The sequence below is a fragment of the Balaenoptera acutorostrata genome, chromosome 17 (assembly GCF_949987535.1).
Source record: "Balaenoptera acutorostrata chromosome 17, mBalAcu1.1, whole genome shotgun sequence".
NCBI classification, from domain to species: Eukaryota; Metazoa; Chordata; class Mammalia; order Artiodactyla; family Balaenopteridae; genus Balaenoptera; species Balaenoptera acutorostrata.
Window position 1 is genome coordinate 41466352 of NC_080080.1, and position 72089 is coordinate 41538440.

At 40.7% G+C, this 72089-nt stretch overlaps 1 protein-coding gene and 1 non-coding gene across 3 annotated transcripts; one reads left to right on the plus strand and one right to left on the minus strand.

The window, feature by feature from the left end:
• Window positions 1-19893: 19893 nt before the first annotated feature.
• Window positions 19894-40579, minus strand: PLEKHF2 (pleckstrin homology and FYVE domain containing 2). Of its 2 annotated transcripts, XM_028164589.2 has the most exons (3): window positions 40304-40579; window positions 39645-39712; window positions 19894-22494 (listed from the first exon to the last, which is right to left on the minus strand). In XM_028164589.2, the coding sequence occupies exon 3, from the start codon at window positions 22478-22480 to the stop codon at window positions 21731-21733; it is 750 nt and encodes a 249-aa protein (XP_028020390.2). In that variant the 5' UTR covers window positions 22481-22494; window positions 39645-39712; window positions 40304-40579; the 3' UTR covers window positions 19894-21730. The 2 variants fall into 2 exon arrangements, with proteins under 2 accessions (XP_028020390.2, XP_057388433.1); XM_057532450.1 differs by lacking the exon at window positions 39645-39712 and having other exon boundaries at window positions 40304-40577.
• Window positions 40580-46241: 5662 nt separating this feature from the next.
• LOC114236850 (U6 spliceosomal RNA) lies at window positions 46242-46344 on the plus strand. Its single transcript, XR_003622699.1, has one exon. It is a non-coding gene; the product is annotated as a U6 spliceosomal RNA (small nuclear RNA).
• Window positions 46345-72089: the final 25745 nt, after the last annotated feature.

Below are 72089 nucleotides of genomic sequence, written 5' to 3' on the forward strand. Positions count from 1 at the left end.
TATCGCCTTTCTCCACCAAAACTGTGTCATTCTAAGGGAATCATTGCTACTTCCTCTGCTGATGCTGCCCGACTTCGTGAGTGGATTTAAGAACGTCCCCAAGAGGCCAAACGAGGAAAGGGAAGTGCCAGGGGTGCTGGCAAGTACCTGAGCGAATCCGTGGGAGCAGCCCAGGCTATGCTGTGGCCAGTAAGCCCCAAATAAGGCCGCAGCAGGGGGAGCTGTGCCCTGGCTTCACCCCCAAAGGATGATGCTTTGCTTGCTGTCCCTCCAGCTGGCTGGTGGGGGCAGGCAGCCTGAGTCGTACGGAGGGGTCTTAGCAGCCTGGGGTTGCCATGTCCTCCTCCCCGCAACACATGTGCCAGGAAATCCTCCACCTCCAACGTACAAGGATCCTGGGCCGCACGTTCTGGAATGACTCCCAAAGCCAGAGTGGGCATTTCTGCCTCAGGCTCCAGCAGATGATGGAGGACGGTGGCACCAACATGAACACACTAAGTCAGGATGAAAGAGAGGAGGCAGCTCGACAGTGACAGATCTCGTGATAATTGCAGCTCAAAGATAAAGCAAGCCTCACTGCCAAGTGTCTGCCGCTCCGGCTCCCGCTCCTGCTGTGACCGCTGTGCAAAGGGAGCTTGGCCGGAGCTCCGGAAAGAGCACGTGCCACCTCGGTTGGCAAGGCTTTGCGACTGGGTACCAGAGATGCGACTTCACCACTTGGTTTTGGCGCGAGGATCTATATCTGAAGGACTTCTATCATCCCTTTTTCTCTCCAGGCAGGGACTGAGGGGTGAGGGACCTTAGCGGGGTCACCAGGGCAGCCTGGTGCCCAGGGCAGGTCACAGCAGAAGAAGAAGCAACAGAAGTATGAACAGGGTTCAGCCCCAAATCTTTCTGGTGTTTCCCCTCCTCCTCTGAGTGCTGAGTAGGTCAATATATTTGTTCCAGCAACAAGCCTAAAATTGCATCTGGGTAAATAAAGTAGGACTAAGTTACTGCAGGAAAACAAACAAACAAAAAACATATCTCAATCTTCCCCTACAAGGCACAAGTTTAAAAAAAAATTGTTAAGAATTTTGAGACAGTGACGGCAGAGCCTTAAAGCACAGGCCCCTTCGGAGCACAGGTCCCTGTGATGGCACAGAGCACAGCCACGGAACCTGCCCTGATGTGACCTTTCCCTTCACCTTTAACTCTGCCACAAAACCAAGGAAGCCTGTAGTTAGCAATTCTGAGGAAGTGTACTAAGAGGTATGAAGTGGGCTTGAGCCGTAGGGGCTTGCTGTTATTCTTTCATGCCACAGATGTTTATTGAACAGCTACTATGTGCCAGGCACTGTTTTAGGTGATGGAGATAAAACAGTAAAAATAAACAAAAAGCCCTGACCTCAAGAAGCTGACTTCCAGCAGGAGAGACAATAAACAAAATGTGTAAACAAAATAGAGTGTTGGAGGGTAGTTAAGTGCTAAGGAAGGAAAAATAAACCAGGGAAGGGGCAGGAAGGATTGGATTGAGGGCGCCACTCTAGGTGTTAATGTTGAACATTTTACAGCCATTTACTGCAATAGTGAAGAACAGAGAAAATATCACAGGAGAAAGCTGAGAGAGCTGATGGGGACATGGCAGGTGCTGGCAGTGGGAGGGTGGAAAGCTTTTCTGAGGAGGGATGGGGTTCTGCTCATGTGGGACCCCAGTCCCCCAACCTTAGGCAGGACACCTGCACAGGGAGCTTCCTGTCTCTTCCAGCCAAGCTGGTCTAGTCTGTGCAAATGTGAAATGAGGTTCATTAAAAGAGTTTCCCTGAATGTAAGGGCTGGACAAATGATGAGTTCCCGTAACCTCAGGAAAGTTCAGTAGCCCACATTTAAACCAGGTTTTCAGTCAAAGCTTTCACATTTATGGTTAAATAAGCCAGTTGATTAGGCGCCATAACTTAAGCCAAAAGTGTTGGGGATCCCCCTCACCCACCAGCCTGTAAATCAGACGTCCAATTTGCCTAAGTGAAAGCCAGAGGGTGAAGCGTCTTCCCCCAGGGTTTTACTCTGCCAGCTGAACACAGACCAACACCAAACTTTCCAGAACACTGTACTTCCCAGTCTATCTTTTTAAACATCTCCAGAAACCATTCAGTTTACTCTCCAAGAGAATTGCTTACTAACTTCTGATCACTTTTTAAAAAGGAATTTATAACGCATTTCTTGACAACTATAGTATTCGACAATAGACATTAAGATGGAAAGGTTTAGAAAAAAATGAAGATTTTCTCTTTATCCCTTGCTTGTATGATGTTTGTCTCCCTCTTTTAGTAAATCAATAGATAAAGATTATCAGGAGGCTCTAGGGACCCTTTTCTTGAGTCATTTTCACATCCCAGGTTCAAATTCCACTTCTATTAATTTTTAAGATGTCCTCTGGTTTGGGAAGAAGTTATATCACCACTTCTGTAACTAAACCGTGGTGACCTTGCAAAGAAGAAATCAGCATCAAATATGCTAACCATTCAGACACAGGGCCACGTGTCCCCTCTTTAATTTGGACGGAGCTTAACCTGAAAGTTAACGTTTAGCCAGATCTTCCCGCTTGGTTCTCCAAGTGTGTCCCCGCGGGTTGGCAAGGGTAGTGGGACGGGGTATCCTGGCTGAGGAGACAGTAACTGGAGGCTGGGGTGCTCGCCACCCCAGCCCGGCTTCTGCTGTGCTCTCATACAGAACGAAGAGGGCTGGTGGGGACACCTGTTACCCATTCACCTCTCCCACTCGGATCTCGGTATGAATGGACTCTGGTGTTGTTATTTGTTGGCGGATTCTGTCCACGTCTCTTCAGCGTTAAACACTGGCATCTCTGAAGCTGGCTTTGTCTCCCACCCATTGTTGGGTTTGGGCATTTTGAGGCCCTTAAAGAACTTCACAAAGTAGAAGAGAAAAGAAAAGGGGCAGTCAGACAGGATACGCTGGTTGCACTATTCTTACCAGTCCATCCAATTCCAAGGAGTTCTGCATCTTGAATAGTTAATAAAAGGTTAATGTGCAGCTGGGCCCCATGGACCCGCTACCTTTCCCTTAAATGACTGATAAAGGGAGTCTTTAGGATGGCTCACAGAACCAGAAATGACCGCCTTAAGAAACAATTTATACTTACAAGTACCGTAGTTAAAAAAATAAAAGGCAAATGTGGTTTCATCGACTGTAACAAAGATACCACTTTGGAGCCAGATGTTGATGGTGAGAGAGGATGTGTATGGTGGGGAGAATGGGGCACATAGGAACTCACTGTACTTTCCCTCAGTGTTTCTGTGAACCCCCAAAATAAAGTCCATTAAAAACTAAAAAAATAAAAAGCTATGAGGAGATCTCCCTATTCAAAATAGTTTTCATAGCCCAACCTTATTCACATATACTGGGGGGATGAAACAAAGTGAAATTAAAATGAACAATAAAAATATTCTTTATCCTTAGGCAGCAGGTATTTGCATGCTATTTAAAATACAAGTATTAAATTAAGAAACTGATAATATTAGTAGTTAGTATTAATTAAACATTTGCTGTACCCTGAACTAAGCACTTTTTTGCATGAACTTAAAAACAACTCTGTCCGGAAAGTGCTATTATTATCCTTACTTCACAGAAGAGGAGACAGGCTTAAGCAGGTTAAGAAAATTGTGTCCAGTCACACAGCCAATAAATGACCAGCTAGGAAATTAGCATTAACTGAAGAGTAAAAAATAAAGGAGCAGGAAGTCACCCGATATTTTTTTGCCTAAAAAGGAACAAATTCAACACATAAAAAATTTTTAATTAAAAAAAAAACTCACCCTTACATCTAAAAGATAAACAAGCTGTAATTAACAAGTTTGGAGGAGAGAAGAGATAAGAGAGGAAAAAGAGGGACATAGAAAGTGGGTACAATTTTGGGGGTAAAGAGGAGTAAAAGAATTCTGCCTGGGGGTTAAGTTTGGAGAAAAAAAGTGAAGGGGGGAAAGGGAGAACATAAGAAAAGAGAGGAAGAACTATATTAAAGAGTGGAACAATTTAATTTATGTGACTTTCATTTTGGAATGAATTGGTTTCAACAAAATGATAGTCTACGGTGGCATCAAATGTGCAAATATACTTTTAAATTACTTAAATTCAATTGTGTGGTTAAGTAAAAAACCTTTAGTTTTTCGTCTTTGGTTAGTGTAGATGCTGCTGTGTGCCCTCCCTCCCTAGGACCTGAAGCTGCTGTACCTTATCCCTCAGGCTCGGAGCCCCGGGCCGCTTGTGTGGGAGCATCTCACTGCTCAACATCTAAAGATACGTGTTCGGGGTACACCATGGCCCCAAGTGTAAGCCAGTGGCTTCATCTGGTGCTTAAGTGAAGAAACAGCCAATGCTGGAGGAAACTCGAGCTGTGTTTGTCTTACTGAGAGTCTGTGTACCAGTCTCTTCCTAAAGGATTTTCAGAAGCCTTAACTTTGCTGGATGTTTACTTCATGTGCTAGTGTAGAAAGTAACCCCCATATACGGACAGACTTGATGGGCCACTGTCCTTCTACTCCCCACCCAACCGCATCCAAACCCTAGAACCATCCAGAACTGTGAGATGAGCCATTAAGAGAGGCCACCCCCAATATCAACAATGAGCTCTCCCTCTCTGTTCTCTTCATTAAAACATCATTTTCTTTTTTTTAATTTACCTTTTTTTTTCTTTCCTTAATTTTGTGTCATGCTTTATTTATTTATTTATTTATTTATTTATTTATTTATTTTTGGCTGTGTTGGGTCTTCGTCTCTGTGCGAGGGCTCTCTCTAGTCGCGGCGAGTGGGGGCCACTCTTCATCGCGGTGCACGGGCCACTCATTATCGCGGCCTCTCTTGTTGCGGAGCACGGGCTCCAGACGCGCAGGCTCAGTAATTGTGGCTCACGGGCCCAGCTGCTCCGCGGCATGTGGGATCTTCCCAGACCAAGGCTCGAACCCGTGTCCCCTGCATTGGCAGGCAGATTCTCAACCACTGCGCCACCAGGGAAGCCCTAAAACATCATTTTAAATGAATGACACATCTTCATTTCAGCATTTTTTTTTCCCCTACTTTATTTATTTATTTATTCATTTTTGGCTGCGTTGGGTCTTTGGTTCGTGCGAGGGCTTTCTCCAGTTGCGGCAAGCGGGGGCCACTCTTCATTGTGGTGCGGGGACCGCTCTTCATCGCGGTGCGCGGGCCTCTCACCATCGCGGCCCCTCCCGTTGCGGGGCACAGGCTCCAGACGCGCAGGCTCAGCAGCTGTGGCTCACGGGCCCAGCCGCTCCGCGGCATGTGGGATCTTCCCAGACCAGGGCTCGAACCCGTGTCCCCTGCATTAGCAGGCAGATCCTCAACCACTGCGCCACCAGGGAAGCCCCATTTCAGCATTTTTGAAATCAAAATTACACTGGTGCCTCAATCATCCCAACTAGCAAAGGGCCACCACTGGATGGCAATTGGGTTCTCCACAGGCCTCTGTCTCACTGCTCTACATGACCTCGGGCAAGTCACAAGCCTGGGGCCCAGATTCCTCAGCTGGACAGATAGAGTGAGTCAGATGACCTGAACCTCTCCAGCTACAAAATTCCATTTTCCTGCTCACCTACCGCTTCACAGCAGGTAGAAACTGGAGTTAAAAAGAATAAATCTCACATTCTGACCAACGTATAAACCCACCCAAGACTGACCAGTTCACTCTCACTCATAGGAACACACACACTTGCACACACATGTACACAGCCTCTATCCCATACACCATATGCAGGCTAAGGAAGTCATATCTCACAAAAGAGAGCAAGAAAAACACTCTCTATCACTGCATGGGACTCCCAGGGAACATCTTAGGACAAGCTGATGATAAGGAGGTCAGACAACAATCTGTCCTTTACCTAAAATATGACTAACTTCCCAATCTCTGTAGACTCTCTGTTGTTATTATTTCAAAAGAGCAAAAAGAATAAAGTAGTGATGAGTTAATGTTTAATTGTTGAGCAGTCACAAAGAAACCCAGAGGAAATTCAGGATGTTTAAACATCCAAATGGTGGACAACTCTGAGACTCACATCTAGTAATCACTGCATAATGCATCAATCTCTATAGCACTTCAGAGCCCCAAATCCTACCTTGGGTCCCTACTTAGATTTTTGTTTCAGTTGCCTTTTATTTCTCTAGTCTGTCCTTGTGTTTCTGAATTCCTTATCACCAGGTTTTTTATATATATATAAATTTATTTGTATTTATTTATTTATTTTTGGCTGCATTGGGTCTTCGTTGCTGCGCGCGGACTTTCTTTAGCTGCGGTAAGCAGGGGCTACTCCTCGTCGCGGTGAACAGGTTTCCCATTGCGGTGGCTTCTCTTGTTGTGGAGCACGGGCTCTAGGCACGCAGGCTTCAGTAGTTGTGGCTAGCGGGCTCTAGAGCGCAGGCTCAGTAGTTGTGGCGCACGGGCTTTGTTACTCCGCGGCATGTGGGATCTTCCTGGACCAGGGCCCAAACCCGTATCCCCTGCACTGGCAGGTGGATTCTTTTTTTTTTTTTTTTAATATATTTTTTTTAATTTTTATTTATTTATTTATTTATTTTTTATTTATGGCTGTGTTGGGTCTTCGTTTCTGTGCGAGGGTTTTCTCTAGTTGTGGCAAGCGGGGGCCACCCTTCATCGCGGTGCGCGGGCCTCTCACTGTCGTGGCCTCTCTTGTCGCGTAGGACAGGCTCCAGTCGCGCAGGCTCGGTAATTGTGGCTCACGGGCCCAGCCGCTCTGCGGCATGTGGGATCTTCCCAGACCAGGGCTCGAACCCGTGTCCCCTGCATTGGCAGGCAGATTCTCAACCACTGCGCCACCAGGGAAGCCCGGCAGGTGGATTCTTAACCACTGCACCACCAGGGAAGCCCATCACCAGGATTTTTAATTAAAGAAGTCCAGGCATGAATAAGTTTATTAATCAAAAATAACAATGTCTCATTTGAGGACTGTCAGGTGGTGAAGTCATGGCAACACCAATGATGTGCACATTTTGGGTGTCTAAGTGAGTTCAGGGTCTTAGATTCAATTACAAGAGATTTATCACAGTTGATCACCATTTATAAGAAGGAAGGATAACAAACAGCGACTATCTCTACTGTTCACATCAGGTCCTAAAAAAGCAAAATGTACAAAAAGAAGACCTGTTCCTTTGTGTCTGTGTTAATATGTACATGTTCCTGTTGGGGGTGGGAATCAGTGCAGCAAGAGTCAGAACCTCGATGTTCTGAAAGTCCCCTCTCTCTCCCCCTCCCCTCTCTCTCTGCCTCCCTCCCTCTGCATTCGGCCCCCTCTCCTCTCTGCTCACTGGCACCACGTACCAGATTGTGGCACAGCCCTGCTTATAAACGCTTGAGCAGGTGCTGCAAGGCCCCTCGCAGTCTGACACCACCAGATACTCCGTCACTCTTCCACAAATACTGCGTCCCAGCCCCACCCAACTACTTAATCATGGTCCCTGGTAGCATGAAACTCCCTCTTCTCTGGACCTCTGACCATGCCCTTCCCTCTGTGGGAAAGTCTTCCTTCCCCCCTCAAAGGAAGGCTGTTTTCCTCCAGAAAGACCTAAGCCCTCATGCCCCTCCCATCTACTAGGGGACTTCTGGATTCATTCTTTGGAACACTTGCAGCCAGCCAAGCACCAGGTTTTTCTTATCTTTGGCCAGTGGCCAAAATGGGAGCCCCTTGTCATCTTCTTGCTACACTCTAACCCCCAAAGAGCTCTGAGCTTCCCTGCCTTTGACCACCTCCTACTCCTGCTCCCTTCTCTCCATAACCTTTCCCTGAGCCCTCTAAAACTTCATTCCATGATAAAGTTGCTGTCACCCACAGTCATGTCACAATGGTTCTTCCCCTCCACCTCTTCGGGTTAAATGAATCCCAGCTCATCCCTGTAAGGACACCACTCCTCCCCTGTAGCCTTCCCAAGGAGATGCCATTCATCCAGACTGGACCCAAGAGGTGGGAGGAGAATGCCAATGTCAGCTCCAAACGACAATTCCCCTCCCCATTCAGGCTGATGCGAAACTAGCCCTATACTCCCCTCTGTCAATGTCAAATTCCAACCCCCAGTCATTCTTCTTCCTCATTCAAGGAGCCTTTGGCACCTTGCTCAATCTTCCTTTCCACCCCTAGTCCTACCATTATCCTGGGTAGCTTCAATATCTTAGTTCTTTGATTTCAAAAGAGCAACCACTCAATGCCACTAAAGCCACCCTTCCCTTGGCCACCCGCTAGACCTTGTCATCACCCCGAAATGCTCTACCTATGAAATCTTAAATCCTATAGCTTACTCTGATCACAAGATACCATTTTCATTCCAGTTACCATCACCACATCTGTATTTTATTTCAGCAAGACCTTCAGTATCTTGATTCCTCTTTCTCCTTCTCTATCAACCCCCTCCTGTTTCTACTTCCTTCCCTAGCAAACCCAAACTCCATGACACATCATATCTGTTACTGTCTTAGAAATATCCTCACTCTCTTATCCATAGGGTACTCTCCTCCCTTGGCTTCAGGAACACTCTATTTTCCCTCCCCTAAATCTCCTTTCCAGAATGTCTTTCACCTTTCCCTTAAGCGTCAGTGTTTTGAGTGCCTGCTGGATTCTTCCCACTCTCCCTTGATAATCTCATGTACGCTGCTTGGTATTTCTGGCAATTAATTTCTTTTTCTACCTAAGATGCCAAGTCATTTGCTTTGAAATTTCTTTTTACAAGGAGACTATACAAAATTAAATCTAATATTTAATTTTTGGAACTAGAGAATTATCTTGACACAAATATAGGTATAAAATCTAGTCCAAAGACCAAAACAAAATTTGCTCCTGATGCATATTAACAGCATTTTTACAATAAGATGTTTCCAAAATCATGACAGCCACAATATTTCAAACAGTTATTGTGTGTCAAGCACAGGTGGAAGCTTTGTGGACTCTCATTGAACCTACCCGACAATTCTGCAAGGTATTATTGTCCCCAACTCTCAAAAGAAGACTAGAGAGATTATATAACCTATGTAACCCACAAGGTCCTATAAGGCAATGGGCTGGAATGTAATCCTGGTTCTGATGGAAACTAAAGCTCATCTCCTTTCCACCCACATTGCCTCTCCAATATGGGAATTTTTGTACCCATCCAGCTCAGTGATGGGCTAATGCTGAGAGAAAATATTGGTAATTTATGACATGTAAACAATAGGCAACATTAATCAATAGCTGAAGCACCAGAGATTTTCCCCAGAATTGACTTAATAGATGACATCCCTTACAGAGATTATTCCATGCATGTGTCATACATTTTTAAATATTACATAATTCTCTTTATTGAAATGTACTATATCCTCATTTTGTCTATGAAGTTTTCTTTTAAGGAATCCTATTAAAAAGTCAGTTCTCAACTTTCTTTTTTGCCATTAAAAACGAGAGTGATACCAAGTTTTAAAGCTCCTATTTTTCAAACTCTGATCACTTCAACGTTTTGTGAAAAATGTCTAAGATCTTGAATTTTTCTTCAGCCATAGAGCCCACAATGGAACACTGACTAAAATTTTAGTTGCCCCTGGAAGAAGATGGCATTTCTCACCATACATCCCTATAATGTGCCGTATTTTTTGAAGTTACCAGTTGATCACAGTCTTGGTCTCTGCTGACCTAAATCCAGCCATAGGCTTCAATAAAGAGGGAGCTTTTGGCCTCTCATTTCACAGGAAAATACAGCAGTGAATCCTCTAAATTTAGATAAACAGATTCAAATATTTCCCCAAGAAAAGTTACTAGAAAGGCTTTTCCTCCTGAGAGACAGTGGAAGTCCATTGGAAGTCTGCCTGAAGCTTAGTATTTATTCTTAGACTGGTCTGAGAAAGGATTTGAGTAACCTAAATAAGAGATTAGGAAAGAGGTGTTGATAAGTAGAAGAAACATTCTTCACCTTTGCTACAGCAGATTCTATTTCCGAAGCTCACTTGCAAAAGGAAAAACCTATGGAACCTTCTTTTGCAGAAATGTGAAAATCAGGAAAAGGCCCTTGCTCAGCCAAGGCGGAGCACAGACTGTGAAGTGGCACAGACGCCTTTCCAAGGGCAGTACCACGTGTGCTTGTCCTTCTGGCACTGGGAACACAAGCCGGGCCAGCCACCTCTGCTGTCATGCCCACAGAGCCAGCCTGTTGGGCAGGAAGAGCCTGGTGTTCCCTGGCACACTCAGGAGACATTTACCTTTCTCCTAAGAGAGGATGGTCCAGTGGACACTGGATGAATTAAATGGTCAACAGGCAGCAGTGCTTCTTAAGCTTCCAACACTTGCTTAAAGAAAACGATGTCTGTGTGCAGCCTCAGGAGACATTTACTTTCTCTTTAGAGGGGATGCTCCAGGGGAGACTTGTATCACATTGAATTCAACAAGCAATTATTGTGCGCTTACTGTATATCAGGCATGGTGTGAGACACTGGGGACAAAAGGATGAACAAGGTGCCCTCCTGCCCCGAACGGTCCCCAAACAAGCCCAAGAAACAGGCACAAATAAAGCAACTCTAAGACAACAGGAGCAGAATAGACTAGCGGATGAATACAGTTCTGATGGGAGGTGTGGAGAAGGCGAAGGGTGAAGAGGACAGTGCTGGGAGAGTGTATCAGAAGTGGTCACACTTGAGCTGGGTTTCCTCCAAACTTCCAGCACCAGGAAGCAAATCCCAATCTTTCCTTCCAAAGCTCACTGTTCTAAGAACCGGCAAAGGCTTGGAAAGAGCTACATTCTTTAAATACATAACGTCCTAATTAGTGGCTATCCTCCAAAGCCAAACAAAGCAGCCGGAGAGCAGACTTCAAAGCCACTCATTTGATGACAGACTAGGACACAGAATGGCTTGAAATGAGAATAAGCCCTGACTGAGCTACATTTTGCTAGCATTCCAATTATCACCGCTGCTGGCATGCCTAATTTATTCACTCAAAAGAGCCTCTTTCTCTTCGTCATCCCACAGCAAGATAAATCTTTCTTCGGTAGTCCCCAAAGGGAAATATTAACAAATTCAATAATTAAAAGATGCTTGTAAACTTGGCCCTGAAAACTGTCATTCTGTTTGAATTCAGTAAGAGGGCAAGTTCTTGCATCCAAGTCAAATATTTCCTAGCAGGGCCTAGCTTCCTCTAGGTCTAGAGGCCAACTTTATTTTTAAGCATGAGTTACTTAAACAAATGTTCATCCTTCAGAATGGAGTTATAACCTAATAGTTGATTCTAGTTTAGGACAGTAAACTAAATTTCTATCCTGAGCTTTAATTTTCATTCATTCCAGCACTTAGGAAGCAACCATTATGTACACAGTAGAGATTCAAAAAGCTCCTTCCACCACTTTCAAGCCCTCTCATCTAACCCCATTTTCATCACAGTACTTACCCTACCTGCCATTGTATTATACACTAGAACATAAGCTTCATGAGGACAGGAGCTTCAGACTGCTTTGATCACTGCTATAATCCCAGAGCCTAAAACTGCCTGGTGGAAAGTGTATTTGCTCAGTGAGACACTTGCTAGTTGACTCAGGTGAATGAATGAGCCAGGCATTGTGCAGTGCAGGGTAGTCAACTAAAGTTACAGAATGTAGTGGTAGCTCCATCATTTCTATATGGAAGGAGTTGATAGGGCTCAGTCTAGGGTTGGAAGGAATGGTTGTGCCTTAAAGCTGGTCTACACAGCAAGCACATTGTTTCTACTTAGATCATGTTGACTTGGAGTGATTTGGTGTGGAAAATAATGGAGATTTTGGAGGAGTAGCTAAATTCCTGCCACTAAATGGATAAATGAATAAAAGAATAAATGTGTTTGACTGAATGAATATCACAGTTTCTAAAATAACAATATGAGATCCTTTCCCTCAGAAAGTCACATTTAGTAGGGTAAACATGGTGGATGCAAAAGTGTTACAGAAGCCCCAGAAAATCAACAATGAAATGAGGAAGACAGATGAGGACGTCTGAACTGAGGCTTATAGAAGAGGGGGAATTTGCCAGTGTTGCCCATGTGCAAAATTCATCAGTAGTTCCCTCAAATGCACACAGAGACCGCCTCAACTTTGGGTAGCCTCTTTAGGTGAGACACAGGAACAGGAACTGTGAGCCAGGCCACCTGGGTTCACATCCTGGGCCTGCCACTTATTAAATGTGTGACCGACCTCGCTACCCCTCTAGATTAAGGCTAATAATACTCTTCCTACTTCAGAGGATTGATGTGAGAATTAACTGACTTAATAGATGTACTTAGAACAGGGCCTGTCATAGAGTAAATCAGATGATAGTTGTTTATCATTATTAATGGGATAACTATTATAATTGTTGGTGTTATGAATAGAATAGTACGCCTAAGGATGAAATAAATTACCAGTTATGATTTAAAGGCAGTTCTAGTTTCCACCCTAGGCAATGAGGTCAACTGGGCCTCCAAATGAGGGCCCACAACCAGAGAGGACCAATTTTAACAGTCCAGGTTAACCTTGCCTAAAACACACATAGCACAGCTTTTTATTTTTATTTTTTAATTTTTTAAAATTTTATTCTATTTTTTTTTAATTGAGATACAGTTGATTTAACATAGCTTTTAATGTAGAGGGAAATCAAATTGAATTATTCATACATATACCTCATGAGCTTAGAAAAAAAGAGACATTACATAGAAGGGAGGCTCCCAATTAAAATAAGGAATTATATTAGTTTATACCTTTCAGCCTAGACTCTACAACGTGCTTTGGCTGAAATTAAGATAATTTGGCACCTAAGCAACTGGCCAAGCAAAAGCTACTTTTAACATTTTGTCATTCTTTCTGCATTTAAGACCTTAAACGCTACTGTGAAATATTCGAAAATCACAGAAACTATTTTCTAAACCACTAGATGTAAAATGTCAAATTATCACTGTAAGCTTAACAGTGTTACCATTAACAACTTCCCTTTATGGAAAATAAATTTTAGGAAATCAGTAAAACTTTATAAGGCATTTATTTGTGTTTATACATCAAACATGCTTTTCACTCTTTTATTCACACAAAGCAACAAGTAAAAACTTGACCTTCATTAGTGCAGGTTTCAGTTTCTATGCTCAGAGATTTAGTTAAAATATCCCCAAGAAACGCTTTTAAAAGATAGAAGCCTATGAAATTGGGAGTCATTACACACCAAAATATGCTTTACTATAGCAAGTTAAAAGTAAATTGGTGGGCTTCCCTGGTGGCGCAGTGGTTGAGAGTCTGCCTGCCAATGCAGGGGACACGGGTTCGAGCCCTGGTCTGGGAAGATCCCACATGCCGCGGAGCAACGAGGCCCGTGAGCCACAATTACTAAGCCTGCGTGTCTGGAGCCTGTGCTCTGCAACAAAAGAGGCCGCGATAGTGAGAGGCCCGCGCACCGCGATGAAGAGTGGCCCCCGCGGGGCTTCCCTGGTGGCGCAGTGGTTGAGAATCTGCCTGCTAATGCAGGGGACACGGGTTCGAGCCCTGGTCTGGGAAGATCCCACATGCCACGGAGCAGCTGGGCCCGTGAGCCACAATTGCTGAGCCTGCGCGTCTGGAGCCTGTGCCCCGCGACGGGAGGGGCCGCGATAGAGAAAGGCCCGCGCACCGCGATGAAGAGCGGTCCCCGCACCGCGATGAAGAGTGGCCCCCGCTTGCCGCAACTGGAGAAAGCCCTCGCACGAACCGAAGACCCAACACAGCCAAAAATAAATAAATAAATAAATAAATAAATAAATAAATAAATAAATAAATAAATAAAGAGTGGCCCCCGCTTGCCGCAACTAGAGAAGGCCCTAGCACAGAAACGAAGACCCAACATAGCAATCACTCAATCAATCAATAAATCAATAAATCTTTAAACAAAAAAAAAAAAAAAGTAAATTGGTTTCAAAAAAGCCAGGTATTCAAAAAATATAATCTCTTTTAAACTCATTAACCTTGCTCGGGCAGTTTGCTCTGCTTTTTCTATTTCTCGCTGATATATTACTCTGTATAATTATTTTCATTTAATTAGTAACATTACGTTTGTTCATGTGAATCTTACATATTTTTCTGAAATATATCATGGTTTACCATACTGGCTCACATATAAATGTAGAATTGTATATAATAGTGGCCACTTATTTTTTATATCACAGAAATACATTTTCAAATAATTTCTGGAGAATTGTGCACTTCAAACCCATTCCTCTGGTTCCTTTCACTAAAACTCTCTTAAAATTCAATAAATTCGGGACTTCCCTGGTGGTGCAGTGGTTAAGAATCTGCCTGCCAATGCAAGGGACACGGATTCGAGCCCTGGTCCGGGAAGATCTCACATGCTGCAGGGCAGTGAAGCCCATGCGCCACAACTACTGAGCCTGCGCTCTAGAGCCCGTGAGCCACAACTCCTGAGCCCGTGAGCCACAACTACTGAAGCCCATGCGCCTAGAGCCCGTGCTCTGCAGCAAGAGAAGCCACCACAATGAGAAGCCCGCACACCACAACGAAGAGTAGCCCCCGCTCACCACAACTAGAGAGCCCGTGCACAGCAACGAAGACCCAATGCAGCCATAAATAAATAAATAAATAAATTTATATTAAAAAAATATTCAATAAATTCCATTCATGGATTTCTCATTGAAATTGAGTTCCTAGGTCTCCTCCCTCAAGCATACTCTATGTTAGGGTCACACCACTGTTAAAACAGGTTGATTTGTGATTTATTTATAAGTTAAACTAAAGCCCTGAAAATAACTTTACACCTTTACTTGTCAATCATCATTAAATAAAAACAACTGGAAACCACTTGGGTTATCTTGGGCAACCTGCAAATGTCAGCTGACTTGGTTTAAAGCTGTGCTTTTCAAATCCCCTGGGGTCTTAGGAAGGTGGAGGGAGGACAAGCCAGGGTCTCTCCTGGTTCTTGGCCCTCCAAACCTCCCTTCAGCCAGAGCAGCTCAGAGCTCCAGTTTTCTCTCTTATTTGTACATGCCATCAGGTGAGTTTGTTTTAAAGATATTCCCCTGCTCGCTTGCTTGCTTTCTCTTTCTCTTTCTTTTTGTTTCTCCACCATCCCACCTTTCTTCTTTTTCTAGGAGTTACATCATGCGAATAAGCCCGTGCCTTCTCCTTCTGAGCAACTCAGTCCTAAGTCATCAGGTGCACCAGAGCAAGGGGTGGGGGGGGTGGTCTGTGCAGAGGAGCAGCCTGGTGGGGGGTGGAGGGGTCAGAGCCGGAGAGGAGAGTGTGTTGGGGAGGATGGTGATGGGGTGACGAGGGTAGGCAGCCTGGTGCAGTGAGTCAGAGCCCAAAGAGGGCAAGGTGTCCACATGAGGGGAGCAGCTTGGCATGGGTGGTCAGTCAGAGCCCAAGCAGAGAAGAGAGGTGCACTGTTCATATCCCAAGCACGGTGAGGAGGGAGGACATTCACACAGGGGTAAGGCTTGGGGCCTGGTGTCCAAGCAGGATGAGAAGAGCACTCAGGTCAGACACGGGAATGACCCAGTGAGGAGAGTCAGAGACCACACAGGGTGAAGTGTCCTTGTCTGTGGGTGGCTCAGAGTGGGATGTCAGCACTAGGCAGGGTGAGGAGGGCACCCCCGCAGAGAAGTGGTCCACTGTTGAATGCTGGAGCCCAGGTGTGGAGGGTATCCATGTGTGAGGGTAGCCCAGAACGAGTTGTGAGAGACCAAACAGGGTGGGAAGGATGTTCGCACATGGGGCAAGGCTCAGCAGTGGCTGTTGGAGTGGGATACGGGGGCCATCGATGATAAAAGCAGCCTGGTATGAAGTATCAGAGCCTGAGCGGGGTCACAGGGTATCCATGTGGGAGAGAGGCAGCTGTGATGATGAGATAGGTGACATACTGGGAGACTGATCAAATAATTTAAATATATTAAAGTTAATGAGACCCAGTCTTTCACTGTCCCAGAAGAGAGGAAACTCATAGTGTTAGAATTGGAGGTATCAATTCAGTATGAAGTCATGGATCTCCACATAGAGACAGATGTAGAAGTTTAGATGTAAGAGTGCGTGTGTATACACACACTAGATTTGTCCACTGAAAGGGCCTGGGACTGGTACATTCCCCAAAGCAACAAGTACAACTCACGCCCAAATCTTGGCTTCTAAGTATCACTCTCCACTAAAAGGGCTCTTTGGAGAAATGGCCAAATCCTGGGTTGGGGAAGGGAAAGTTGAAGATGAGTCTAGAACATCCTGTAGCAAAAAAGTAAAAAGGGCTCAAATAGTGAAGATTTGTCAATAGGCCACAGAAGCCAGCTTGCCACTGGCCAAATTAGGGACTATTTGAGCATCAGAATAAATTATGATAATAATGGGTAATAAAGTATGGTCCCTGGGCCAGTAACAACAGCATCGCCTGGAAACTTGCTAGAAATGCAAATTCTTGAGTCCCACTCCAGACCTACAGAATCAGGAACTCTGGAGACAGGGCCCAGCAGTCTATGTTTTAATAAGCCCTCCATAGGATTCTCATGCACACTCAAGTTTGAGAACCGCTTAAGTAGGAAACCATGAGTCCATAAAAGAAATAAATGAAAGTTTGATGAGGAATACAGTATCTATATGATAGATCTTCAAGTACCCTAATGTGACATATTGAAATTGAGCACCACCTGGTAAGATGTGATGATGTTTATGGAGTAAAAAGTTTGCCAAAGTAACTCTGGAATTTTCGTTTCTTCAAGTCATTAGGATATTCCTATAAGAAAGCATGATCTAGGGACTTCCCTGTTGGTCCAATGGGTAGGATGCCGCACTCCCAATGCAGAGGGCCCGGGTTCGATCCCTGGTCGGGGAACTAGATCCCGCATGCACGCCGCAACTAAAAAGGATCCCACATGCCACAATGAAGATCCCACGTGCCACAACTAAGACCCGGCACAGCCTAAATAAATAAAAGCATGATCTATATAAAAAAATCTAGACTTTACAATTTTACCCTATTACTTTTTTAACAGTTTATCTTAAGTCAGAATAGTTTGAGTCATTCTTTCTGACATTAACTTGGACTTCAAAGCAAAATTATATGAAGTCAGCTGCCAGCAACAATAAACCATGTCTTCAGCATATGAAAGAATGTTTGTTTTCTGAGCCTGCCTGCAGTATATCCAATAGTTTTACCCTACTCACTTGAAAGAAAAGGCTAATGCAAACATATTGCTGTTTTACTTGACTGGAAATTCGCTAAAGAATTCTAATGAATTATCTAATTCATTAGGAAATAGCTCCCAACTCTAATTCTGGGGAAATATTAAGGATAAGTTTCTGTGTATCAGTAACCAAGAGTCCTCATCACACTCAAGAGTTAGAAGGAAACACAGGAGTAAATCTTCATGATCTTGAGTTAGGCATTATCTAGTGTCTTAGATATGACACTAAAAGCACAATCAACAAAAAATTAATAAATTGGACTTCATCAAAATTAAACTTTTGTGCTTCAAACAATACCATCAAGAAAGTGAAAAGACGATTCACAGAATGAGGGAAAATATTTGCAAATCAATTATCTGATAAAGTCTTATATCCAGATTATATAACTCTTACAACTCAATGACAAAAAAACACGTAATTTAAAAGTCAGCAAAGGATCATTAACAGACACATCGCCAAAAAAGACATGCAAATGGCCAATAAGCCCATGAAAAGGTCGTCACTGTCATTAGCCGTTAGGAAAATGCAAACCAAAACCATGGGATACTTCACAAGCTATAATCAAAGACAATAAGTGTTGGGGAAGATGTGGAGAAATTGGCTACATTGATGGTGGGAAAGTAAAATGGTACAGCCACTTTGGAAAACAGTTTGGCAGTTCCTCAAAAGGTTAAACATTGAGGTAACATATAAGCGACTGCTCCATTTCTAGGTATGTACTCAAGAGAAATAAAAACACGTCTACGCAAAAACCTGTACACAAATGTTTGTCACAAGATTATTCACAATAGCCCAAAGGTGGAAACAACCCAAATGTCAACTGATAAATCAAACTGTAGGTCATCCATACAATGTTAATTGGCAACAAAAAGGAGTAAGTACTCATGCATGATACAACATGAATCTTAAAAACATACTAAGTGAAAAAAAGCAGGTCACCAAAGACCACATAATGTATGACTTCATTTGTCAAATGTCCAGATAAGGCAGATCTATAGACAGAAAGTAGATTAGTGGTTGCCTAGGGCTAGGGGATTGGGGAGTGGTTGCTAATGAGTGCAGGGCTACTTCTGAAGTGATGACAATGTTTTGGAAACAGTGGTGATGGTTTCAAGAATATACCAAAGCCACTGAATTGTATAACTTTATCTTATTTTCTTAATTGTATACCTTAAATGGGTGAACTGTATGGTAAGTGAATTATATCTCAATAAAGCTAAAAATAAAGAAGAGTAAAGCATATTATTTCCTCTAAACATTAAGCTGACAGGAGCAAAATCTGTTTAAAGTGATACTGACTACTCCTTTTTTCTTGATAAACTGTTAGATAATACCATCAAAGCTTTACAGCAATCATTTTAACTAATGTAATTAAATATAACAATGGTTTGGATGGTGAAGATCATGTTAGCAATATTATCAACCAACTTCCTCAACCTTTCTATTACTGATCAATTAAAAAGATAGGATTATCAAGCCAAGCAATTCTACCTTTGCCAATTTCTGTTTTTGCCAAACACTACATTTAGAGTGGATGCAAAGAGCAATACTGTTGGTTAAATGGCTTAAAATTCTACTTTCTAGAGTTGAAATTTGGTATACTAAGTGTACTGTTGCAAAGAAATTTTTCAATTACTTCAGATGCCAAATACAAAGTAATTTTTAAGAAATTTACTTTAAGAGAATGCCATTGACGATAACCTTTATAGAAATGACCCTTAAAAAGTTTAAAACAACCAACACCAATATTATGGAGCCTAACATAACAGATACTTAATAAATGTTGAATGAATTGAAAATAATTTAGCTTTTAAATAAAAACTTTAAAGTTACTATCAATAAAATAAAGTTTCATGTATTTTCATCCTACACTTTACTATTCAATTTTATTTATCTTCTAATGTATAGCAATCACGTGGATTTGTAGATAATTGCTACTATACTGTATAAAGCTACAACATATATTTGAGAACAAATTAGCATATCCAAGAGAAAGATTACAGCTCAAGTACATTTTTGAATGTTTCAAAAATCATAGGTATACAATTCAGTACTACCCATTTATAAGAATTTCAGGGACTTCCCAGTACAGTGGTTAAGACTCTGTGCTTCCACTGCAGGGGGCACAGGTTCGATCCCTAGTTGGGGAACTAAGATCTCACATGCTGCATGCAGTGCGGCCAAAAAAAGAAAAAAATTTCAGCATAAAAGTGACAAAGATATATAAACAAATGACTTTATATAAAACTGGCCATTGTATGCACTTGACCCAAAGGCATGAATTCCTGTATTAAGGTGTATTCAATTTAATATTTTTCCTTGGCATCTACAAATTTTTGCTTCCTTTATGCCAATAGTTACCAATTTGGTTAATGTACTGGGGGTCCAGTACAGTCCAAGTAAATTTCATTCAAGAGAACAGCATGAGAAATTGGCACCAAAATCATTTCAGGTTCATATGTAAGATTTATAAAAGCTTTAAAAATTACAGAAAAAATTCTGGAAGAAAACACAGCTTGGACTCTATTTGCAGGTAAACTCCATGAAAAAGAGGCAATTTCTGTTCACTGCTCTACTCCTAGTGCCCAGAACAATGCCTGGCACATAGAAGGCACTCACAGCTGTTGAAATGAGGTTAAAATATGCATAACATCTCCATTAACCTTAGCAAGGGGTAAAAAATCTTCAAGTCACAATATGCACAGAAGGTAAGCTGTAAAATATTTTTTATTGTAAAAACAGAGTCAATAGAGGTTGACAACATAAATGTCATCTCAGAACATTTCCCCTTGGTTCCTGAATTTGCTAGGTTCCTATGTACGAGCAAGTCTCCATTAGCACTTCTCAGATTTCATGGTCCTTTTTGGATATGTTTATTGATTATATGTAAATATTGCTTAGAAACAAAAGTCCATATGATATTAAAACAAACAAAAAAAAACCTGTTGTGCCTTTCTTTCACATTTCCTACAGGGAGATCTATGTATCTCAGGTGCTTTCACAATTTAAAAGTAAAGCTAGTGCCTTAACCAAACCAAAGAATCCTCCATCACAAGTTATTAAATCAAACCTCTCATGACATTTGCAATATCCAGATTTAAAGATTTTAAAACAAAAGAATTTAGAATTTAAAACAAACTTCAGACTGATTTTTCATATTTGAAAGACTACAGTTATTTGCAGCATACAAATGGAGAGTAGTGCAAAATGCATCAAGTTTTATATGATAAATATTCTTTCAACCTAATGGCTGCCTCAAAAGCAAAGAGTGAAAAATTACCTCTTCTTAAAAGCAATCTAGACTGACTCAATAAAGTTCGCAATTTAGAAAGATCAATTGCTACTCTATTTCCATAGATTGCAAAATGATTTCAGAAACAGATTAAACATACAACTGTTTTACAAAAATAGAAATATTGTTTGGGACTTTACAAAACTTTATAAAATATAACACTATATTTGTAAATTCAAGATAGTTTCACACTGAAATAGAAAATACTTCCACAGATAAGAAGTCTAGTCAAACTTAACTGGTCTCTCTTGACCATTCTCATATATTATTTCTTCCAAATCTTCAACCTAAGTAGATTTGTGCTCTAGCATGAGATTTTTTTTAAAGAGACTGTTTAATTTCAAGAAGTTGTATAAGATTTTTCATTCTAGAAACAATGTTAAAGCAGATGAATTTATACCTAAAAATATGTCTTACTAAAAGTAGCAATAATGCAATGACAATTTGTATTTGATAAATTTCAAACCAAATTCCTCAGAATGACAATAATTTGGTACCTACAAAAAGTAAAAATATACAGTAATCACAACTATTTTATGGAAAAATATTTATTCATATAGAATAAAGAACCTCTAAATTTAGTTATTTGTAGCTGTCAAATGAGAAGTATTTTCTAATTACACCCATTTATAACATTCATTTTACACCTCAAAGAGCACCAGTGTATTTTTAAAACAAACTAAAAAGTGAGAAGGGGCTTATTACATGCAACAGTGCTATTATGATAAGGCACCACCTGGTATACGAAAAAGCCAAACAAAGTATTTCCAAAGCATGTATTTCTGTTACTGGTGTCTTAACCTTTAGATAGGATGGTTAGAAAAAAGCGAATAACATTATTAACTGACCACATCATACTCCTTTTTTCATCATTCTTTGCTTTTAGTTTTTCCATATAATAAACAACAGTGTAGTACATATGTTACATAAACATCTTTTCCCAACCATTCAAGAAAATAGTCTAGAATTAAAACAAGAATAAGAAACCAAAACTTTATCTGATATATTCGCAACAGTCTATCCCTGTAGAAGAATAGGGAGCTGGGGGAGGTGAGGAGAGTGGCAGCAGCAGTTGGGGTTGGGGGATGGTAACAGGACCTATTTTCTATAGAATATGTTGAGGCACATAGGTTATAAGTTTCTCAGGCAAATTCATGGCTAGAGCAAAACTGACAGAAAGCTCAGGATTTTACATTCCCCCTAGAGCTGATTTCTCAGATAGTCACATCCGATTAAATATTTCAAAATATGCCTTTAGTCACTGCTATCATCATCGTCATCATCGTCAGATACATCATTTAAAGGAGATTTCAATGACTGACTATAAGAGTCCGATCTAGTAGGCTGGCACGTGGCCATGTCCCCAGTAGAAAGCAGGTCATAGCAGAAGTCACAAATCCTCACAGGCTTAGAGGACTGGCTGGGAAGAAGAAATCTCTTTTCAGAGCAGGGCCCACAGACAACAAAACCACATTTGCGGCAGTGGTGACGACGATTAACAGGTGTGAATTTTGCTCTCTGACAGCGCATACACACAGTTGCCTCAGAGTCAGGAACCCAGACAGCAGCATGTTCATTACTGGGTGTCTTCCCACTTTTGGAGAGTAAATCAGTAACACATTTATTTATGTGATTCATCCATTCCGATTTCTCAGTGGCAGTGGCAGCATAAACTGCAAACGATTTAGTTGGTGTCTTGATCAGCCATCCATTCCTCAAGTCTCCCTCATCTTTGATAGAATCAATTGTGACATTTTCCAGGGGAATAATATGTTGTTTGTTATATTTTTTCTTCTGGATGACAATATTGCCATATACAAGAATATCATTAAATAAGAAAAACTGCCTTGCTTTAGGCTTTTTTCTGCACAACTTAGTCAATACTCCTTCTCCAATAAGAACCCGTCCAGGTATAGTTAAGGGTTGGCCAGCTGCTCCAAAACAGTTTTCTACTATATTTATACGTCTAGTATTTGCTTCACTGTTTGCCAAGCGATCCACCATCTTTTGCTAATAGCCTTTAAAAAAAAGAGAGAGAGAAATTAGCTCATAGAAATTATAAATTCATATAAGTTAAAAAAATTATACAGTCTGAATTTAATCTAACAAATCATTACTTCTACCCAAAGGCAAAATTCCCCAATTGTTTCCCTCTAAGATAATCACTAAGTATACCAAAAGAGCTAACATCTCCCAATTTTTATAATCATCAAAAACACTTATTAACCATCTCCATATAGTATCATTAGCAGGTATTTATAATAGTATAAACTTCTTACAGACATAAAACAACAAATAATTAGAAAATGAATATAAGCCATCAGCTTCATGAAATTTAATCTCAGAGGAATTCTGAACAAGAGGGCCAAATATTATATAAGAGAAACAACTATGATTTTTCCAGTCGGCTCTCTTACCATTGAGCTAAAGCCTCAATCCTCTCACCTGGATTACCAGAATGGTTTCCCAACACACCTCACTGCCTTAGGTCTTGCCCCTTAAATCAATCTTCAGGCAGTGATCTCTCAAATGCAAATTTGACCATACCATTACTCAAAATTATTCCCCTTAACCTATAAAATGCAGAATCTTTAACATGGCATTTAAGGCCCTTCATTATCTGGTTCTTGCTTATCTTCCCAGACTCATCATAAGTCACTCTTTACCTCAAATGTTATGTTCTAAGAAAACCCTACCACTTGTAGTCCATTTCAACCATACACATCTTCTCTCATGCTCTTGCATCCTTTACTACTTACTACCCTCAGCTGACTCTTATCATCCTTCAAGACTCAGTTTAGTTTATCATACCTACTCCAAGAAGTCTTCCTTAAACTCTGTTAGACTAAACACCTTCCTCTGTGCTCTTCATATTCCCTGTACCTTCTGGACTCACTCTTACCAAAGGATTGAAATCTGTCTTCTCCATAGGCTGCAATGGAACCTAAAAGGCAGAGACCATCTGATATCTATCTTTGAAACGCACACTGTCTGGCATAGTCAAAGTGCTCAAAAATGTTGACAAGAACATCTTGGCAATGTGCAAAAAACCCACATTAATCTAGTCTTAAATGATCGAAGATTTAATCTCTAGATCCAATATTGACTTCACTCAAGTCCCAGAGTTGTGCCTATTTCAGACCACTAACCTAACAATACCACACTTATAACCAAATCACATTAGAAAGGAGAGGAGCATTTAAAGAGTGAGAGCATAGTTAAGTTCCAGTATTCAGCTCACAAACTGATGACACTGTAACCCTTCTTGGCCTCCATTATAAAGGATACGACAATTCTGATTATTCCTGAATTCTGTCTCTCCCCTAATCCTGGGTCCTTATAAAGCCCTCTTGCCTTCCACAAGGGTGGACTCTGCCCTGAAAGTTGTTCCCAAAAATTAATATGACAACACATGGCTTCAAACTGTGATGGCCTCTCTTTCTAATTAGGGCAAATCTGCCAGCCAATTAAAAGTCTACTGCCCTGTGCACAAGTGCATCACAGAAGAGAAAATAAAAAAAGTAAACATGAAAAGAGGCTCAACTTCATTCATAATTAAATAAATGAATAAACATTAGGATATGTTTTCATTCATCAGATTAACAAAAATTTTAAAAATTTCTTAAGATGCAGTAATACTGAAGATATAGGGAAACAGGTACCCTCACACACTACAGAAAATATGTGTACCCACTGACCCAGGCACTCAAAAGATATGTACAAGTATATTCAACGCAGCACTGTTTTTTAACAGAAAAAAACACTGGAAAAGCTCCAAATGTTCATCAAGAGGAACTGGTTGAACAATTTATGATACACCCTTAATAATATGCTAGATATCTGTTAAGAATGAGATAGATCTAAATACAGTGATATGGGAAAATGCTCAAAATATTGATATCTAGGTGGGGAGAGTTGAACATAATGATCTCATTTTTGTTTCAAATATATACCAAATTTCATCAAATCTAAGATGCTATTGATTTTAAGACACAGCCTCGCTTTATGTGCTACTGAGAAAGAAAAATGCTGCCAATTAAATCATGGCAAACTCTTGATTATACGACATCCCAATTTTAGAGATATAAAATATAGTAAAACACGTTCATCTTTAGACTCAATGAAATATGGTATAAGCGCATAATATTAGACACTATTAAGTATGTAAAATTAGAAAACTATATACCATAATACCAATAATGGTTATTTATCTCTGGGAAGTACAATTATGGATAATCTTTCATACTTTACATGATAGTCAAACATTCAACAAGTGTTTGTTAGGCACTGATCTGGGTACAGGAAAAAATAATAAACAACACAGGCAAGGTCCCTGCTCTTCAAGGCTTACATCCTAGTTGGCGAGGAGGCAAAAAGAAAAAAAAATCAAGACCCAAGTAATAATTAACATTGTAATTTTTTAAAGTGATTTTTTAAAAAATCCACTGGGACTACTCAGTCTACTCAGACTGGATGGTCAGGGTATCTAAAGTGGTATCTTTTCAGCTGATAGGGCAGAACTAGATATGCATACCTGAGGGACGAGGATGAGGGAGAATATTCCAGACAAAAGGAATAACTACAAAGGTCCTAAGGCAAGAAAGAGGTTGGCACCTGTGGAAAACTGAAAGTATCTATTTATTCCCAGCTGAAATCAATTACTGATTCTACTCATTATACAGTTATTAATCAGCTCATATACAATGCAAACAGGTTTCCTATTATTGCTACTACTGGAATTAATACCACCACAAATTTGTGCAGTGCTTTTCACATTTATTATCTTCTGATGTTTACTGTCTCAAACTGCTGTGAAGTTTTTATCTCCCAAAGAAGGATCTAGTACTATTAGCTGAAATGTGAGCTGAAGGAGAAACTAAGGCACAAATAGAGAGATTCAGGCAAAACAGCCCGGAATTAACTCTACTCACTGGGAGCCCAAGCAAGAGCTGAGCACTTCACATGTTATTACTGTATTTCCTACCCAGGGCAACCTTATGATAGATATGCACTATTAGCTCCAGCTTATAGATGAGCAAACTGACATAAAGGAGTTAAGTACCATGCCCAAGGCTGTCACAGAACTGAGGCTCAAAGCTGATTCCTGCGCGCTGTTACCAGTGTATCAAGGCACACTGATTATTCCTTAAGGCTCCACTGACTCTATAAGAACTAAGAAAGCTATTGCTAACCTCTGGACCTTCACCGCAAACCTTAAAAATACTGAAGATAAAAGAATACTAATTTGAGCAAATAACCTGAAAGGATAGGTCATCATGATTTAAGGGAGAAGGGAGAAGGGAGATTATCGAAAATGAAATCAAAGTACCACCATTAGCTGGATTACTTCCAGATACCCCAAAGCAAGGCTCTTAATAAACTGGATTTAAGGCATTACCCTTTAGCCCAAGGCCTAAACAGGACCCTTTACCTTTCTCCAAAGTCCAAATCCAAATCTACTACCTGTACAGTGAGGTGCCCCAAGCAGTAAGAACTCTCAAAGACTTTTGTGAGAGTATTAGCATACAAGAATACCAGGGCTAGCCAAGGAGTGAGTCCCTTGCATATCTGCATGAAAAGAAGCAGAAGACAACTATAAAATGTGGCCCAATTGGACTTCTGTCTACTTTTCTTAGGAAGGAATATCAGTGAATACAGTAAGAGCTAGGAAGAATGCTTCCCCATCTTCTGGCAGAGATGACTTCTTTAGGATAGATTCCAAGAAGTAAAATTACTGGGTCAAAAGGCACTAATGTTTAAAGCTCTTGCTACCTTCTACAAAATTTCCATTCTGAAAGGTAACACCAATTTACCAAGTAGCACCATGACTATATCCATCCCATCTTGTTTCACACAGAATATTTTTCTTTAAAAATTTCAGCAAATAGAGTAGATTTTTTTAAATGGTATCTCATTTTATTCATTTTTTTACTTCTCTTTTATTCATTATGTTTATTCATTCAATAACTTTATTGAACATTTTCTGAACTCCAGACATTATCCTTTTCCTCTCAGAGCTCAGAGTATAATGAGGGAGAAACACAGTAAGTAAATAAACCAATAGGTGATTCCAAAAGGTGAAGTGCAATGAAGGAAATCAGCAGTGTGCCAAGATACAGGGAAAAACTCATTTACTGAGTAGTTCAAAAAGACTGCACTGAGGTGGTGCTACACACTGGGTCTTAAAGGATGAGGGGTCAGCCTTGCAAAGGAACTAATACTATGGACAAAGGTCCTAAAACAGGAAAGAACAGTACTTACAATTTAACTGAATATTTTATTTCATAGCTACCTCTTGAGACCAGCTACTTTCTAATGTGTTTACTAACTTGTATTTCTACACTCATATATTTAGAGGTTATTAATCTATATGAGTATATTACACATAAAGTCTACTAACTCATTTATTTCATTGCTTTTCCTAGTATATTAAGCTGTAACTTTGTTTATGGTGTTTGACACAAAGGGAGTTTTATTTCTTAAGTAGTTACACTTACAGATATTTTCCTTTGTGATTTTTTCCCATGACTGACTCCTAAGCTGCCCTTATCCAGTTATCGGATGCACCTATTTATTATTCTCTATGGTTTATGTTTTACATTTAATTCTTTTACCCACCTGAAATTTATTCTGTCATAGGTAAAAACCCTTTTTCATTTTCAAATATTTGCATTCTAAAGGAGCTAACTGCTCCAGAATCACCAAATACTGTGTGACCTCAGATTTCCTCACTTATAAATGGAAATAATAATAGCAGCTATATCGGGGGAGGATTAAATGAGATAATGCATACAAAATGTTCAGCAAGTAGTCCACATGTGGTAGCTATTATTTACTAGTATTAATAATCTAATCTACTGCTTTATGACACTCTATTATATTAAATTTTTATATAGTATTATAACACTGCTTCTGGGCTGTCTGGCCTAATCCATTAACCTGTTTTATAATTCTTTTGTCAGTACCATGCACCTGGTAAAACTAGTCTAGACTATTTCCCATTACTTAACCTTTTAAATGTTTTACCTAATCTCTTCTGCTTATTTGTCCAGATGGCATCTACTTAGAACAGTGGTTCCCCGCCTTAGCTGTCTGGAACCACAGGGGAACTCTTAACCTTTAGTATAGCATAAAAAAATAGCCATCCCAATTTACTCTCTGGGTCCAAAATACTCTTTTTATTTACTCTTAATATTTTAAGGCATTTTACAACTAATTTACAGAAATAAGAGTAAATGAATAGTAAAAAACAATAACTTTAAGAACAATATAAAAATTGAAACATAGCAAATTTCTTATTCCACATTTCTGTTATTAAAGGTATGTAGATACAAAAGTATAGTATCCTTTAAATGCAACTAACTGCTCATAAGTTGTCATGCATGAATCTATAATATTTCCATTTCTGTTTTTAGGAATATTATTTACTAATTAATTTTGAGTTTGAGAAAACTCATCTAGAAAATCATCAACTGAAGACTCATTGTCTGAGATTTCACTTATAATGTTTCACCATCATTATTAGTTTAAGTGTTGCTGTTTCTTTGCACTCATCCTCTGACTTGTCCAATAGTTCTGAAATGTCTAGCTTTGCTCATTTTTTTGTCATTAGATGAAAATGAAAAAAATCTAAATTCTCAAATATGCTAAATGAAAGCTTAAAATAAACAAAAAGACTAAAGATATCTCCAAATTGTTTTCATATCTTTTTGAAAGATGATGCAATACTTTGGTTAATGTAATAATAAAACTGAAAAATGGTGCAATAGTGGTGATTTTTTTTTATCACTGCATCATCCGTCCAGGCAATTACATCACTTCTATTTTCTTCTTTTTGGTTAAATAATTCCTAAGATAATAAAATAGTAAAATGCTTCAAGATATAGGAAAAACAAGATCACCTTTTGGTTTTGAAAATCTCTAAGAAATAATAAAATTTTAAAAATGTCAATCACTACAAATAATTAGAACTGCTTAAAATATCAATAGAGGGTGGCGCAGTGGTTGAGAATCTGCCTGCTAATGCAGGAGACACGGGTTCAAGCCCTGGTCTGGGAAGATCCCACATGCCACGGAGCAACTAGGCCCGTGAGCCACAACTACTGAGCCTGCGCGTCTGGAGCCTGTGCTCCGCAACAAGAGAGGCCGCGGCAGTGAGAGGCCCCCGCTTGCCACAACTAGAGAAAGCCCTCACAGAAACGAAGACCCAACACAGCCAAAAATAAATAAATAAATAAATTTTTTAAAAAAATCAATAGAAACTCAAAATACAAAACTGAGACCAATAGGTTGTGATGATAGGTATTAAAGGTTAAGAAATACTGATATCTAGATCCCTCCCCGCAGGATGTTCTGATTTTACTGGTCTGGTCTGGGTACTGGGACACTTTAAAGTTCCTCAGGTAATTCCACTGTGCAGCTAAGGTTTAGAACCATTTCCAATTACAATAAATAAATGAAAAAAATAGAGACCAAATCCACTGAAATTTTGGTGAATTCATATGTTCCTAGCAGGTTGATACTATCTCTTCCCAAGGTTTTAAATCTTGTTTAATGGCCCAGTAATTTTGTACATTTCTTCTCACAAGATTGTTACATTACTTAGATTCTCAAGTATCTCATACTTTTTGTTGCTATTTTGAATCTAGTCTCTTTTCCACATTGTATTTTCTAATTCATTACTACTACTGATAAGAAAACTACTAATATATCTGTTAGTTTCATCCCACATCCAGCCACTTCAGAGAACTCTACACATCCAACAGTTTTCCAACTGATTTCCTGTCTTCTTTTCCAACAAAAGGTGTCTGGCAGCCTTAATTCATAGTTTAAAATGTAAGAACCACAGGAAAAGCATACTAAAAACAAAACAAAGAAACCCTCTTAACTTTTATGAAGACAGCTTTATATACCAATTTTAAAAAATTAAACCATCCAAGCTTCAAGTTATCTCCTTCACAACTGTAGACAAGAACTACATTTGCATCGTCCAAGTTCCACACTAGTCTTTTGGTAACATCTTGTTTCTAAAGTTAATATGTTCTTCAGTGGAGTGTCTACCACCTGTTAAAAATGTAATACTAGAAGAGGCAAAAACTCTTTTTTAAAAAAAGAGTCAGAATGCTATTTACAATTGAGAAGACAGCCCAACTGTCACAGAATACTATGGCCCAGTTCTTCTTACTGAAAACCAATACTTCTATCTCATCCCTGCAGGTGAGTTTAAAACAAAAAAATCACCTAATTAATTTCTTACACGTACCCAAGACATCTGATATCAGTGAGCTTCAGTATTCAACTGTGCATTATACTGGAAAAAAACAATAAACTATGAACCAAAAGACCTGGATTCTAATCTCAGCTCTGGCACTAAATAAGAGATTTCATACAAGCTACCTAACTGCTCTACACACACACACACACACACACACACACACACACACACACACACACACACACACACACACACACACACACACACACCAACTACCACCTTGAATAAAATAATCTGCAAAGCCCTTTCCTGTCTTTAAAATAAGAGATTTCATACAAGCTACCTAACTGCTCTACACACACACACACACACCAACTACCACCTTGAATAAAATAATCTGCAAAGCCCTTTCTTGTCTTTAAAATAAGAGATTTCATACAAGCTACCTAACTGCTCTACACACACACACACACACACCAACTACCACCTTGAATAAAATAATCTGCAAAGCCCTTTCTTGTCTTTAAGAGATTTCATACAAGCTACCTAACTGCTCTACACACACACACACACACCAACTACCACCTTGAATAAAATAATCTGCAAAGCCCTTTCTTGTCTTTAAAATAAGAGATTTCATACAAGCTACCTAACTGCTCTACACACACACACACACACACACACACACCAGCTACCACCTTGAATAAAATAATCTGCAAAGCCCTTTCTTGTCTTTAAAATAATGAACTCTGATAGTAGATGAGCCATACTTCTGGTTTACTAAGACTAAAAATTAATTTTTAATCAAACTTTTGACTATGTGTTAATATCAATTGAGATTTCAAAATCTGTGTTACTGCTGAATTAAGACTACAGAAACTGTAAAAGGAAAAAAAGGAGAGACAAACAGGAAAGTGGGAAAAGAAGAGATTTTTTTAAAAAGCAGCAAGAAACTATCAGAGGTACATCCTCCCTGGGCAAATGTGTAGGTATTAGAACTACCCCTCTCTCCTAATGCACCTAAGTCAAATGAACAATTATTCTAAGCACCTACCATATGCAAAGGACAGAGCAGTTTTTACTTTCAAAAGTTCTATAATTTAGTAAGCATAATAATAATCAGGAAATTCTAGGAAATTCTAAAGACTTTCAGTAAACTACTAGGATAATAAAGCAAAGAAGAAATACTTGAACATTTAGCAAATTACATTTGGAATTTTAGTAAATTTTACTGATTCTATCAATAAGAAGGGACAGTTTTTCCCTCCCCTTTCCACTAGCATTTCTGCCTCTGTGGCAAACCAATTATACAATATGTATTGCAGAAATTAGTAGTGATCAAGGCAACATTCATTTCTTAGGTAAGAAAAAAGGAACAACCTTTTATATTAATTTTAAACTCATAAAGGTGGATTGATAAGAACTGAAACTTCTAAACTTTGAATCATATTTACAGAGAACCATAGTAATTTGTTTTAAATCTCTTGTAGGCACTAAATTTGCCTATTACTGAAAAGTAGACTCAAATGCACTACACTACAGGCTTAACCAAGAAAGGAAAAAGAAAAAGCATTTATTCAACACCTACACATGCTAGGCACGTCCACATTTTTCTATTTCATTTAATAATCTCAATTTTGTTAAAACGGATAATCATATCCATTTTACAAAAAAGTAAATTGAGTCATGGACTAGTTAAGGAATTTTCCCAGTCGCACAGTCAGTTTTTGTAAAAAATGCATGTTCTTTCCATTATACTTTGCTACCTTCAGAAATAAATATTCCAGAAATATTTCACTCATGTGGACCTTATTAGGTATTTGGAGAAAGCCACTGATGACACAAAAATCTTAAAACACATGGTAATAAGTAGAACGTATGCTGAAAATTATTCTCCAAACACTAAAAGGAAGTGAAAAGTAAAGCAATGACTAATTTAGGGTGTAAGTAAAGGCAGTTTCAAATAGGTTAGGCTTGATAGAGAAACTCACCATGGTATACAAAGAATGACTAAGCCACAGTTGAAGATTTTTAAAAATTAATTTAGAAAGCCAGAACAGTCACATTGGGAGTTAAAAAAAGGTCTTTAGAAAGGGAAAGAATACGGACCTCAAGCTTGAAACAAGTCCTCTAGTCTTTAGCATTTAAACCATAACACACAAGGCAAGATTAATATACTTTAACTACAGCTATGCTCAGGTAACTCTCTATTCAACAACCAAAGGTTCCCTGGCCAACTGAACTAATTCCAAAATCCTTAACCTGGTATTCAAAGCCCTTCAGTCAAGCCCCAGCCTGCCCAGTCTATGTTTTCAGTTTTACCTCTTTCTGTATGTTCTCTTTGTTACAGTCAAACCAGACTACTAGCTATTCCCAGGTTATGCTCTGAGCTTCCTCTCCTCTACCTGAGCTCAGTATGTCCTTCCCCACTTGCTGTTCTGAAATCTTACCAGTCAGTTCAGTAACCTCATAGCCACATATTGTTTACGTTTAAACCCTCATACCATTTTACCTGTACCATTTATGGCACTTATATTCTATTATGTTGTTTTTGTTTTTTTGGCTGCATTGGGTCTTCGTTGCTGCACACGGGCATTTTCTAGTTGGAGGCTACCCTTCGCTGTGGTGTGCAGGCTTCTCTTGTTGTGGAGCACGGGCTCTAGGCACGTGGGCTTCAGTAGTTGTGGCACGCAGGCTTCAGTAGTTGTGGCGCATGGGCTTAGTTGCTCTGCGGCATGTGGGATCTTCCCAGACCAGGGCTCGAACCTGTGTCCCCTGCATTGGCAGGCGGATTCTTAACCACTGTGCCACCAGGGAAGCCCTCTATTCCGTTTTATAAAGACTTGTATACCTGCTTATTCCCAACAGATTTGGAGGTTCCTGAAAAAAGGAAGATCATTTCCTACAACTTTGTATTCCCAATAGCACCTACAAAATTGCTTGCATATACATGCCATCACTGTGCACTGAGCAGTTAAAAGCAGCAGCAGCTTCTTGACCTAGAGTTTTATGAAAATCAAAGACTTCATTTTTGACATCCATAGTACTAATTTTCACACAAAACAGGAACCACACCCTTCACTAGGCCCACAGATTTTAAATTTACAAGCAAATGTTCTCGTCTATTTAACTATAGTATCTAACTGTGAATTCTAAGTATTGAGCATAGCAGATCCTGTTTTTAAAATCTCAATCTCAAGATAATATATAAAAATGATTTCTTCTCTTGCTGAAAAGCACAGCTGTTTAGTTAGCAAATAAAAAATTATGGTGTATGCGTATTTTCATCATCAACAATATTCAGATAAAAAACGTCATCATTTCAAAAAGTATTTGTACAGGGGCAGCTGTACAGTGCTGACAGCTGTTAAATCATTGTATAATATTTGAAAAATAAAGCTGGTACCCATCACATCCCTAACAAATTTTCTTTAGTATTTTTCAAAGCAGTTACAATCTACTCACTACGTTCAAGACTTTATGCTTTGTGTTAAAGGGAAAACAAGAATGAACCAGACACTGGGAATTAAGACATGTTCCCACAAGGTTTTAATAAAAAGCACAATGAAATAAATACTATAATAAAAACGTTAAAGCGGTAAGGAAGAACGCAGCAGTTGAACACTTGAAACAGGTTCTGAAAAATACACTGAAAAAAACACTGAAAACAGGTTGTGAACTTCAAGAGGCAAAAACATGATACGTAAAGGCATAAAGCTCTGCAAGGAAAAATGTGTTTTTAAAAAGTTACATGTACAGCTGCAGAAGAGGCTGGAGAAGAGATATTTAGTAGAAAAACAGGGGAGAAAAAAATAAGACAAGAGATCTTCTTGGTTCCTGAGAGTTCTTTTTGAAGCTCTGGGAAGGAGTGGCCTGATTTGATCTGGATTCTTCTAAGATAACTGTGGAAACAGTGAAAGATTTCAGGAGGGAGAGACTGAAAGGACCCAGTTGAAAAATTACTGCAAGAGTAAAAGGGAAAGTTGGTGAGAGTCTGAAGTTTGCAACAGGAAAAGAAAGAATCGGTAATGTTCAGGATTGCCATAACTAAACTAGATGTGGAAGAGTAAAATTGAAATTAAATCCCTGGGTTTTTAGTCTAAGCAATATGGAAGCTAGTAAAATCAATAATTTTCAAAGAATTTCAAGTAGCAAACATTTACTGACTACTTACTCTGTACAAAGATAGAAGTACTCAAAACTAACAATCTTTGTGAAGGAGGACAGCCATATATCCGAGTTTATATACACAAGTATATATAATTCATGTATTATACATTAGGGTGTGTTTCTACAGGAAAGAGGATAATGGAAGTAACTGATAAGGAAGGAAACACAAAACAAAACAAGAAAGTGTTTGGTACTCATATAGTATGCTATGAACTGAGGAATATGATTACCTCAATCTGTGCACTCAAAATCTTAAGGAGCAGAGGAGAAACAAACCAAAAACATAAATTTTTTTTAACTAAAAAAATAAAAAGAGTGATGAATAAGACCAAAGAGTGTAGTTGGGAGGTAGTTTTGACCAGGGGGAATATTTAGGAACAACTCTTAAATGACTAGAAATTCAAGCTGGGCCTTAGAGCAAAAGTAGTAGGTCAAACTATTTAGGGGTGAGGGAGAGAGAAAGGAGATGATGGTGTACAAATACAATATATTCCCCAGAGAGGAGATAATTGAGTCCAGGCTGAAGGAGGTAGGGCCTGGAGAATGTATAGTGGTAAACTAGAAACCTGGCAAGATAGGGAAGAGCCAAAATGCAGAGCAAAGTAAGCATCACACTGAACAGTTCAGACTTTATTGTACAGGCAATGGGAAGACCAAGGAAAATAGGAAAATATTAATAAGTACACAGAAGCAGAACACAGGATGAACTAGAGAGACTACCAAAGAAGCAAAACTGAAGGCAAAAAAAGCAGGAGCGTATTACAGTAGTCTCTAAGTGAGAGGTAACAAAAGCCTAAGCCACAAATTTGACAGCAGAAATAAAAAGGGGAAGATGGAAGTGAGAGAGATTACTGAGGTAAGGCAGAAAGGATTTAGGAACCAACTGAATGGGTTTGAAAGTGAGTATAAGATGACTTCAAAGGTTTAGGCATAAACCTTTGGGTAGATCAAATGCTAGTTTTGTTTCAGGAGGGGAAGAAATCAGTCTGGGACATACTTATCTTGAAGTACCTTCAAGGTATCCACAAGACAAACATCTGTCAGACAAACAGAAACCCCAAGATGAGCAGGGAGCTCCAGGACAGAAAGAGGTTTCGGAGTTATCTGTGAAGAGATGATCACTGATGCTGCGGAAGAGAGGAGAGGGCAGAGGACTAAACTTTGGGGAATGCCTAGTTTAGAAAGCAGGAGAAGCAAGAGAAGAGAAAAGGGGAGACAAGAAAGCACAAAGCACCTTTTCAACATGCTTTCACATGTCTCACAAGTCTCAGAGACTAAATGACCTCATTGTGCCAAAAGGTCACAATAAGCAGTAAAACGTGGGGAAAAAATCGAGGACTGAAGGTAATGTACAGTAATATTTCAGAAAGCACTGCCCTTTGACCCTGGAATTTTTAATCACAGAAATTTATCCTGAGAAACAAACTCTTGGGGTTGCGGGGAAGGGAGGCTGTACTGTAAAGTTTTCCCTCTGGCATCAACTCTTAATAGTGACAAACAGAACTTAAATTTCTAGCCCTAGAGAGGAATGGCTAAATATAACATAAAAAAAAGCCAAATATCATAAAAGAAAACATTTTACCACGTAAAAATTTTAAACTCAACACTAAGAGGAAAAAAGCCTTAAAGTTAAAGAAAAATAGTTGCACAATATGACAAAGGGTCAACATTTTTAATATATAAAGGGCTCCTGTAAATCAATGAGATAAAAGGAAAATATCCCAAAAGAAAAATGGGTAAGACACAAATGGCAATTTCCAAAGGAACAAATGGAAACGACCAGTAAATGGAAAAATGTTGGCTCTCAGTGCTAATCAAAGAAATAAAATTTAAATGATGTATTATTCACCTCTCTAAGATGTGGAAAAAATAAGCACTCATATTCTTGAAAGTATACACTGTTATAACTTTTCTAAATGCCATTTCTGGCAATATAAGCACTTTAAAAAGTTTACACAACAATTCTACTTCCAAGTATATATGCAAAAAATAATTAGACCAGTGTACAAAGTTGTTCATATGAAGACGTTCACTGTAGCTTTGTCTATAATGTTGAAAAGTCAGAATCAATCTAAATGTTCAACAACAGGACATTAGTGAAGCAAATTAGGGCATATCCATATAATGGATTTTTAGATAGCTTTTTGGAGAACACAGATTAATATTTAATGTGGAAAATTGTTAAATAAGGCAATTTATTAAATAAAAGCTTCTAAACAGCACATGCAATATAAAAATTTTTTTTTTAAAGTCTGGAAAGACACCCACTAAAAATTTAGTACTGGTTATCTCTAAGTACTAGGGTGAAATATTTTGATATTGCCTAATTATTTTATATTGAACACATATTCTCTCATAGACAAAGAAAAAAGTTTTTAAATTAACAAAATGCAAAGAATGTTTAGAAAAATATAATAAACACAAAGTTATAGGTATAATTAATAAAAATATAACCAAAGAATACAAAAATCTTTTTTATTTTTTTCCCCAACCACTGTTTAAATGAAACAAGTATAAAGAATTAAGGACAGTTCCGCTTATGGAAATGGAAAGGAAAAAGGGATTTAAAAAGTTGATGCAAAGAAGAAAACAGAATATTCACATCGTAAAATCCATAGAAGGAAGCAAGGTCATCTGTTAAGAGTCAAGCATTTCAAGATTGGGGTTAGCAACCTAAGAGTGAAAAGGCAATAGATAAAATGAGTCAACTTTGGGATGAGAAGGGATTAGAAAGGAACTAGTACGCAGGCAGCTGGAAAACAAATATTTAAGTCACCATAGATGTGACTTTTTTCAGGAGTGCTAGGCAGGGACAAAAGTAGAAAAAGTAAAAGGTGATATTTATAAGTTGAGAACTGACCAGTTACATACAGCAAAGGTCGAGGAGAGGACGACTATGTGGTACTAGTGGGTTCACAGTATATGAACTATAGAGTTCAGACTGGAAAAAAAACGAGAAAACTAACAGCGTGGGAGGGACTGCAGGTGACGATGAGAACAAAAAGCTGGTTCATCAGGTATGATGGAAAACAGGCCCTTGAATCACCTCTGGTCACAGATTAAGACCTGAGGTCTAAATGATGATAAGGTTAAATAACACAGGCATCCATGTAGGTTGTTAATGTAGAGTGGAGACGGTCGCCACCGGACTTACTGAACTGTAGTTCCAAATGTGGCCTTTCTGCTCTGAAATGAAGGTAACTGTTACTTTAACTTCTGTGCACATCACTTTCCTCTAATGCAAATTCATTCTTTCTAACCTGACAGGAATTTGGCTGGCACTTAACCTCTCTCTGCACTTTATTCAACAACAAAATGAAGAGAATGAGGAGATGGGGGGTTGAATTAAATTAATGGTTCTCAACCCTGACCGCACATTAAAACAAACAAACAAACAAAAAACTGGCAAAGCTACCTATGCTTTGACTCCAAACGCAGTAATTGTGATTGATTTGTTCAAGGGTGGGGTTCAGAAGATCCTCAAGGAATTCTAATGTGCACCAAAGTTGAGAACTGAACTACGTATTCCTAAAGGTTGCTTCCCTTTTAAAATTCTATAATTCACTGCCACTCTGCTCATTTGCTAATTAACTTACTGAATATCCCGCAACCAGGCACTTCCACAAACATCGTAGTAAATCTTCACAACACTGTTAGGCAAATACTTCTGTGTCCATTTCACAAGTGAGTCCAGTGAAGCTTAAAGAAGTGAAGTGACTTGTTCAAGAGTCACAAGCTAGAATGGAGCAGACCTAGAATTCAGGTTTGGTTTGGTTTTGTTCCAATCCACCCTACATACAACTTGCTTTCTCTAGCACTCACAGCAACTACTTGAATGCCTTCTATATTCTCTTCCCAGGACCTCCCAAACTGAGCACATAGTTTGTGGTTTATGGAGTGATTGGAGAGAAAGTTATGGGGGCAGGGAATTAACCCCAAATTTTACAGTAATTTCATTACACAATTACAGAACACCACCTAGTTTAAGTTTTGCAACTTAAAACAGCACTGTGAGAGTATATCTACAAAGTCTATTTTATTAAGCCAGCATACACCTTGCTATTAAGCATGCAGCTGGTGGTACAAAGCTGGTTCTCAAAGATAAACTTATCAATAGAAAAGCAATTGTTATATGTTTTCCAATAAGCAAGGCATTCTAAAACAAAATTCTAAGACAATTCTAGCAAAACAATAATTGGTGGAGAAATGAGAGTTGCTCTATCAAGGAGCTTAAATGTATAAATATGACCTTCAAACTTTTCAGGCATTAACTCTATTTCCATTCAGTGCAAATACTAAATACAGTCGCACGTTAAAAGTATGATTATTATCCTTCTGTTGACCCACAGCTGCTGCTTTTTTGTTGATTATACTTCAGTCCATTATCTACTTGGAAATTTCATAACATTCAAGTTCTGTATCCCCAGTCCAAAATTAATTGAGTTACCAAGGTAAATTCCCCCCCCTCCCAAAAACAATTAGAGAAGATTTAACTACTTATGCCCATGGAAAGTGCAATTTAACAAGAAATTCATGAAGTATATTTACAAGAAACATATGTGCATTCATCCATTCCAACCTCTCCTGAACATCTGCTATATTCTTGGGACACTGGGGATGAAGAGGCAAGTTAGACCTCATGCGATGCCTGCTGTCAAGGAGGTACCATGACAGATAAATGTTATATTTACCGGGATGCAATGGGATAGATAAGTGAATTACTCTTGGGGAGAAAAGTGGGGTGGGGTAAGGAGAACAGGGCAAAAAAGCTTCAAAGAGTATATTTAAGAGGAAAAATTTCCTTGTAAATCAGGAAAGTTCCTAGGAAATACTCTAAGCAATATATATGCTGAGGAACTAAATTAAAATCAGAAAGAGCAGCTAAGAAAGAGGAACCAAGGTGGACACAGACTGCACCACAGGAATGAGTTATGTATCCTGCCAAGTTATGCTATTAAAAAAAATGAGAAGGCTTCAGTCATAAGACCACCTTGTCTGCTAAATTTGTGAAGTTAGTTAAATCACCTCATTCTCGGTAACTCTTACATCTAGAAAAATTAAATATGTATAATGGCAATTACCTGACAATGAAGCAAAACAACAACAAAAAAAAAACCCTAAGAAAATTAGCAATCAAATCTGAGCGGAAGCTATATTTTTACCTATAGTTCAAGGAGAGAAATTCTCCAAGACATGTTGAAGGGTTTATCTTATTTGTGGTTAAGAGTGCTTTCAGTACAATTAACAGAATTTGGAAGCTCAGATGCCTTCATTAAAACTAGTAATTTACATTCATTTACTAGGGTGATTCAAGCTGAATCTTTTTTGATGCCTTCCTTGGTCAGTACACCAGTTTTATTTTTTGAGGCGATTACATGTGCTTTTCAAATAAGTAACTTAATACCATTCACCTCCAACGCTGTGAGGACCCGAAACGATTTAAAATAGAAGCCTTCGTTAATACTGAATTAACCTCTACGCCTTGAGTACAGAAAAATGTAAATGCTCAAAACAAGGTAGGCATGCGCCTTTAAGGAACTAAAGTGAAGGAAAAAACTTCGCAATGTCAAGATCACTTCACCTTATTCCTAAGAGAACAACACATGCCTTTAAGTCTCTCAGTGAACGTTCGTGTCTGTCTTTACTGAATTTTTTCAGTAACGTACTAAAACACAACAAAGAAGGTATTTATCAGCTTACATACTTTGTGAGTCTATGAATTACAGAGAAAGGCTTGGTTATCTGTAACCTTAATACCACCCATTATTCCCACCGTATACTCACAAGTTACTGCTACAACGTACTAAGAGCGCGCAGGGGTATTCAAGACACATGAACAGCAAGCTCCCGGCCTTCAATAAAAATTTTAAAGGAAAACTAAATTCGTCAAAAGACCGTACGACTTTAAAAGGCTCCAAATAAGTAAGGCGTTAAAGCCAGCGCTTCTATCAGAGCAAATTCTGCGGTGCCATTTTTTTGCCCGAAATCACATAAAAAATATGTTGTTCAAGTTACAACATCCCTGATGCCCACACCCTGCAAACTTTTTGGATAGAAAGATGTTGGCACCCTAAGACGCCGGTGGCCACGACTGGACCCCAGTCCTCACGCCTCACTTCTCGCCCAACCTCGGGGAACCCCTTCGCGCGTCGGCCCGGCCCCCTCCCCGCGGCCCCGCGGACTGGACGAGCACCGGCGTGGCCCTGCCGGCTGCCCTCAAGCCCGGCGGGCGGGCGCGGCTCCCCCAGCGGGAGGGGAGCGGCCCGGGAGCGCCCCGTTTCTCATAGACCCCAACATGGCGTCGGTCGCCGCCGCCCGAGACGACAACACCTCCCCGCGCCGCCGACGGCCCGGGGACCGCGGTGGGAAGCGCCCAGAAAGTTTCGCTTCTCCTCTCCCGGCCCGCCAGGGGCCGCCGGACAACCAACCCGGGTTTCACCTACCCGGCCGGGCGCAGAAGGCGGCTGTAGAGAAGGTCCGACTCGTCCTCGTCCCGGGCGCCGGGCGCAGACTCTGCTCGCTCCGCCGCCCCAGCCTCCCAGGGTGTGCAGCCAGCGGCCCCGCGCAGCCGGCGCGATCCGGACTCAGGTGACCCGCCCGCCCCTCCGGTCGAAACCCACAACGGCCGCCGGAGCTGGCCTCTCCCCTGCGCGCGCACGGGCGCGCCGCCACCCACACGCCAGGCGCGAGCGCGGGCACGAGCACACTCACACCGCTCGCTCTCCGCCCTTTCTTGCCTGTTCCCTCGCCCCGCCCGGGCGGCCCCGCGCGACATGCTCGAGGGGGCGGGGCCACCTCGGAGGCCACACCCACCTGGGCAGCCGGGGCGTGGGGTTGGCTCCTCCGCGCCGAGTGGGGTCGTGGGTCCTGGAGCTGATTGAGTGCACGTGGGACGTCTTACCTGGGTTGCCTCGCGCGGGCAAACTCTTAGAAAGGATTGTTCATCTCACCAAGAAGGTCTTAGCGAAGCTGGAAGAATGGAAGGAAAGCTGGGCCCCCCTCTCCCCCACCACCGAACGGGCCTCCGCGGGTAATTCAAGAACTTCCCGCAGCCGGGAAATAAAAGCTTTGGATTTAAAGCGTCGGGGCAGACATTTGTTTGCTACTACCACTTAGCACGGCGTTCCTTCCCCGTCACATCTTCCACTTGCTTTCCCTAAAAACCCTGCCACTTGAAACAGGGAGCTGCCGTTGCAACACATACCCCACGTACTCTGCACAGCCTTTTAAGTGATGCCTTTATTCCCGGACTTAGAACCCCGGTCTTTCCAAAACTTTTCTCTGACGCCGCAAGCCTCATCTACCTACTTCACACACCTGGAAACAGTAATGATAGTATATAAGGTTAAACCTGCCCTTCTTCATTTATACCACAGCTAAGCGCGCTGGTGAGTACGTGGAGAGATATTAAAGATGCCTAAAGTAGACAAGGAATGGTGGGGGGAGGGGACAGCATATTCACTTCAAACAAAAAGTGTACAGATGGAAATTAAATTTGGGTACATTTTCTTTCCCATTGATCTATTATTTCAAGATTTTGAAATAATACCTTTTTTTTTTTACCTTTGATTGTTCTTGAATTAGAGCCGCCAGCACCCACCTAGGGAACATAAGCAGGTCTTGGTTCCAACCAAATTTCTTTTGGTCTGGGATTCTACCCCCTCCAGGTCTGCAGCCTCCCATCTTCCCCTGGTCAATATCTCAGAAACAAACAAATGTTTTTTAACAATTAGTAACTAGAACAAAACTGGCAAGGATATTTTTTAAAATAGGAAAACAAAATCACCATCACAGAAATCTTTACATGTGTTAGCTATAGTTGTCTCTGTAGACAAGAACAAATGTCCCCAGGACTCTCATCTCAATCGTCTCCCAACTTCATTTAGCCTCATCCACCTCTCTGTACAGAACAGCAACTGTCAGTGGAAAAAAGGATGGACTTGATCGTCTCCAAAATCCCTTTGAAGTGTGAGATTAGGAATTGCTATGTCTGACTGGTTGTCAAAGGTCTAGTCTGGAGCAATAGTCACCAAACATTTTTCATCACTCACCTATCAGTAAAAGTGTTTGGCCTCTCCCACCTCCCAATATACGTATTTAGCTTATCCTAAAAGGCATGGACTTTTAGAAGCCAAAATGACTACTCAAATGTTGGCTTTGCTGCCAGCTACCTGTGTCCTTGGCCACATCCAAATTTTGCCTTAGTTTCTTCATTTGTAAAATGAGGATAATTAAAGTATCTACCCCACAGTGTCATTATGAAGATTAAATGAGTTAATATTTGTAAAGCATAGTGCCTGGTAGATGGTAAGGGCTATATAAGTGTTAAATAAATATATATATATTTAATTATGTATAAAATATATATAACATGTGTGCATATATGTATATACACACATGTCTATTATAATGTTGATGTAAAACAAATAGATTGCCAGTTATTTCTCCAATAAAAATAATTGCAGTTCAGGGTATGCTACCATGGCAAGGCACCTGCAAGTCTACCCCCACACACACCCCCCCAGTAAGGAGAGGAGAACTCTTTTAATGAGGGGAAGAGGAACTTCGGAGGGCTAGAGTAAACAAAGAGTCCATTGGAGGAATTGAGAGTTCCAAGTACAGTGGCTTTTCATTGGTAGAGTTGTGACAACCTCTCATTGGCTGAGCTCTTGCCAGGCAAGAAGAGAAAATCTTTCTTCCTTTTGGTCTCTGCTACTGTCATAGGGCTTAAGAGCTCCCTCTTCTGGTCTCCTGACTCTATATTAATTGAGGTTTCTGTTTATTAATTTTTATGATATGCCTAATATGTTAGGTACATTAAAAACATATTCACAAAATATCAGAAATAATGATTTAAAACATACATGTGTATGTGTCTGTATGTTTTCTTTCTGTACTCTGCATATTCTGTACCCTCCTTGGTCTGTGTGCACCCCAATTTGGAGCCTATTGACAAATACAGTAGCCACTAGCCATATGTAGTTACATAAATTAAAATTTTAGTTCCTCAGTCATACCAACCACATTTCAAGTTCTTAAAGGTCACATGACTAATGAACAGTTCAGATATAAAATATTTCCATCACTGCAGAAAGTTCTACTGCATAACACTGACAAAGCTGAAAAAAACAAGGGACTCAGGCAGTAGGATCAACTCCTGACTCAAACCTGTAACTGTGGTACCGTGTTCAAATCAAGTGATAAGATCTCTCTCTGAGCCTCACCTCTCTACAAAGTGAAAATAAAAATAGGAACTACCTCATGGATTGCTGAACTGAGGAAATAAGATAAGGTGTGTAAAGTCTTTGGCAGAGTGCCTAAAACATAGAGGAACTTGAAAATGTTAGTAAAATTTGAGTTTAACCCAATTCTATCCATATAAGCCTGAAAGGCAAAGATCTTGTTATTGTCCTTGACTCTAGTGAGTAAGTTTTTCAAGGATATGTATCTTAGAAAAGACAAGAGTTTGGTTACCTTTTAGTTGAAAACAGAGCATTCAGAGAAAGATGGCAAATACCTGGATTTCAGTTACTGCTTGATTTCTTTGTCCTTCTCACCCACAACCCATGGACAGACCCTGGTCTTCTCCCAGTTATGCCCATCTCAGTGAAATGGCACTGCCATCCACAAACCTGATGAGTCATCACTACCTCAAACTCTTTCCCAGCTTCTTTATCCAATCCCTTTGCCTCCAAAATATTGTAGGATCTACCTCCAGAACACTTCATCTGATCTCTTCACTTCTCCTTGTGTCCGCTCCACACAGGGACAATAAAGGCTTGTGTCACTCCCCACTGAGGCTGCCATATACAGTGGTACAGGTTGTAGTAGAACAACCTTACAGAAGGGTGCCTCTCACAGTGAAACACTGTGAACTTTACATTTATCACAGATATTCTCTGGCAGGTGTCAGTGAAGTGCCTTGTTGTAATCAAAGTATTTTACAACAATTTTCCAACAAGATGGAAATGACTTGAGGAGTGGATACCTTTTTCTAATTTGCCCAAAGGTGCCGTATGGGGTAGTAACATTTCTACTTCACTTAGAGCAAAATGCCAGCCCATCACCAGGTCCTTTAAGGCCTAGCAGAACCCAGCTTCTGTCATTCTCTCCACCTTAAGATGATGCCACACTCCACCAAATTCCAGTGATGTTGACCTTCTGTCATTTTGAAAATATATCATGCTCTTTTCCACTGTGGAGGCCCACTGCCCAGGCTACTTCTCTATCTAGACAGCCCCAAGCCCAGCCCGCCCTGCCCTTTGCATAGCTGTGTCTCCATGATATCTGCCAGGCCTCTGTGCCCTGAGAGAGTGCCCGTTATTCTCCGTCACAGCCCTGTGTGTTTCCCTCTCAGTACTCAGAGGTCTGTCTGGACACTGTAAACTCCATGAAGGCAGGGAGCTCATGGTCTTGTTCTCCTTTCTATCCCCAGATCCTAACAGGACAGGAGGTTGTCCCAGCTCGTCAGTGGTCAGTCAGCTCAGCATTATTGCCACCCCTTTCTACATTCGCCTCTGCAGATGGGGAGAAAGCCTAGAACTCTATTTTCCAGAGAACTTTTCCCTGAATGGTCCCAGGTTAAATTCTGCCAATGGAAACACATATGTGAGATCTGAAAGGCAGAAGAAAAGGAGAAATCATTTCTCTCCAGTACACCTTCAGGCAGCTCAGATAACAGGGAGCTGTTTTCCTAGACTTCTGGGAGAATATCAGACAAACCTGAAAAAAATGACATTCTGTTTTTAAAAGGGTGTGTGGGGGGGGCTGAATTCTGAAAAAGGGCAGTGGAAACGTTCCAGATTAAAAGAGGCAAACGAGACATAACAACTAAATGCAATACAGCCCACCCTCTAGATCCTCAGATGCAGAATCTGAGGATACAGGGGGTCTGACAGTACTATGCCATTTTATACAAGGGACTTGAGCACCTGCAGATTTTGGTATCCGTGGGCAGAAAGGTGGGGGAGGAGGACGTGGGGGAGGGAGTGCTTTCTGAAACCAATCCCTGCTGTGGATACGGAGGGATGACTGTAACTGACCCTATACTGGGTCCTGTACTAAAACGGGAAAGTGCTGCAAAGGATATTATTGGGTCAATTGACAAAATTGGAATGTGAACAGAATATTAGATGAAAGTGTTGTATCAAAGTTAAATTTATTGTTCTGGTTATATAAGAGAATATCCCCATTTCTAGGATATACACACTGAAGTACTTAGGGGTAAAGGGCCATGATGTATATAATTTATCCTCAAATGATTCAGAAACATTTTTAATATATAACATATAATGTAAATATTAAATATGAAAGAGAGAAACCACCTATATAAATGATAAAGCAAACGGGGTGAAACGTTAGTAGGCGAATTTGTATAAAGAGTATATGAATAGGGACTTCCCTGGTGGCGCAGTGGTTAAGAATCTGCCTGCCAATGCAGGGGACATGGGTTCGATCCCTGGTCCGGGAAGATCCCACATGCCGCGGAGCAATGGGGCCCGTGCGCCACAACTACTGAGCCTGCGCTCTAGAGCCCGTGAGCCACAACTACTGAACCCACGTGCTGCAACTACTGAAGCCCACGCACCTAGAGCCCGTGCTCTGCAACAAGAGAAGCCACAGCAATAAGAAGCCCATGCACCGCAACGAAGTGTGGCCCCCGCTGGCTGCAACTAGAGAAAGCCTGCTCACAGCAACAAAGACCCAATGCAGCCAAAAATGAATCAATAAATAAAATTAAAAAAAAAAAAGTATATGAATATATAGGTACTATTTCTATTCTTGAAAAATGTAAGTTTGAAGTTATTTACCCCCCCAAAAAAGTTAATATATATAATGAAGCATTAAATAAACTATAGTGAATAATGCAAGACAAACTAGGATAGTTGTCTTAAATATCCAGTCTCAAAATAGGCCCAGCCTGACAGCTACAATTAAAAAACAATACATTTGATGTTTTTTTCTAATTCTTCTGTGAACAAAAAGTGAATTTACTCTTCTTGCAGAAGACAAATGCTCCCTGGCTATGGGAAAATAACCTATCACACACAGGGTGTCATTCTAAACATTTAAATATGGGACATTTGTGGCTTTGCTGGCCACTGTGTCCTACGAACTAGATTGGGACAATATATTTGCTGCAGATCCTGGACGAAATGGGAACAGATATTTTATTCCTTATAAAAATTCATCATGTAAAGAGAATAATCCAAATTATAACCACATCCCCAAATTGCAGCATTGCACACTTTTTGCTTTGAAGAAGGAAGTCCCCAGTACTCATGGAAATACAGTTCTATGTTGTTTTAACAATTCTATGTTGTTTTAACAGAGAGCCTTATAGTCGGCTTCTAGAAGATCATTTAGAAAAGTTTCCCCTGCTTGCTTTGGCAGCACACATACTAAAATTAGAACAATACAGAGAAGATTGGTATGGCCCCTGCACAAGGATGACATGCAAATTCATTAAGTGTTCCATATTTTTAAAAAAAGAAAGAGAAGATGCCGTAGTAGGAGGACGTGGAATTCGCGTCTCCTCACAACTAGGGCACCTACCAGGCACCAGTGGGGGACCACGGACACCTAAGGAGATGGGAGGAACCCCCAGCAACCAGGTAGGACGTGGGGCGTGGGGGCAGTGAAGGGGGAGGAGAAGTGGAGGCGGGACGGGACTGGTGTCCCTGAGGGGCAACTGGGGGAGGGGAAGGGATCCCACGCCCAAAGGGGGAAATTGGGGAACCACTGGGAGGGCAGAGGATCAAAAGGGAGCGTGGCCAGGTTTCCCCCTCCCACTTGGACCCCCAGGAACCTGCTGAGATCCCGGGCCTGATCTCCTGCCCACTGAGGCCCCCTCCAGCCACGAGGATCCTGAGGGAGTGGGAGGGAGGGAAGGGAGAGCAAAAGTAAAGCCCGGACCTCCTGGGCCGGCACCCCTGAGGGGTGGCTGGGGGAGGGAAGGAGTTCCTACACCCAGCGGGACCCACCCACGGTTAGGGGTCCAGCGGCGACGGGGGAGACCCTGGGGGAGACAGTGGGGGTGGCGCAAAGGAACGAAGGGAACGGGGCCAGTGCTTTCCCTATCCACTTAGGCACCGGGAAGCCTGTTGGGCTCCCGGGCCTAATCCTCTGCCCTCAGAGCCTCCCTCCTGCCGCGCAGAGCCCAAGCCCTGCCCCTACACCCCACCCAGGGCCCCACCTCTACACTTGGAGACCCCCTCCAATGAGCTGAGCCTAAACCGAACCCAAACACCCTCACTCAGGGCCCTACCTCCTGACTCGGGAACTCCACACTCCAGAGGCCCTCCTTCCCACGCGCTGCCTCTCCCCTTCTGCGCAGGTCCTACGCAGAGGCCCCGCCCCACGCTTGAATGTCCCCCCCACCCAACCCGCCTAGGTTCTGCCCCACCCTAAACCCCGCCCCTGCCTAAGTTCCACCCCCCCCACTCCCCACCCCTGCCTAAACTCTGTCCCCATACCCAAGGCCTTTTTTTTTTTTTTCTTTTCTTTTTTCCTCTTTTAGATTGGGATTCTGTTTTATCATGTTGATTCATTGTTGTTGATTCTTTTATATTTTTATTTTTCCTAATATATCTTTTATTTTTCTAATTTTATTTTATTCTTTATACTTTGTTAGTGATCTCTCCTTTTGGCTTGTTACCCCCACCCTTTTTTTTTTTCTCTTTTCTGTTGTGGTTTTATTTTACCTTGTTGCAGTTGTTTCATTTATAGTTTTATTTTTACTAATATATTTTTTATCTTTCTAATTTTATTTTACTTTTTATTCTTTGATATTGTACTGCTCTTTTTTCTTTCTTTCTTCCTTCTTGTTTTTTTTTTAACTGCACCACGAAGCTTGTGGTATTTTGGCTCCCAAGCCAGAGGTTGGGCCCAAGCTCCTGTGGTGGGATCTCCGAGTCCAAACCGCTGAACCCAGAACCTCAGACCCCAGGGAATATCAATTGGAGTAAGGCCTCCTGGAGGTCCTGATATCAGCACCAAGACCCAGCTCTATCCAACTGCCTGCAAACTCCAGTGCTGGATGTCTCAGGCCAAACAACCAGTAAGACAAGAATACACCACCACCCATCAAAAAAAAAGGAAACGGCAAAAAAAATGTTACAGATGAAGGAGCAAAGTAAAAACCAACAAGACCAAATACATGAAGATGAAATAGGCAACCTACCTGAAAAGGAATTCAGGGTAATGATAGTAAAGATGATCCCAAATCTCGGAAACATAATGGAGAAAATAGAAGAAACATTTAACAAGGATCTAGAAGAACTAAAGAGCAAACAGACAGTGATGAACAACACAATTACTGAAATTAAAAATACTCTACAAGGAATCAATAACAGAATAAGTGAGGCAGAAAGAATAAGTGAGCTGGAAGATAAAATGGTGGAAATAACTGCCAGGGAGCAGAATAAAGAAAAAAGAATGAAAAGAATTGAGGAAAGTCTCAGAGACCTCTGGGACAACATTAAATGCACCAACATTCGAATTATAAGGGTCCTAAAAGAAGAAGAGAAAAAGAAAGGGTCTGAGAAAATATTTGAAGAGATTATAGTCAAAAACTTCCCTAACATCAGAAAGGAAATAATCAAGTCCAGGAAGCACGGAGAGTCCCATACAGGATAAACCCAAAGAGAAACACGCCGAGACACATATTAATCAAACTATCAAAAATTAAATACAAAGAAAAAATATTACAAGCAGCAAGGGAAAAGCAACAAATAACATATAAGGGAATCCCCATAATGTTAACAGCTGATTTTTCAGCAGAAACTTTGCAAGCCAGAAGGGAGTGGCAGGACATATTTAAAGTGATGAAAGGGAAAAACCTACAACCAAGATTACTCTACCCAGCAAGGATCTCATTCAGATTTGATGGAAGAAATTAAAACCTTGACAGATAAGCAAAAGTTAAGAGAAGTCAGCACCACCAAACCAGCTTTACAACAAATGCTAAAGGAACTTCTCTAGGCAGGAAACACAAGAGAAGGAAAAGACCTACAATAACAAACACAAAACAATTAAGAAAATGGTAACGGTAACATACATATCAATAATTACCTTAAATGTAAATGGATTAAATGCTCCAACCAAAAGACATAGACTGGCTGAATGGGTACAAAAACAAGACCTGTACATATGCTGTCTACAAGAGACCCACTTCAGACCTAGGGACACATACAGACTGAAAGTGAAGGGATGGAAAAAGATATTCCATGCAAATGGAAATCAAAAGAAAGCTGGAGGAGCTATACTCATATCAGACAAAATAGACTTTAAAATGAACACTATTACAAGAGACAAAGAAGGACACTACATAATGATCAAGGGATCAATCCAAGAAGAAGATATAACAATTGTAAATATTTATGCACCCAACATAGGAGCACCTCAATACATAAGGCAAATGCTAACAGCCATAAAAGGGGAAATCAACAGTAACACAACCATAGTAGGGGACTTTTTTTTTTTTTTTTTTTTTTTACAGAAGTGATCTTTTTTTTTTTTTGACTGCGTTGGTCTTCATTGCCACGAGTGGGCTTTCTCTAGTTGTGGTGAGCGGGGGCTACTCTTCCTTGCGGTGCATGGGCTTCTCATTGCAGTGGCTTCTCTTGTTGTGGAGCACAGGCTCTAGGTGCACAGGCTTCAGTAGTTGCAGCACGCAGGCTCAGTAGTTGTGGCTCATGGGCTCTAGAGTGCAGGCTCAGTAGTTGTGGCACACAGGCTTAGTTGCTCCGCGGCATGTGGGATCTTCCCGGACCAGGGCTTGAACCCATGTCTGCTGCATTGGCAGGTGGATTCTTAACCACTGCACCACCAGGGAAGTCCAATAGTAGGGGACTTTTAGCACCCCACTTTCACCAATGGACAGATCATCCAAAATGAAAATAAGTAAAGAAACACAAGCTTTAAATGACACATTAAACAGATGGACTTAATTGATATTTAAAGGACATTCCATCCAAAAACAGCAGAACACACTTTCTTCTCAAGTGCTCATGGAACATTCTCCAAGATAGATCATATCTTGGGTCACAAATCAAGTCCTGGTAAATTTAAGAAAACTGAAATCGTATCAAGTATCTTTTCTGACCATAATGCTATGAGACTAGATATCAATTACAGGAAAAAATCTGTGAAAAATACAAACACAAGGAACCTAAACTATACACTACTAAATAACCAAGAGATCACTGAAGAAATCAAAGAGGAAATCAAAAAATACCTAGAAACAAATGATAATGAAAACACAACGACCTAAAACCTATGGGATGCAGCAAAAGCAGTTCTAAGAGGGAAGTTTATAGCAATACAATCCTACCTCAAGAAACAAGAAACATCTCAAATAAACAACCTAACCTTACACCTAAAGCAACTAGAGAAAGAAGCACAAAAAAACCCCCCAAAGTTGGGGCTTCCCTGGTGGCGCAGTGGTTGAGAGTCTGCCTGCCAATGCAGGGGACACAGTTTCGAGCCCTGGTCTGGGAAGATCCCACATGCCGTGGAGCAACTAGGCCCGTGAGCCACAATTACTGAGCCTGCGCGTCTGGAGCCTGTGCTCCGAAACGGGAGAGGCCGCGATGGTGAGAGTCCCGCGCACCGCGATGAAGAGTGGCCCCCGCTTGCCGCAGCTAGAGAAGGCCCTCGCACAGAGACGAAGACCCAACACAGCCATAAATAAAAAAATAAATAAATAAATAAATAAACCCAAAGTTTAAAAAAAAAAAAAACCCAAAGTTAGCAGAAGGAAAGAAATCATAAAGATCAGGTAAGAAATAAATGAAAAAGAAATGAAGGAAACAATAGCAAATACCAATAAAACTAAAAGCTGGTTCTTTGAGAAGATAAACAAAATTGATAAAACATTAGCCAGACTCATCAAGAAAAAAGGGGAGAAGACTCAAATCAATAGAATTAGAAATGAAAAAGAAGTAACAACTGACACTGCAGAAATACAAAGGATCATGAGAGATTACTACAAGTAACTATTTGCCAATAAAATGGACAACCTGGAAGAAATGGACAAATTGTTAAAAAAGCACAACCTTCCGAGACTGAACCAGGAAGAAATAGAAAATATAAACAGACCAGTCACAGGCACTGAAATTGAAACTGTGATAAAAATCTTCCAACAAACAAAAGCCAAGGACCAGATGGCTTCACAGGCGATTACTGTCAAACATTTAGAGAAGAGCTAACACCTATCCTTCTCAAACTCTTCCAAAATATAGCAGAGGGAAGAACACTCCCAAACTCATTCTACGAGGCCACCATCACCCTGATACCAAAACCAGACAAAGATGTCACAAAGAAAGAAAACTACAGGCCAATATCTCTGATGAACATAGATGCAAAAATCCTCAACAACAACAACAAAAAATCCTCAACAAAATACTAGCAAACAGAATCCGACAGAATGTTAAAAGGATCATACACCATGATCAAGTGGTGTTTATCCCAGGAATGCAAGGATTCTGCAATATATGCAAATCAATGTGATACACCACATTAACAAATTGAAGGATAAAAACCATATGATAATCTCAATAGATGCAGAAAAAGCTTTTGACAAAATTCAACACCCATTTATGATAAAAAAAACCTCTCCAGAAAGTAGGCATAGGGAGAACCTACCTTAACATAATAAAGGCCATATATACAAACCCACAGCCAACATTGTTCTCAATGGTGAAAAACTGAAACCATTTCCTCTAAGGTCAGGAACAAGATAAGGCTGCCCACTCTCACCACTATAACTCAACATAGATTTGGAAGTTTTAGCTGCAGCAATCAGAGAAGAAAAAGAAATAAAAGGAATCCAAATCAGAAAAGAAGAAGTAAAACTGTCACTGTTTGCAGATGACATGATACTATACATAGAGAACCCTAAAGATGCTACCAGAAAACTACTAGAGCTAATCAATGAATTTGGTAGAGTAACAGGATACAAAATTAATGCACAGAACTCTCTTGCATTCCTATACACTAATGATGAAAAATCTGAAAGAGAAATTAAGGAAACACTTCCATGTACCATTGCAACAAAAAGAATAAAATACGTAGGAATTAACCTACCTAAGGAGACAAAAGACCTGTTTGCAGAAAACTATAAGACACTGATGAAAGAAATTAAAGATGATAGAAACAGATGGAGAGATATACCATGTTCTTGGACTGGAAGAAACAACATTGTGAAAATGACTCTACTACCCAAAGCAATCTACAGATTCAATGCAATGCCTATCAAACTACCAATGGCATTTTTCACAGAAGTAGAACAAAAAATTGCACAATTTGTATGGAAACACAAAAGACCCTGAATAGCCAAAACAATCTTGAGAAAGAAAAATGGAGCTGGAGGAATCAGCCTCCTGGTCTTCAGACTATACTACAAAGCTACAGTACTCAAGACAGTATGGTACTGGCACAAAAACAGAAATATAGATCAATGGAACAACATAGAAAGCCCAGAGATAAACCCCAAGCACCTATGGTCACCTTATTTTTGATAAAGAATATACAATGGAGAAAAGACAGCCTCTTCAATAAGTGGTGCTGGGAAAACTGGACAGCTACATGTAAAAGAATGAAATTAGAACACTCCCTAACACCACACACAAAAATAAACTCAAAATGGATTAAAGACCTAAATGTAAGGCCAGACACTATAAAACTCTTAGAGGAAAACATAGGCAGAACATTCTATGACATAAATCACAGCAAGATCCTTTTTGATCCATCTTCTAGAGAAATGGAAATAAAAACAGAAATAAACAAATGGGACCTAATGAAACTGAAAAGCTTTTGCACAGCAAAGGAAACCATAAACAAGATGAAAAGACAACCCTCAGAATGGGAGAAAATATTTGCAAATAAAGCAGCAGACAAAGGATTAATCTCCAAAATATACAAGCAGCTCATGCAGCTCAATATCCAAAAAACAACCCAATCCAAAGATGGGCAGAAGACCTAATAGATATTTCTCCAAAGAAGATTGCCAACAAATACATGAAAATATGCTCAGCATCACTAATCATTAGAGAAATGCAAGTCAAAACTACAGTGAGGTATCATCTCACACCTGTCAGAATGGTCATCATCAAAAAATCTAGAAACAATAAATGCTGGAGAGGGTGTGGAGAATAGGGAACTCTCTCGCACTGTTGCTGGGAATGTAAATTGATACAGCCACTATGGAGAACAGTATGGAGGTTCCTTAAAAAACTAAAAATAGAACTACCATACGACCCAGCAATCCCACTACTGGGCATATACCCTAAGAAAAAGAGTCATGTACCACAATGTTCAATGCAGCACTATTTACAATAACCAGGACATGGAGGCAACTTAAGTATCCATCAACAGATGAATGGATAAAGAAGATGTGGCACATATATACAATGGAATATTACTCAGCCATAAAAAGAAATGAAACTGAGTTATTTGTAGTGAGGTGGATAGACCTAGAGTCTGTCATACAGAGTGAAGTAAGTCAGAAGGAGAAAAACAAATACCGTATGCTAACACATATATGTGGAATCTAAAAAAAAAAAAAAAAAAAAAAGGTTCTAACGAACCTAGGGGCAGGACAGGAATAAAGACACAGACATAGAGAATGGACCTGAGGACACGGGGAGGGGGAAGAGTAAGCTGGGACAAAGTGAGAGAGTAGCATTGACATATATACACTACCAAATGTAAAATAGATAGCTAGTAGGAAGCAGCTGCATGGCACAGGAAGATCAGCTCAGTGCTTTGCGACCATCTAGAGGGGTGGGATTGGGAGGGTGGGAGGGAGACGCAAGAGGGAGGGGATATGGGCATATATGTATATGTAGAGCGGATTCACTTTGTTATACAGCAGAAACTAACACAACACTGTATAGCAATTATGCTCCAATAAAGATGTTAAAAAAAAAAAAGAGCAATAATACCAATTGCTGGTGAGGATGGAGAGAAACTGGATCTCTCATACATTACTGATGTGAATGTAAAATGGTATAGTCACTCTGGAAAAGTATTTGTCAGTTACTTACAAAACAAAATATGCTCCTATCATACAGCCCAGCAACTATACTCCAGGGCATTTATCCCAGAAAAATGAAAATTTATGTTTACAGAAAAATCTGTACATAAATGTCCATAGCAGCCTTAGTTGTAAAAGCAAGAGAGAAAAATAAAAGAGACAACCCACATGTCCTTCAAGGGGTGAGACTCTGGAATATTCATACAATGGAATAGTACTCAGCAATGAAAACGAGTAAACTATTGATGAGGCAAAAAACTGGATCTCAAATGCGTTATGCTTAGTGAAAAATGTAAACCACAAAAGGTTACATACTGGATGATTCTATATAACATTCTTGAAATGACAAAACTACAGATTCGGAAAGAGATTGGTGATTGCCATGGGACAGGGAAAGGGTGGAAGGGGTTCATATATAAAAGGGTAGTAGGAGGGAGTTCCTTTGTCGTGTTGAAAGAGTTCTATGCCCTGATTGTTGTGGTGGTTACATGAATCTATAGAAGGGATAAAATTGCATAGAACTACACACACACACACACACACACACACACACACACACACGAACGCATGTAAAAAATGGTGAAGATTGAGTAAGACCTCTTGTAACCTATAAGCTACTTAATGGTGTTAGACAATGTCAGTTTCTCGGTTTTGATATTGTACTGCAGTTAGTTATATGACATGTCACCATTGGAGGAAGCTGAGTGAAGGATACATGGAACTCTATGTACTATTTTTGCAACTTCTTCTGAGTCTATAATTATTTCACAATAAAAAGTTTTTTAAAAAGTTAAAAATTAAACTTAAAAGAAAGAAAGAAAAGTTTCCCAATTAAATGACTTAGAAGTATCCCTTAAAAATATTGCAAGACAGTAAAATGATCAGTGGTTGCCAGGTGTTGGCAGGAGGGAGGGCTGAGCACAGAGGCTTTTTAGCACAGTGAAACTATTATGTGTGACAGGATGATGGTGGGCTACATGCCATTATACATTTGGCAAAATATATACTGTACAACACCATGAATGAACCCTGATGTAAACTATAGACTTTAGGTAATATTGACATGTCAATGTAGGTTCATCAGTTGTAACAATCTGTGGAGGATGTTGATAGTAGGTGAGGTTGTGCATATTTGGGGGGGAAGGAGGTATATGGGAACTCTGTACTTTCCCCTCAGTTTTGCTGTGAACCTAAAACTGCTCTAAAAAAATAAAATCTATCCAAATAAAAAAAAAAGTTACTGCATATATTCCTCGGAGAGATTGGAATTTAAGCTTGGGGACTTATTTGAGAAGATTTTTGGCAGGCATTTAAATTTATTTCTTGAAAGATTTATTGTAAATTGTATTTCTCAGACTACTGCTCTTTTAACCATCTGTCAAGTTATCTTATCTTACCATCAAAAAATGACATTTAAATCTGAACAGAGAAGTTTATCCATATTTTTAAAAATTAAGTTTTCTTGGCAGAAATTTGATCTTGATCTTGGAAACTTTATCATATAAACCTAGTACACTTCAAGAATCCTGTGACTTTTCCCAACAATGGATAAAAATTGATCAGGGAGATTTGCCTCAATTCAAACTAAGTTTACATATTTCTAACAGGGACATCATTTATTTATCATATTGGAAACTAAGGAAATAGTTTTATGCTCATCTATGTCTTATTAGAAACATAAGGCTTAACACCCTGTACTAAAATAAATTCCAGGTATATGAGTGAATTACAATGTAAAATTTTTAAATTTTTTTATAAAAAAGCCATATAAAATACGTATCTATCTTTGGTAGGATTATGCATGATTATTTTTCTTCTCTGTAATTTACCAATCTTTTATAATAAGTACATATTGTTTTATTTTTGTAAAAAACATTCAAGGCATAGTCATGGGTAAGTTTTTCAATGAAGCGTGAATCATATTCAAATACTCATACACAAAAAGACACAATGGCTGCTTTCTTTGGTAGAAAAATCCCTAAGTGATTTGCATATTACCTTCTCTGCCAGTGGTAGGAAATTATACAACAAATGCCTTATTTCTCAACATTAACTTCTGTAAATGACAAAACATTAACCTCAACAAGCAGTTATTGAGTAAGCTTACCATCTATAAAACTAGCTCAAAATAAGTATACAACCTGCAAAGTTAGAACACTGTATTAAGGTTTTCAAAATTGGTGCCAGATTAAATGAAATTGAACAGAAACTTTAAATCCACATATTATCAGGGAATTTTTTTTTAATTTATTTATTTTATTTATTTATTTTTGGCTGCATTGGGTCTTCGTTGCTGTGCACAGGCTTTCTCTAGTTGCGGCGAGCAGGGGCTACTCTTCGTTGTGGTGTGAGGGCTTCTCATTGAGCTAGCTTCTCTTGTTGCGGAGCATGGGCCTGCGGCCTTGCTCAGTAGTTGTGGCTCGTGGGCTCTAGAGCGCAGGCTCAGTAGTTATGGCGCACGGGCTTAGTTGCTCTGAGACATGTGGGATCTTCCCAGAACAGGGATCGAACTCGTGACCCCTGCATTGGCAGGTACATTCTTTTTTTTTTTTTTTTTTTTAAAGGATTTTCTTATTTATTTATTTATTTATTTATTTTTGGCTGTGTTGGGTCTTCGGTTCGTGCGAGGGCTTTCTCCAGTTGCGGCAAGCGGGGGCCACTCTTCATCGCGGTGCGGGGACCGCTCTTCATTGCGGTGCGCGGGCCTTTCTCTATCGCGGCCCCTCCCGTCGCGGGGCACAGGCTCCAGACGCGCAGGCTCAGCAATTGTGGCTCACGGGCCCAGCTGCTCCGTGGCATGTGGGATCTTCCCAGACCAGGGCTCGAACCCGTGTCCCCTGCATTAGCAGGCAGATTCTCAACCACTGCGCCACCAGGGAAGCCCGGCAGGTACATTCTTAACCACTGCACCACGAGGGAAGTCCCAAAGGAATTTATTTTTTAAAGCAATATATTTTTCTAGAATACTGGTATAAATAGGTTGTCCATACTTTTATGTAAAGAGAAGAAATTTAATCATGATTTCATTAAAAATTCATTTTCAAATAAAAATTAAAACTTTTACAGTTTGGAGCCAGATAGACCTGAGTTCAAAATCTGATTCTGCAAATTATTAGCTGTATAACCTTGTGTAAATAGTTTAACTGTTCTGCACCTCAATTTTCTTATTAGTAAAATTGGAAAAATAATCCCTGCTCCCTAGAATTATAAAGATTAGGGGTAACATAAGTAAAGCACATAGCAAATAGCACGTGCTCAGTAAACAGTGGATGTGGTGGTAATAGTTGTAGTGGTAAATGTTGTTGCTATTGAAATTTTTAATAAAATACAAATTTTTACCACTTATGTGAAAAGGCAGGAAACAGTATATTAAACTTTGACATGCCTGACTCACAGATCCCTGGCCAGTTCTTGCAAAGAGACTTCCTCCATATTTGTGCCTCTCTGTACCCTTGAAATTGAGAACAAACAAGGAATGTTCATAAGCAGCACAAATCCTGTGTAATGAGTGGTCATTCAGCTGCAACCACCAAACTACACTCCTCACCTGGTCTCCCTCTGACTCTGTATGAAGCCACCCCCAACACTCTTCTCCAGCCCCTACTTCTGCTCACACCTACCCACAGGCTTCTTTACTTCTTAGCTCAAGCTCAGCCACCAGGCCTGGTGGGCACTGGGACAGGCAGGCCAGGTGGAACAGGGCACCTGGTTCTAGAAGAGAGGCAAGGTGGCTGGACCAAGAGAAAAGGTCCAAACTTCTTGCTCCACTGCAGCTGGGCCTCAGCACATACAATCATTGCTTACTGCATTATGACTCATGCATAAGGAAGTCCAAATTTGGAAGTGAAACTGAGTGGCAAGGTGGCCAAAGCAGCCAAGAAACAAGGAACAGAGGTAAGAGATATAGGCTCACAGCCAGGGACCATAAGACTTGGTGCAGAGGACTGTTTCTAAGCTGGAGTCAAAACTCTTAAGGGTTGGAAAGGATGTTTTGATCTGGAAAATACTGAATATCTTTTCTTTTCTTTTTTTTTGGCTGCTTGGGGTCTTAGTTGCGGCCCTCAGCATCTTTGTTGCAGCATGCAGGATCTTTCGTTACAGTGCGCAGGCTCTTCTTGCAGAGCGCAGGCTTCTCTCTAGTTGTGGCGATCGGGCTCTAGAGTGCTCAGGCTCAGTAGTAGTTGCGGCACACGGGCTTAGCTGCCCCAGGGCATGTGGGATCTTATTTCTCCAACCAGGGATCGAACCCGTATCCCCTGCATTGGAAGGAGGATTCTTAACCGCTGGACCACCAGGGAAGTCCCAGAAAAGCTTTATTTTTAAAAAGATAATTGGACATTAAATGCCCCTGAAGAGCTTTCCGTGGATGTTGGATAACAATTACTGATTACAACCCTTTAAAAGATGTCAAGTTCAGACTCCTTAACAGAGCCCCTCACTATCACTCCTCAGCCTCCCTTTCTGGAGAGCTTACAGTTTTCCTCCCAACACACTCAATAGAGGATACTGGTTATTTTCCCTCCTTGCATCCATGCACTCTTCTTTTGGTAAAACAACATCCCAGTTTTGTTTTGCATAACCATTTCTACCCCACTCTCAACAAAATGTTTTGGATGGGATTAACCCTCCCTCAGCTCCAAGGAGGTTTTTACCAACCAGGCTATCCCATACTCCTAAATACAGTAATTGGTCCCATCAGAATGAAGCCCAGCATCATCAGAAAATCTACAAACAACAAATGCTGGAGAGGGTGTGGAGAAAAGGGAACCCTCTTGCACTGTTGGTGGGAATGTAAATTGATAAGCTGCTATGGAGAACAGTATGGAGGTTTCTTTAAAAACTAAAAATAGAAGTACCATATGACCCAGCAATCCCACTTCTGGGCATATACCCAGAGAAAACCATAATTCAAAAAGACAAATGCACTCCAATGTTCAATGCAGCACTATTTACAATAGCCAGGTTATGGAAGCAACCTAAATGCCCATCAACAGACAAATGGATAAAGAAGCTGTGGTACGTATATACAATGGAATATCGCTCAGCCATAAAAAGGAACAAAATTGGGTCATTTGTAAATGCATCTAGAGACCCATCCAGAGTAAAGTAAGTCAGAAAGAGAAAAACAGATATCGTGTATTAATGCGTATGTGTGGAATCTAGAAAAATGGTACAGATGAACTGGCTTGCAAGGCAGAAATAGAGACACAGATGTAGAGAACAAACATATGGACACCAAGGGGGGAAAGTGAGGGGGAGTGGTGATGGTGGGATGAATTGGGAGATTGGGATTGACATATATACACTGATATGTATAAAATAGATAATTAGGGCTTCCCTGGTGGCGCAGTGGTTGAGAATCTGCCTGCTAATGCAGGGGACACGGGTTCGAGCCCTGGTCTGGGAAGATCCCACATGCCACGGAGCAGCTGGGCCCGTGAGCCACAATTGCTGAGCCTGCGCGTCTGGAGCCTGTGCCCCGCAACGGGAGGGGCCGCGATGGAGAAAGGCCCGCGCACCGCGATGAAGAGCGGTCCCCGCACCGCGATGAAGAGTGGCCCCCGCTTGCCGCAACTGGAGAAAGCCCTCGCACGAACCGAAGACCCAATACAGACAAAAATAAATTAATTAATTAATTAAAAAGAAAATCCTTAAAAAAAAAAATAAAAATAAAAAAAAATAAAATAAAATAGATAATTAATAAGAAACTGCTGTATAAAAAAAATAAGTAAAATTCAAAAAATTAAAATTAAAAAAATTTTTTTAAAAGAATGAAGCCCAGGATTTTATTTGATAATTGAAAAAAGAGATGTTCTTTCTCCTGTGGACATGAACAAGGAATCATATAACCTCAGGACTCTTGGTATCCATCTTGGGACCATAAAGGAAGTCTGCCATAGGATGCAGCTCACAGAGTGGAAGCCAGAACAGAGAGAGGAAAAGAAATGAGACCTTGACGCCGACAAGCCTTACCTACAGCTTGAACGACCTCTGGCCTTTTTAGGTGGGTTGAGTTCCCTTCATTGTTTAAGTCAGTGGAAGCTGGATTTTCTGTTGCTTTCAACCAAGAGACTCCTAATTAATAGTACCAACACTATGACCCAGCCACCTTGAGTCACTAAAATACATGTATTTTTACTTCAAATTATGGTTAAACTGAGCTCAAAATGTATTAAGCATAATCATCATAAAAAGCACAACCTGGCTAGCTGACGAACAAAATCACCATCTGCACCATCTAGAAAACATTTTTAAAACTGAGAACATTCCAGATTTCCAGCTGTGGAGAAGTGCCCGTCCTTAAGGGTTGACTGGTTGGCATTTGCAATTTTAGGGCACTTGGCTCGACAAATGACCAGCTCTCTGAGCTCCCAGCTTTTCTCAAAAATATCTGCTGAGCAATCAGGTCGGGCGCCGCTGAGAAGAAACCTTGGCGTCTTGTGAAGACCTCACCCGAGGCCTGATGACTCCTCCGTATGGAGAGCATGCGAATAGAAAAACTCCATTGGAGTCAAAGGTGTGCTTCTAACTTCCTGCCGTGGTCATTTGAATGGGTAAGTCTGAGTACATGCAACGCAGCTGCAACCAATGTGGCTGAGTCAACTGGAGAGGCTTCAGCGTAACATAAAAAGGGGAAATGGAGGAACATTTTTTAATTCGGGGAGCCATATTCTCCCTTCCCTTCATATATATAATTCTGTTCTCTCACTACATTTGAGCAACTAGAGAAGCCTCCAGGGGACTTCTCTGGTGGTCCAGCAGTTAAAACTCCGCGCTCCCAATGCAGTGAGCCCAGGTTCGATCCCTAGTCAGGGAACCGGATCCCACATGCCGCAACTAAGAGCCTGTATGCAGCAACTAAAAGATCCCGCAAGACGCAACTAAAGATCAGGCATGCCACAGCTAAGACCCAGTGCGGCCAAATAAATAAATAAATATTTTTTTAAAAAGGAGAGAGAGAAGCCTCCAAGATAGAATGATGTAACAAAATAAAAGTTGCCAAGGGAGACCTTCCAGAGATAATGGAGTGAATGAAACACATGGTTTGTGGTCTTCTCCATCATACAAATCCATCTTTTCTTGGGTCATATTTTTTTCCTCTCTCCTTCTTGGTGTTGACAAATATTAAGGTGTTCAAGGAGAACTTTTTAGGTTTCTGTGGTAATGATGGATAAAGCAGATCCATTAAACGTAAAAATGAATTTTTGAAGACAGCAATTTGGCAAGATGGGTACACAACTTCATAAGGTCCATCAAATGCAAGACTGTCTTTTTTTTTTAATTTATTTATTTTTGGCTGCTTTGGGTCTCTGTTGCTGAGCACAGGCTTTCTCTAGTTGCAGGGAGCGGGGGCTGCTCTTCATTGCAGTGCACAGGCTTCTCATTGTGGTGGTTTCTCTTGTTGTGGAGCACGGGCTCTAGGCACACAGGCTTCAGTAGTTGTGGTGCTCAGGCTTAGTTGCTCCGTGGCATGTGGGATCTTCCCAGACCAGGGCTCAAACCTGTGTCCCCTGCATTGGCAGGCAGATTCTTAACCACTGCGCCACCAGGGAAGTCCAAGACTGTCTTGATATACACTTTTGCTTGTTACAAATCTCAGAAGAGCATTTGCATTAACTTACTTGTAATTTCAGATCTAAGTTGAAGCCTTAGTGTCAAGGTTAGTTTTTTAAATCTCCATAAAATATCAAAGAAAACCATATCTGCCTTTTTTTGTTGTTGCTGTTTTGATCTCACAGAAGAATGTAGGAGAAGGTAAGAACATAATCCTCACCTGTATACACTGAACGAAAGAATGCGATTACAGAACAGTGGTAGAAAATATACACAGAAAGTTGGCAAGATGACTCAGAAGTACCAGCAATGAAATAGCTCAGAATTTGTGTATGGTGTGACAGATCTGCCAACAGCTAACTAATGTAATAGAATAATGAATCACTCGGGACTAGATTTATTTAAAAGTTCCTGTAAAGTACACCTACATATGTAGCACCAGAAACACCGCTGACTTTCAACATACATCAGTATGAGGGGGCGGGAGGGTCGGGGAGAGGCAAGGAGGTTCCCTGCTGGTAAATTCCACTACCCCAGCTGCCCTTGCTTTAATGAAGTCCCCCTCACTTTCCCTTCCACCTGTCTGTCTGGGGAGCAGTGGGTGTTCAGAGGTTAAGCCCCAGGGGCCCTGCCTCTGGCTGAGGCTGAGGGAGACCTCCCTGGCTCTCCTTTCTTCTCCTCTGCAGGCGTCAGGCTGCTGAGGACCCTTCCCTCTTTCAAGCCAACACCACCCATTTCATCTCTGGCTTCATTTTCTCCCCCAAGGCTGGAGATCCAGGTTTGCTTGTTTCACCCAGCCTCTGCTTCTCTCTCACAGAAGCACACGTGTCCTTTCCATGCCACGGCTTCACCCAGGATCAGCCAAGGAAGAAGGCAGGGAAAGAACAGTAAGTGTGGGGAAGCCTCAGGGCTCAAAAACTCTTAGCAGGGTCTCACCTCTGGGGTCCTGACTCCCCTGGGCGTCCCTTGGCCTCTGCACGCTCTGAGTTCTCTGCACTGGATAGTTTCACGAGGACAGAGCTCACCTCTCCCTGGGGTGGGGGTGGGGGTGGGGGGATGGGTGAGCACGCCACACTCCTGCCCGCTCTCCCTCAGGGTTGATGGGCTCTTGGGCTTGCAGTTCCAATCAGGACCGAATGACAGAATCAACTAGTATCGCCTCTGATGCCATTTTTCTGAAATAAATATTTGACATTGCCGAGGGCCCCAGACCCAAGAACACTTCTTTCTGTGTATTCGCTACTCCATAGAGAAACGACTTGCTCTAGGCCTTTCTTCACACAGCCCACAACAGAGCAGAGTCAGACTGCCTGCGTTTCAGCCCTTACTCTGTCACTTGCCTGCTACCTAAATGACCTTAGGCACTACACTGAACCCCTTTAAGCCTCAGTTTCCTCACCCATTGAATTGTGGTGACGTCTTAAAAGAGATAGTAGCACGGTTCCTGGTACACAGTAAAAATTAACACCAGGACTCTTGGCAACATCTGATAGCCACAGTCCCGCACCTAAAGGGGCAACGCCTGGCATGGCAGGGGCCTCCTGGACTTTGCTCCATCACTGCAGCCGGCAACCATTCCGATCGGTCAGCAACTGTGCTGTCCTGGTTGCCAAACATCTTTAGTCTTAATGCTGGTTGTGCTATGTGTACTGAAAGCAAAGTCACACAGAGAAGTGTGTGCTAATGGGTCTTTAAAGTGTAGGAGAGGTGAGAAAAGGAATCACAAGCAGAAGCACGGGGCGTATGGGAGGGAGCAGAGGTGGCTTTTGTCTGCACTGTGATAGGCAAACAGGATCTTAATGGCTCACGGCCTAGTAGAGAAGCACAGGGACGACCGCTGTATTATTTTCTGCGCTACCATAATGAATGACCACAAACTGGGCTTAAAAACAAAACAAATTTATTCTCTTACAATTTGGGAGGTCACAAGTCCAAACTGCCTCTGAAAGTGTTGGCAGGGCCATGCTCTCTCGGAAGACTCTAGGAGACAATCCTTCCTTGCCTTTTCCAACTTCTGGTGGCTCAGGTGTTCATTGGCTTGTGGCAGCATCACTCCAATCTCTGCCTTCCTCTTTATCTGGCCTTGCCCTGTGAATCTCTGTGCCTCAGATCTCCCTCTGCCTTTCTCTCATAAGGACATCTGTCATTGGAGTTAAGTTCAGGATGATCTCATCTTGAGAGCCTTAATGTCATTACATCTGCAAAGATCTTTTTTTCAAGAAAAAGTCACATTCACAAGCTCTGGGGGTTAAGACTTGAACATATCTTTTGGGGATCCACTATTCTGTACTATCACCCCACTACAATTATACACAAAAGCAGAGGCCTTTGCACACAGATGGCATTTAATAAATACTGTGGCTGATACATATCTTTATGGCACTTGATGACTTTCAGAAGACTGTAATTCTATGACATTGAAGAGTGTGATGTGGGAGCCTTGGTGCTTACCCAGAAATGTTCCTCAGCAGTGCTCTGCTGCTCTGGCTGTAGCAGAGAATCTGTTTCATCGTCTTTTCTAGCTTCTAGAGGCCACCTGCAATTCCTTGGCTCCATGTCACTCCCGCCACTTCCTTCTCTGAGTCTGGCCCTCCTGCCTCCCTTTTTTTAAAATTAATTAATTAATTATATTATATTATATTATTTATTTATTTATTTATTTATTTATTTATTTATTTATTTATTTTTGGCTGCGTTGGGTCTTCATTGCTGCACACGGGCTTTCTCTTGTTGCGGCGAGTGGGGGCTACTCTTCGTTGCGGTGCGCGGGCTTCTCATTGCGGTGGCTTCTCTTGTTGCGGAGCACGGGCTCTAGGTGCACAGGCTTCAGTAGCTGTAGCACGCAGGCTCAGTAGTTGCAGCTCGCAGGCTCAGTAGTTGCAGCACGTGGGCCCTAGAGCATGCAGACTTCAGTAGTTACAGCATACAGGCTTCAGTAGTTACAGAGCCCAGGCTCAGTAGTTGTGGCCCCTGGGCTTAGTTGCTCCACGGCATGTGGGATCTTCCCGGACCAGAGCTCAAACACATGTCCCCTGCATTGGCAGGCGGATTCTTAACCACTGCACCACCAAGGAAGCCCCTGCCTCCCTTTTATAAGGACCTCATAAGGACCCTTATGATTAGGTTGGGCCCACCCAGATAATTCAGTATAAGCTTCTCATCTCAAGATCCTTAATTTAATCACATCTGTAAAGTGTTTTGCCATGTAAGATAACATAGTCAGGTTCCAGGGACTAGAATGTGGATATCTTTGGGGGCCATTATTCTACTGACCATATCTGGGAACTCAAGTTTCATTCTAAAAACAGTAGAACTCAATGGGTTTCAAGCAGGGAAGTGAAACCAGCAGAATCAGCAGATGATAAAAGCAGAAGAATCATGCTGGATAGCAGAGACAAAAAGACTAGCTATGGCCAGAGAATTTTAAAGTAAGCTAGAAGCACCCTATACAATATTTTTAAACCTATGGAATATCTGGTCATGTGTAGGATAACTGGTTCTGGTCTTTCTCAATTAATCCTTTGAAGTTTTTATGAAGCCCTGAGTCCCAGGAGGTCTTTGGTTATTATTATAGGTGGACAGCTGGACAAGGTGGACCCGCATGACTATTTGGGCCAAGATTCTATGCCCACCACAAGTAAGCCAGCTGTGTGTGTGCGTGTGCCTGGGGTAATGCTGTTTTAGTAGGCACAGTTCCTTGTCAAAACATTGCCCAGTAGAGAAGGATACTGGAACCAATTCAAGGATAAGGAAGTGGCCAAACAGCAATAGGAGGGAATGCCATAACACTTTCAGAAATCCAAGAATGTGCATTATGTTGATTCCTGGAAATGCTTTGTTACCACTAAGTAAAAAGGGTGAACAGAATTGTTCATACTGACTACATGTGTGTTTAAGGGATATGTAAATTAATAAAGATTTTCATAGAGTTTTAACTTTTCTCTGAAGTCGGTGAAGTTTACTCAAACATGTCTGGGCTTCTGGCAACAGCTTCCTGTCTCTGATCTTGCACAGAGTTGCTCAGAATTGCCCAGAATGCCTTCCAGAGACTCCTTTTGGCTCGCTTCTTTCTGCTCCTCTCTTCACTGGGTTTCTGATCCCATTCCTCCCTGCTTCAACTCTCTTTACCTACCTCAACGCTACCTTGTTTAGATGACCTGTTAGAATAAAAGTCCTGTGTTCGCCGGCTGCCCCTGCTGGCCCAGGAGTCCTGGCTCCCGCTTCACAGCTATGGGTGAGAATGTCAGGCTCCCTGCCCAGGCCGCTTAGGGTCAGACAAGTCAGGCCAACCCAGCAGGTTTCATCTCCAACTAGGGGATCAGAGAGATGGGATAAAACTTCCTTTCCAGAAACACATTGCCTGGAAAAGTTACAAGTTATTTACCAACCAGTATAAGAAAAACTGCATTCAGTCATAAATTTTTCATAGCAACACAAATCTTAGAGCTGACACTGAATCTTGGGATCCAGAAAGGGTATTATCCAATGACACCTTGATGGGGAAAAGCAAACAAACATGAAAAAGCCCAAAATGTCCTTCAGGAGACTGGAAGACAGCACGGTTCTGATGTGTAATTATCCATTACATCAAACCATACAGCCCGGGATTGAGGAGCAGGGGAGAATAGCATAAAGATTTAAAAACACAGATTCTGGACCCAGATTTTCTGAGCTCAGACGCCAACTCTGTCACTGCTGCTTTTGGACAAGTGATTTAACCACTTTTTATCTTAGTTTCTATACCTGCTCAGTCAGGATAATAATAGTACCTTACTTTATTGGGTTGTTTTGAAGATTAAATGAGAAAATATATAAAAAGCACTTAGAACAGTGCCTGGAATGTAGCAAGCGCTAAATGTGTGTTAGCTACTATTATTTTTACTGAAATCTGTCCAACGCTGTACATCACTGATTTTGGAAACTGCTTAGATAACCTATCTGGCTTCTTAAATAAGTGGCACTCATGAACCAAAACTCACAGAGCAATGAAATTTTACCTGTTGATATAAACTCTCCAAAGGCATCTTGATGGTAGCTGGATAGGAGGCTGAAGCATGTTCTGTCTGGTGCGTGGTTTATTGGTGAAGCAAGATGCTAATAAGATCACAGGGCAGAATAGTGAAGTCTTTGCTCCTCCAACCATCTCTCAAGCATAAGCCACTGGCCCAAAGTACATCTGGTCACCATTACTGGCCATTATTGGACTGCGGGCACCATTATTGGAGAAATTACCACAGCTCTACAGGTGACATATGATAGGTCATTAGGATCCCCTAGCTGAATAAATAATGCATTTTACCACCATCCAGGGGATTGGATAAGGATAATTCAAAGAAGATAGAGTGAGGGACTTCCCTGGTGATGCAGTGGTTAAGAATCCACCTGCCAGTGCAGGGGACCCGGGTTCGATCCCTGGTCTGGGAAGATCCCACATGCTGTGGAGCAACTGAGCCCGAGCGTCACGACTACTGAAGCCCGTGCATCTAGATCCCGTGCTCTGCAACAAGAGAAACCACCGCAATGAGAAGCCTGTGCACCACAACAAAGAGTAGCCCCTGCTCACCGTGACTAGAGAAAGCCCACACACAGCAATGAAGACCTAATGCAGCCAAAAATAAACAAATAAAATAAATAAATTTATTTTAAAAAAGAAGATAGAGAGGAAGAGAATCCATATAAGAATATACTGATACACAATTTTGAATTGCTTGGAAGTGTGACAAAATATTACATAAAAAGAGGCAGAGACAGACCCACATGCATAATCTTGGATAAGTAACTTTCACTTTACCAATCACAGTTTCAGCTTCCTTATTAACAAAGGGATGGGGGTGCAGACGGGGACCTAGATTAGTCTTACTGGAAGACCAAATCCTTTCTTATGTGAAACATCCAGAATCTCACATGACACGTTATTAGAAACACTATCTTAGAGGATCTGTAATGAGGAGTTCCCATTTACTATGCCCCCAGGGCATCAGCAGCAGCTCACCTGGCTCAGACAAAGATCTCCCCGCCAGGTCCCCATAACAATGCCTCCCCTTAGCACTTCTCTGTGCCCTTGGGTCTAGGTGTCATGTCCATTGATATTATTCCAGTTTTCAGACTCCAGATACATATGTGAATATGAATATTTATGCATAAGCTTGAAGACAGAGAGAAAAGAGAGCCCATAAGAGTTTCATGTTGGTCTGAAACTCAAGACTCCATTTAATTCTTCTGGGTCCTCTATCTTGATAGAACCTGGTTGATGGTCTCTGGTGTCATTTAATGTCCTCTCTGGGTTAATCTCATAGCATTCCTTCTCAGGCATTCCCCACTCCCCACCCCCCACCACGACCTCCACACTCACCACTCAGGAGAATTGCCTCAGTGCTGCTGAATTTGTTTTTCTATGGAAAACAGTATAGTGATTCCCCTATAGTAGATGCACCATTTTACATTCCCACCAGCAGTGCACAAGGGTTCAAATGTCTCCATACCCACACCAACATTTGTTATTTTCTCTTTTTTTAATATAATAGCCATCCTAACAGATGCAAAATACCAGCAGATGTTTTTAAGATCATTTGGGTAGGAGGGCTTGCCAACACAACTTAACCAGACACCTACCACCCAGACTATTTAATAGCACAATTAGGAGACATCCTGGTCCCCACCATCCAAGTATCCACCATCTACTTCTGGTACTGTCCAAGTTCCTATTATAAATCCAAATGGCCCAAGGATGTTTGGTTATACCCTCCCAAGCTCAATCTGTCCCATGCGTTAATCCTTAATGACTTCCCTGATACCTTGAAAAAACCCAATAATCTGTATTTACACTAATTTTTTTAAAAAACACTTTTTAAATAACAGCTTTATTGAAGTATAATTCACGTACCATAACATTCACCTTTTTAAAGTAACATATTTTTAAAGGCAACTTTCTGGTTACTATCAGTGATTAAGATGGTTGCCTCTAAATTCACAGTCACTTTTGGGAAGAAAAGCAGTTTGTGATAGAGCAATAGTGTACTGTCCCTCAACTAGACATCTGTTTACAGGCATGGCCAGCTGTCTTGGTCAAGCTCTTTTGGTTGCTTAAAACAAAGACTCACTCAGGTCCTTAGAAAAAGAGCAGTTTTGATAAAGATCTTTGTGACAAGAAACTAGGAAGCCATCAGGAACCAAGGCTACTTTTTCTCTCTTTCTCATGGTCTACACTACCTTGGTCTCTCTGTTTCTCACAGCATCATTGCTTCTCTGTGTGCATCTGTTCCACTCAAAATTTGAATTGCTTTTACTGTTCATGGCCCCAATTCTAACTCACCTTCCCTCTTTCTAGGAATGCTTTCCTTTCCTGCTTCCATTACTAATACCTTCATTCTTTCAGAAGGAAATTCTGACTGGCCCAGTTTATCTTTTCCAGCAGGACCACATGACAAGTGCTGACTGGCCAATGTTATATTGTTATATTATATTAGTTTTAGGTATATAACATAGTGATTCAATATTTTTATAGATTACACTTCATTTAAAGTTATTACAAAATAATGGCTATATTTCCCTGTGCTGTGCAATATATCCTTGTTGCTTACAGATATTTTTCAAGGTATTAAAGAATTTTATTTTATTTTATTGAGGTATAGTTGATTTAAAGACACATTGTAATTAAAATGACAAAAATTAAAGATAAAGAGAGAATCTTCAAAGCCGCAAGGGAAAAGCAACTAGTTAGTACAAGGAAACTTCCATAAGACTATCAGCTGACTTTTCAGCAGAAACTTGCAGGCCAGAAAGAAGTAGCAAGATATATATATATATATATATTTTTTTAAAGGATTTTCTTTTTATTTATTTATTTATTTATTTATTTATTTATTTATTTTTGGCTGTGTTGGGTCTTCGGTTCGTGTGAGGGCTTTCTCCAGTTGCGGCAAGCGGGGGCCACTCTTCATCGCGGTGCGGGGACCGCTCTTCATCGCGGTGCGCGGGCCTTTCTCTATCGCGGCCCCTCCCGTCGCGGGGCACAGGCTCCAGACGCGCAGGCTCAGCAATTGTGGCTCACGGGCCCAGCTGCTCCGTGGCATGTGGGATCTTCCCAGACCAGGGCTCGAACCCGTGTCCCCTGCATTAGCAGGCAGATTCTCAACCACTGCGCCACCAGGGAAGCCCCGCAAGATATATTTAAAGTGATGAAAAAAAAAAAAAAAACTACAATCAAGAATACTCTATCCAGCAAGGCCATCTTTCAGATTTGAAGGAGAGAGAGTTTCACAGACTCCACACTTCCACTGCAGGGGGTGCGGGTTCAATCCTTGGTTGGAGAACTAAGACCCTATATGCTATGTGGTGTGGCCAAAAAAAAAAAAGAGAGAGAGAGAGAGAGAAGCCAGGAAAACAATTTAATTTATAATTGCATTAAAAAGAATAACATACCCAGGAAAAAACTTAACCGAGGAGGTGAAAGACCTATACTCTGAAAACTGTAAAACACTGATGAAGGAAATTGAAAATGATACAAAGAAATGGAGAGATATCCTGTGTTTTGGGGTTAGAAGAGTTAATATTGTTAAAATGCCCATACTACTCAAAGCAATCTACAGATTCAGTGCAGTCCCTATCAAAATACCAATGGCATTTTTCACAGAACTAGAGAGAAATATGTCTAAAATTTGTATGGAAACATAAAAATCCCTGATTAGTCAAAACAATCTTGAGAAAGAACAGAGCTGGAGGTATCATGCTCCCTGATTTCAAACTATACTACAAAACTACTGTAATCAAAACAGTATGATACTGGCATAAAAACAGACATCTAGATCAATGCAACAGAATAGAGAGCCCAGAAGCAAACCTAAGCATATATGGTCAATTAATCCATGACAAAGGAGGCAAGAATATATGCTGGGGAATGTACAGTGTCTTCAGTAAATGGTGTAGGGAAAACTGGACAGCTACATGCAAAAGAATCAAAATGAACTACTTTCTTACACCATATACAAAAATAAAATCAAAATGGATTAAAGACTTAAAGGTAAGATCTGAAACCATAAAACTCCTAGAAGAAAACATTGGCAGTACACTCTTTGTCACCAGCTGTAGCAATATTATCTTTGGATCTGTCTCCTTAGGCAAGGAAAACAAAACCAAAAAATAAACAAATAGGACTATATCAAATAAAAAGCTTTGTACAGCAAAGAAAAATGTCAACAAAATGAAAAGTCCACCTACTGAATGAGAGAACATATTTGCAAACAATATATCTGATAAGGAGTTAATATCCAAAATATATAAAGAACTCATACAACTCAACATCAAAAAAAATCAAACAACCTGATTAAAAAATGGACAGAGGACCTGAATAGACACTTGTCCAAAGAAGACATACCGATAACCAACAGATACATGAAAAGATGCTCGGCATAACTAATCATCAGAGAAATGCAAATCAAAACCACAATGACCTAACACCTCACACCTGTCAGAATGGCTATCATCAAAAGACAAGAAAAACAAGTGTTGGCAAGGATGTGGAGAAAAGGGAACCCTAGTGCACTGTTGGTGGAAATGTAAATTGGTGCAGCTGCTATGGAAAACAGAATGGAGTTTCCTCAAAAAATTAAAAATAAGACTATCATATGATCCAGCAATTCCACTTCTGGGTATTTACCCAAAGAAAACCTAAACACTAATTGGAAAGGATATATGCACTGTATGCACCCCTATGTTGCAGCATTAATAGTCAACATGGAAGCAACCAGAAGTGCCCATCCATAGATAATGGATAGAGAAAATGGCATATATGTGTATATGTGTGTATACATATATATAAAATGGAAATTACTCAGCCATAAAAAAGAATGAAATCTTGCCATCTGCAAAAACATGGATGGACTTAGAGGGCATTACGCTAAGTGAAATAAGTCAGACAGAGCAAGACAAATACCATATAATTTCACTTATACATGGAAAGTAAAAAACAAAACAAATGAACAAATATAACAATAAAAGAAACAGATTCATAGATATAGAGAACAAACAGGTGGTTTCCAGAGGGCAGGTGGGTGGGGGGATGAGTGAAAAAAGTGAAGGAGATCAAGAGGTACACAATTCTAGTTACAAAACAAATGAGTCGGGCTTCCCTGGTGGCGCAGTGGTTGAGAATCTGCCTGCCAATGCAGGGGACACGGGTTCGAGCCCTGGTCTGGGAAGATCCCACATGCCACGGAGCGACTGGGCCCGTGAGCCACAATTACTGAGCCTGCGCGTCTGGAGCCTGTGCTCCACAACAAGAGAGGCCATGATAGTGAGAGGCCCGCGCACCACGATGAAGAATGGCCCCCACTCGCCGCAAATGGAGAAAGCCCTCACACAGAAACGAAGACCCAACACAGCCATAAATAAATAAATAAATAAAATATTTAAAAAAAAAAAAAAAACAAATGAGTCATGGGGATGAAATGTCCAGTATGGGGCATATAGTCAATAATATTGCAATAACTTTGTATGGTGACAGATGGTAACTGACTTGTATGATCACTTAGTAATGTACAGAAATATTTTTTTGGTTTTTTTTTCTTAATTTTTATTGGAGTATAATTGTTTTACAATATTGTGTTAGTTTCTACTGTACAGCAAAGTGAATCAGTCAT

Bases quoted from the DNA above. Each gene is read 5' to 3' on its own strand.
- PLEKHF2 (XM_028164589.2), bottom strand. From the start codon at position 22,480: ATGGTGGATCGCTTGGCAAACAGTGAAGCAAATACTAGACGTATAAAT.